Below are 65,139 nucleotides of genomic sequence, written 5' to 3' on the forward strand. Positions count from 1 at the left end.
TCCGAGAGTATGGATTAGGCATAATCATTCATCTTTAATCCGAGAGTATGGATTAGTCATTCGTCCCTAGTCCGAGAGTATGGATTTGGTAAATTCGTTCATTTCTGATCCGAGAGTATGGAGGAGGTAAAACGACTAATCTTAGGTCCGAGAGTATGGATAGCCTCGTTGCGAGGATCGACGGGGTGGGATAAGAGTTGTTTATATATATATATGTATGGTGAAATTGTATATTTTGTGAATTTTAAACTATATATATGGTATAACATTGTGGGATTGAAATCCCTATGTGCTCACCAGGTTTCCCAACCTGACCCACTCAGTTTATTTATATCACAGGTGTTGATATGAAGTGACATTACACTGAGAGATTTAAAGAGATGTAGACCACTAGTGTGAATAATTGTAAGTTCTGTTTATGCTTATGTTCCTGTATTAACGATGACATCCCAAATGTTTTAAAATGAAATAAATACGTTTCTTCGAAAATGTTTTAATAACGTATTTACCATGTTTTTCTGGGAACAAATTCCGCAACCTTTTTATAAAATGAAGTACTCTGATATTTATAAAGCATAAACAAAATCGGTCTTTTCTGGCCGTGATTTTGGGGATGTCACACAGTCATCGGCGCTAGCGCCCATCTTCCATCTCTCTTATACACATGCATTCAACATACGTTTCATCTACTGTCACTCTACCACTATTGCTATCAACTCTTAGCCGTCAACTACTACTGATTCTCATCCGTCATACAATCATCGGCCTATAACCAGAACAATATCCATACCGGGGCCAATGCTAATATCGATGAACACCTCATGAATACATAATCATATGTAATCGAGAATCAAACAGGCAGTCGAATAGATGATCCCACCCGAAAGCAATAAATCAAACAAGAACCATGCAATAAGGTTAGACCAAGAGTTCTCATGCTAGCTAATTTAAACTACATATAACCCTTAGGGTATCCACTCAACTACCAATCGGTACTATCATTACCCTAACAAATCATGAAACCTAACAATATCATACCACCCACAGGAAAGACCCTACCAGTCTAGCATATCATGACAGTAAGAGTCCTATACTAGATATACATAACAAGGATTTATCTTAGTCAATTAGCATACATGTACTCTAATAGTACCTCTATCTTACCATGCAAAGGATATATAAAGTCACATGTGGCATAGTGAGAAGACTCACATAAGTCGCAAAATTGAAGAAGTATTGCTGCACTCTCAACTCCTCGTAGTGATCAGTCCCCCGAACAAACTATCACCGAATAATGGTCAAACCTCAATCAAAACCCAAATCCTTCACGTTTGACCCAAGGTCAAACTAGTTAAAAGTCAACGGTTAACGGTCAACAAAAGGCAATGGTCAACCAGGTCAACGACATCTACGCCATGGCGAGTTTTTGGCTGTGCCATGTCTAAGTCCAGAAAAAATAGACGCGTTGCAGCATGCCACCACATTGTGGGCCTTCCTTGGCCATGTCGTGGTTTCAGTCAGAATGCCTTTTCTTTATTAAGAGCTTAATCCTTATATATCAAGGCTCATAACTTCATATCTAGATCTTCTCAATGACTTAATGGATAAAGTTTCCAACTTTATCCAATAATACACCACCACAATGAAAGATCTTAAGCCCTAAGTCCACTAAGCTCTCTAAGGGCTAAGTCTTTGTGCATGGATTTAAGAAAACCTAAGTATGGTCCTTTTTCTCACTTAATAGAAGTCTAATAATTGTAAAAGTGTCCATATCAAGCTCTAGAGTTCCTCAACTCCAATAGCATCCACAAACAGGGACAAAACCATCCATAATTAGCATAAACTTACATTTAGAAGAACAAATATCAAGATATGAACTTTATACCTCAAATGACTTAGAAATCTAAAATAGATGATGGATTTAAGCTAGTTCCTTACTTACTTACATCAATATGGAGTCCCTTCTTCCTCAAGCTTCACAAAACCAAGAGAACAAGCCCAAAACTAAGCAAACAAGCTCAGAATCATGCATGCAGGTTAGGGTTTTGAGTTAGGAGGATGAATGTTGAAGAGAATGACCTAAACCTAGAGTTAATGATTTTAAATATGGAAGAAACCATAAACTTCATGGGCTTGGGATGTTATGTTCACCATGTCATGGTAAGCCTTCCACCACACCATGGCAAGCCTGGGCCAGCAACCCCAAAATCCGATTAAGCCTAACTTCATCTTTAGCCTAAAGTCATAAATCATAGCCCAAAAGCCTTCATCCTTTAGATCCAAACTTAATCCTTTGATACCCTAGACTTCTACTTGACCAAATCGTGATCCAAACATTCATATAAGAATTACCTCAAAATGGGATGTTACACTTCTCCCCCACTTAAATTAAATTTCGTCCTCAAAAGTTGTCCTTATAAAGTGCTCCTTAAACATCCTCTGATCCCCATGTGGGTTTTTCTAAGCCCACTCCCCTTTTATGCGGACCAACACAATTCTTGACACAAGAGCCTGCAACTACAATTATAAGGTTTCCAAATATAGGTACATAATCCATTCTTGAGCAGAACTTCCAGTAGGCCGAAATCATCCACCATAGTATTGAATCAATACTCTAAATCTAAGACCACCTTCCAACACAAATGTCAATTCAATACTCAACGAGAAACACACGACCCAACCAAGAAACGAACATCAAACATAACTAAAAAAACATCAAGAGGAATTAATTCCCTAATCATAATTTGAAGATTCTTAGATCTATCTTGACTTCCTGGTAGACAACGCCATCCCAAACATCGACCATGTTGACCAAAAGCTCATCGATTTGATCCATCCTAGGTCTCCTGATCTCGCACCATCTTACCGATAAATTGGATAACAAAATCCATAGGCCACGATTATTTGCCGACCACTTCTCATACAAATGCAAGGGCGAAATCCCTAAACAAGTAACCAATTGGAAGACTAGACTAGACTACACACCCACTATGCTCTAAAAGCCGTCTCCTCTAATCATAGAAATAACTACACACAACAACAATAGGTCTGTTTCAACCCAACAAACTACTTCATCCAACAGGTCTATGCAACCCAGGTGAATGTTGCGGTCTTCCCATAGTTTTACAATCACTTCCAACGTATTTCAGCCAACATGTCTATTTCAACCTAATGGGTCTGTTTCAACCCATGTGAATGCTTTGGTCCACCCATAGTCTTACAATCACTTCCATTGTTGCAGTCCACCTGCAATCTTTCCTACCATGGCATGTTCCACCCATGGTCTTTCATGCAGTTATCACAAAGACAATTTAGTCTACACCCAAATTACCAAAGAGATTTTTCATTTAAAGGTTAACAATTAAAAGCATTTTTTAGAAATCATGATATAACATTTAGTCATTGAAAATCACAAAGTTAATAGAGTTGAATTACAAGACAATGAAAACCAAAACCTTTTATACGAGTGTGTAGTCCCAACGAGCTCTTCCCATGAACAACCTGCAAAAAAATTTAATCCACAACTATAAACATAAAGCTTAGTGAGTTTCCCAATATACCACATATTCAACCATACATACAATCCATACAAGCAAATTTCTCGGCTCTAGCATCAATCTTCTAGCTCTCCTATCCATATGCATTCAACATACATAACAATAATAGGTATCATCTACTAGCGCTCTACCACTGGCTTTCAACCACTATTGTTATCAAATCTCAACCGTTAACTACTACCGACTCTCAACCGTCATACAATCATTGGCCTATAGCTGGAACCATATCCATACCGGGGCCAATGCTAATAATGACGATCGCATCATGAATACATAACCATATGTAATCGGGAATCCAATAGTCAGTCGAATTGATGATCCCACCCGAAAGCAATAAGTTAAATGAGAACAATGCAATGAGGCTTTTGATGGGTTTTAATAACAAAAAACAATCATTTTATAAAAACAACTTTAACGGAAAACGGAAGAGTTTTAAAATAACTAGGCCCAAGTATACGGGCTAAGACTAGGTATGTGGGCTAGGCCCAAGTATATATGCTAGGCTTAAGTATACGGTCTAGGCCCATATAAATAGACTAGGCCCAATAGCATGTATGATGGGTTAGGCTTGGACCTGTATGGTATATGGTATCTTGGGGGGAAACTCATTAAGCTTTGTGGTTACGATTTTGTGTTTACATGCTTCAGGTACTTTTGGTTTTCAAAAGGAAGAGCTCGACTTGATCACACTGCATCCCCCGGAGTTTATTTTCCGCTTTGGCTTGAATACTCTGATATTTTGAGAATGATTCTACTATGTTTATCTTTTGGAATAAATGGTTGATTGATTTGAGAGTAGTTAAAAATGAAATATTTATCTATAGTTTTTGGGACATTACATAACATTCACTTATATATCCCCATGTAAATAAAACAAATCCCTTATATTCTAAAGTAATATAAAGGAGAGTAAGCATGGGGGACAAGTGATGGGAGTTTGACAAGCAACCTCCCATGCTCTTTGAAAATATGGTCAAAAGAAGAAGACAAAAAGTTAGGCAAGTTTCTTTAACCAAAAGCTAAGTAACTAGTAAGTCCATGGTTAACCAAAGTTTCCAAAACTTTGTACATGATCTATTAAATCATACCATATGATATAATAACTGGTTATGATCTCTTTAATTATTATCTTCACAAAAACAATATTAATCCCCTAATTAAATACAAGAGTTGATTTTATTTATTAATAATCGTATTAATAATAATTATTCAAAATGTGCCAACATGATAAGAATATGTTAAAGGTGTGACCCCATAGGATCATATGTTATTAAGAATATAATACAATAATGATTCTTGAGCATATAGATTCAACAACTTTATACCAAGAGTTCTCAGGCTATCTAATTTAAACTACATACAACCCTTATGGTATCCACTCATCGACCAACCAGTACTATAATTACCTTAACAAATCATGACACCTAGTATCATACAATCCATAGACAAGGCCCTACTAGTCCAGCATATCATAACACTAAGTGTCCTATACTACACATACATAATGACGAGTTAGCTTAGTCAACTAGTATACATGTATTATAATAGTACCTATATCATGTCATACAAAGGATATACAATGTCACATGTGGCATAGTGAGAAGACTCACTTAAATCGCAAAATCAAAGAAGCACTTCTACACTCTCAACTCCTCGTACTAATTAGTCTCAAGAACCGACTATCACCGAATAATGATCAAATCTCAATCAAAACCCAAATCCTTCAAGATAGACCTAAGGCCAAATTAGTCAAAAGTCAATGACCAACGGTCAACAAAAGTTAATGGTCAACGACCTCCATGTCGTGGCAAGTCCATAGCTGCACTGTGGCTAAGTCTAGGAAAAACAGCCGCGTTGCAGCGTGCCACCACCAGTGGCGGATGCAAAACATTTTTGTAGGGGTGACACTAATTTTTTTTCCAAATAAATCTATATTAGTAGTGTCACTCGTGTTTTAAGTCGGTGCACCCAATAGAAAAAACATTAAAAAAACATTAATTTTTTTTTACACTACGTGCTGGCGTCGGAGCAGTGGCCCATGACCCTTAGGGCACCACTAAGGTCCGCCACTGGCCACCACACCGTGGTTTCAGTCAGAGTGTCTTTTTTTCATTAAGAGCTTAATCCTTACAGATTAAGGCTCATAACTTCATATCTGGTTCTTCTCAACGACTTAATGGATAGAGTTTCCAACTTTATCCAATAAGATATCACCATAATGAAATATCTTAAGCCCTAAGTCCATTAAGCTCTTTAAGGGCTAAGCCTTTGTGCATGGATTTAAGAAAACCAAAGCATGGTCCTTTTTCCCACTTAATAGAGCTCCAATAATCATAAAAGTACCATATCAAGCTCTAGAGTTCCTCAACTCCAAGATCATCCATAGAAGGGACCAAAACCATCCATAATGAGCATAAACTTAGATCAAGAATAAAGATCAATATATGAACTTTAAACCTCAAATGACTTAAGGAATATGAAGTACATGATGGATCTAAGCTAGGTCCTTTCTTCCTTGCACCAATATGGAGTCCCTTTTTCCTCAAGTTTCACAAAACCAAGAGAACAAGCCTAAAGCTAAGAAAATAAGCTCACAATCATGCATGGAGGCTAGGTTATGACTTGGGGATGGAGGCTAAAGAGAATGACCTAAACCTGGAGTTAATGCCTTTAAATATAGAAGAAAATCTAATCTTCATGGGCTTTGGTTGCTGCATTCACCACGTCATGGTAAGCCTTCCACCAAGCCAACAAGCCCAAAATCCGATTAAGCCCAACTTCATCTTTAGCTCGAGAGCCTTCCTCCTTTAGATCCAAACATAATTCTTCGATACCTTGGACTTCTACCTCATCAAATCGCGGTCCAAACATTCAAATAAGAATTACCTCAAAAAGGGATGTTACGTAAAACTTTTTTAAAAATATATTGATAATACTTAATAGTGTTCGATGATAATGTGTTCTTCATGTTCATAATAAAACCATCAATCAAAAAAATAGCAATGAAAGTATTCAAAACTAAAACATTTATAATTAAATCTTAGATCGTGATTGTTTCCACTAATAACAATTCTAAGCATGAGAGAGAGATAGAGAGAGAGAAAGAGTGGTTAAAAATTACCTTTAATGCTTTGTTGGAAGATCAATGACCTAGACCAAAGTCACTTTGATAGTATCGCACCTTTTGACAAGTCAAGCAAGAAAGAACCCTAGTTGTAGAGGATAAGGGATTTCAGCTGAAGGAAGCCTGGAGGTTCCTTAGAGTCAACGATCAAGAGGAAGGGAAGGTAGGAGATAATTTGGCTAACGAAGGCCTAAATTAGGGTTTCTTATGGTGCCTTGCTCCACTTTTTATATAGATGAGGAAAATCCAATCATTTCCTAATTTGAATCCAATGATAATATTGTTTTATTTCTTGGTAATTATCCTTCTAAATTATCTATTAATTATTCTAAATAACTAATTTAATTCTTTTAGGCATCGTTAATTCAAATTTGATTAATTTAGTTGTCTATTAATATCAAATTAATAAATAATAATTTAATCTAGTTAATTTCTAATTATTTATTAGGCGTTCAATGAATAAAAAATTAGCTTTCCTCTTTTATCTATTAGCTTTGTTCCTTCTTTACATCTTGGGTAAGTATGTAACCCATACAAGCCCATGCAAACCAAATTGTATGTTGCCATTATGTTGTATGTGTGGTGGACATATCTCCAACCAACTCACATATCTACTATTGTCAAATTCACACCTTCACATAGATTATATCTTCCACACAGCTACTTAGATCACCCTTAGGTTTGATCTAGCTCCATATAAGTGATCATATTTCATTTGTTCTCGATATTTAGTATGAATCACAAAAGACATGGAATTCTTGTCAAGCTCTTGCATTGAAGGATTCTTTTTCTCATTATAGATAAAAAGTGATTATGGGTTAGACTAATTGACTAATAACCCTATATAGATTTAGCTACATTTTCTATCAGTGCACATCAACGACCCAAGAGATATCTCTTTTATCGTGGTTTGAAGGAAAAATCAACTTTGACTTTAACGACCCTTACCCCTTAAATCATACCATACCTAAGCGTACAATTTATGATTGTTTGTTACAGACAACGTTGTAGCATGTTTAAGAATGACAAACTCGGGAAATTTTTTGTTGAGCAATGGTGTAAGTGTAAGTTACTCTAATACTTAATTACCATTAAAACAAATAAAAAGGAAAAATCGTTATTTCAAGCCTTTAAATTTTTTGAGGGATCAAAATCACCAATTTTTTTTGGACCAAAACCACAAAAAATGACAACTACAAGTATCATAAAAAAAGTTTATTTTGCAATTAATAATAGTAAAACTATGTGAACTTGGGTCATCTTCATTGTTGGTCGATGGAATTTTATTTACAATATATGCAACCATACTTCATTAACACCATAATGGCAATCCAAGGTAACACCTGAGCCGTAACAAGGTATGTTTGAAACTAGCTTATGAGTTATCGAAGTATCATGTGTTTGGACTTTTGAAAATAAATATCTGGATTGGTCACCTGCCAACAATATTGGCTTTAAAATAGGCACGACATTCACATTACCAATTAACCAGTTGTGGAGATCCTTTGGTATAATCCTATGAGTGAGCTTTCTCTTTGGTTTTCCTACCTAAATTTCATATCAATTAAAATTTTCAAAATTGCATGATAACTATTTAAAGAGTTTTTTTTTGCTTTTGAACATTCGGTCGTATAGACTCCAAAGTGACCATTTTATTACAGAAATTGGTGCAGGTAATACACAACTACAAATCGTATACTTTTTTCTGTCTTATTTGTTGATGTTACTTTTGTGTAGCAATATTTATCAAGGAAACATCATTTATAATATTTGGAAACGCACCGAATCAAGTCAAAGGAGTATGTAATAAGTTTTAGTTTCTAGTTGTCTTACAACTATATACTTTACATGGAAATGTAGGCAAACAATTAAGTTATTCAGGGACTCTTAAACTTACTAAACAAAAACACTCATCCCCGAAAGTTATGATGATAATTATTTGCTTTGGTATTTTGTTTTGGTATTTTGTTATGGACAGCTGCCATATTTACCTTCTTTTGTTGGTTTTACCTAAAATTGTATTTTAGATCCATTAAAGTCTCAAATTTGCAACCTCTTTTTCACTTTTACCTTTTTGCAAACCTATCCGGTAAAATTAATTTTTTTTGGGCAAACTTAAGAAGTTTAATGAATCAGAAAACCAAACTTAAGAAAACCAAACTTAAGGACTTTTGTAAACCAGAAAAAAAAAAGTAAAACCAAACATTTCTGCTAAACTTAAAGGATTTAATAAACCAAAGTTAAAATTGAAAAATAGTTGCAAATATTTGGTTTTATAATGAACTTAAAATCTACAAAAGGGTAAAACCGACAAAAACATACAAACTTAAGGGTTCTTATGTCGTTATCCCTTTTGTTATTTATAACAATTGAATATTTATTTATTCTCTAGCATTATATTTCAAACAAGTTGATGTAAAATCAAATAAACAAGTTTATAACATTCTACTTTTTGAAAAATGCCATTTATAACATTTACATGTAAAATGGGCTGTTTTGAAGATTTTAAAAAATACATATAAAACATTTCCTTACATGTCATTCTATTTTTTGAAAACTATTATTTATATACTGAAAAATAAATAAAAAGCATTTTTTTAAATTGTCACTAGTAATAATAACCTAGTTAATTATAAAATAGTACTTTCTTTTATCTCAAAACCAAGCAAAATATCACCGACCAAAAAGATATGATTTGGGCTAACTTTATTGTCAATGTAATTACATATAATTAAGCCTTTAGCGGGTTGTGAATTGATCATTTTTGATAATCAACGTGATTAATATATTTATATTAGCAAAAAAGCAATGAGCAATATGATTAGATGGGTTTATTAGACCTTTTCAACAAACACTCACATGACATAGAATATAAGACGCATCACGAGAAGTCAGAGGCGGTGAGAGAAGGTTCGGTTGGCGTAAAAGCGTTTGAGGGCCACTAATCCGAGAGTCTGTCCGAGAATGGAGGCAGCAACTGTATATCTGACGGTGGTGGTTTTGGGGATGAGAAGAAAGTTAAGAAGGACAGGTAAAAATGGAATGGTTGCAGTAAGAGCTTTGAACCAAAGAGGTGGGAAGTCGGGTGCAGAGTCTCGCAAGAAAATGAACACGAAATTAATTGACATGGTCATTCCAGCCATCGCCAGCATCACTAGGAGCTTCAGTTGACTTATCATGACTCTTTTAATGGCTGTTATTATCGCTGGAACGCACTTGTATTCTGCCCAAATCATCAACTTCTGTTGGAACTCGGATTGGTTTCTCATAACTACTTCTTTCACACACTTGTATTCTTCTATGTTGGCCACAATTGATGCAACTTTCCTATATGACCTTGTCATCTCACAATTCCCATGCTTAATCTTGTAGTAGTCTCCGCATCCGCTCTGTTGAATGAATCGTTTTTAAAATTGACCTTGTTTTTTGTTTTTGTATCATGAGATTTGAGGGGAAAAGATAAGATATCATACATACCTGAAAAGAGTTTTGTTTGTGTTTGTGTGGCTTTATGAAGGTTGCATCGAAACCAAGGTTTGACGTCCCTCTAACATTCAAAAGACTAATAGTTGATGTCTTTGCTACCAATGGATGATAAAAATGTTGGGTTTCCATGGCCTGATTGAAAACAATATCACAATAGTTCATTTGCATAGATTTCGAGCATTTCTTTTATATTTAAAGCATGCAAAAAAAAGACAACCCTTTCCTAGCTTAACACATTCAGTTTTTTATATATTAAGTGCATTAAGTAAAAAAGAAATAAAACAAAACTTAATCACTTCTGGAGGAGTGAAAAATATTAAACTCGTGACAAATCTAATCTGCCATGTTATCAAATCCCCCATGGTGAAACCAATTTATATCACAAAATCAACAACAGTATGCTATCAATTCCGTAGTTTACGATACCAGATAGTGAACAGTAGCTACGTGCTTACAAAACTTAATATATATGTTCATTACCTATTAGAGCAATTTTAAAATCCATAAATAAGCAAATAATTAAAACATTATAATAGCAAAATTACTGATCTTTTTATATTAAAGTCGTGTTTCAAGACATCATGATCACAATTCACACCAAAATTATACATAAAGTCAGACACATAAAATCAAGAGTCAAAACATTACTACAAAAATTTGAACTTGTTGCACAAAACATTAACAACTAACAAGAATAAACTTAAGTTTGTTGCTCAGTTACACTCATACAAAATCACTATCTTGGAAAGTACAACAGTTGGTATGATTTTAGAGACCCATGAAAAAATTTAGAAAAACTTACTTTAATCAAATAAAAATTAAAAGACATAAATCAAAAACATCATTAATTTGATCAAATAATCTTTGCCGATTACTAGAAACATAAATACATATAAAATAAAACGAAGACAGAAATCAGAAAGATAAGAAGATCGAGTGAAAGACAAATCAAAAATAGAAAAAGACAATCAGAAAAATAAAGAAAAAACATAAGACCCTGAATCACAGATTGGAGATGGAGCAATGAGGGGTCGCCGGAGGTGGAGCCGTAGAGGCCGGAGGGATCGTCAGAGAGAGGTTGAAGGCACTGAGGATTGCCGTAGGTGAGCGGTCAAACGAGGTCGTGAGGATGACGCGCGTATGTTCACCGAAGGCAACATTCAACCCTAATTGATGGCTTAATTCCTCCATTTATGCCGACTTAAAAAATCGAAAATTGAAAAAAGGAATGTTTATTGGCAATCAAAAATCTAACTCTAATTAAAAAAACTGTATGAGACCCTTATGTTACAGGGTTTACAAAAAATAAAAGCTTAATATTATTATATAAACATTAAACATTTTATAAAGTAATTGAAAAAAGAAAGGAAATCAATGCAACTTTAACATTTTACAAACTAATTGAAAAAATAATTTATATGTGACATTGCGGCAGCCACAGCGGCCGTGATTGCTGCCTGGAACATGACATGATCGAACTGAGGAGGTGGTGATGTCGGATCTGTTGGGGGATTCTTGTTTTTTCTGTTGGGTCTTTTTTTCGGAGGCATCTTGTTCTAAAAATAATCAGGAAGAAGATGATGGTAAGTCCCTTAGATTTTTAATCAAGAAATATGAAACAAGATATATCTCAGTCTGATAGATAAAGTGTTCTACTAAGCGATAAACAAGGAAATGTTACTAATGCAAGTAAATTATCGCTAAGAAGAAATGAGTAGCAACACTTGAAATGAATCTCCACACTGTATTCGGCTCTAGCTAAAATACCCCTATAGTATTTTAACTTGTACGTTTTATGTTATCGATATTTTGTTGTATATAGCTTGGTAAGTTTTAGGCCTGCTACAACATGACACTCACTCCCAAACACATGTTTGTCATGTCTCGAATAAATATATTGACCTTAGACATGATTACATAACTGTCTAGGTTTAACCGCAATTTCCAACATCCAAATACTTTTGTTTTGTTCTACTTATGATATTGTTTCTAGTATGTAGGTATACTTGTATACTTATTGTAAAATACTTATATTTTAAAAATATACTTTTAGTTCAGAGCACTTCATCCCCTTAGTGTTTATAGTTGTATACCTTGTAAGGTTTGGTATACTAAGTTCACTATAAACAATAGCTCTGATATCAATCTGTCACACCCCAAACTGTAAAACAAACGACGGAAATGTCTGGGAGTGGAGGATGTCATGTGTAGTATCATAACAATTGCATCATAGCAATCAAAGTAAACACAACCATTACAATATAATATGAATATTCACATCTATTGGTTTCATGGTCTGTATACATCAAAGTAGCAAAAAGGTAAAGACGAGACTCCAAATGTTCCGTCTTCTAAAAAGCCGACGAGTGTACCTATCTACTGGTGTCCTGAGAATACAAGCGATTTTAAAAACGTATCAGCATAAAGCTGGTGAGTTCATAAGAATGTTTTGTAGTGAAAACCTGTTAATGAATCTGAAAAATATATGCATGTTTCCCAAGAAAGTCCAATAGTTTCTAACATGTTGTTTGTTACTGTATGTATAATATGTTCTTGTTTGAAAACCCTGGCTACCACCAGTATGTAGTGTATGTTCTGTTTGAAAAACCTGGCTACCACCAGTATGTAGTGTAGTTTTATTATTTAAAATAAAACCTAGCAGTGTATCCATGGAATCCTCTAATGTAATGAATAGTAGTTTTATTACTTTAAATGAAACTAATGAAGAATGAAATTCCATAAACAAATGTTAGTTTATACTATTGTGAGTTCGTATAACCATGTTTGATATGACTGACAATCCCACATCTGTTAGTTATATTGTTGTGGGTTTTGGTATAACCATGCTTGATATGACTAGTGACCTCTGGGATGTTCTTCAGGCATCAGAATGGTATGATATTTGTCACCCCAGGCATCCCTGCCTAACTGTAGGCTGTAGCTAGCAGTTTAGGTGTGGGATTGTTAGTCCCGAATAGATCTATTCACAAATCTCACGCTCTCCCTCAAGGAGACTCTGGCTATACTAAATGTAGAGGATTTTACTAGCACCCCGAAGGGTACAATTGAAGAGATATCTCACAATCCTGTATTAACTAGTTTACGTGTTGTTCTGTATCGTGTTCTCGTAATTGAAATCGTTTGTATATTTGGTAGAGTATAAATAACTATACTTAAATATTTACTTAGTGTTATATTCTTGTTATTTGAACATAGAAATGAGTATCATAAACTAAATCTATCATAGTTTATATGTTTGATCAAGTAAGTAGTTCGCATCGGTAAAACTTGTAATGAATTCCCCAAACTATACCTATTATAATTGGGTTAATATTATAAAAGCCCTAAATTTTTAACTCGTAATTGGAAAAAGCCGTAATATTTTTTTTATTATTGCTATGCCCACAACTTTTTTACAGAATTATTACTCTAACCCACTTAACGAGTTTTATGGTTAACTTGGTTAAATTTTTTGCAAAACCAGTCCTAAAATGTTCATATTTGGTCCCTGAGGTTTGGAAAAAATTACACCACAATATTTTTTAACTTTATTTTTCGTTTTTTGTATACTTTATATATTTTCGTTTTTTAATAAATATATATACATTTTTTATTTTCTTTTTTGTATATACTTTATTTATTTTCATTTTTTAACTTTATTTTTCATCAATTTGATTTATTTACCTTCTTACCTTTTGTTTTCTATTTTATAGTGTATATATAGAGTATATTAAAGTTCTTTTTTTGTTTTTTTTTTTCATATTTCTTTTCGTATTACATTTTAATTTTTTTATCTTTTAATTTTTTTCTTATTTGTTTTCCAATTTAATCATTAAAGAGGTGGTGTATTAGGTTTATGCATTGACTTTTGTACGTTATTAAGGCATAAATAGAGAAATATTCACCAGAACTTGAACTTCACGTTTATATATATATATATATATATATATATATATATATATATATATATATATATATATATATATATATATATACGGATAACATTCTCATAATTAGCACAAAAAAAATGACACCAAGCATAAGTAATGGTTTAGGATTGAAGAAAGGTGCATGGAGTGCACATGAAGATAAGCTTCTCAAGGATTATATTTTTTTCTTAATTAGAAAACAAATAAGAAAAAAAATAAAAAGATGAAAAAACTAAAATATAATACGAAAAGAAATATGAAAAAAAAACCAAAAAAAACTCTAATATACTCTATATATACACTATAAAATAGAAAATAAAAGGTAAAAAGGTAAATAAATCAAACTGATGAAAAATAAAGTTAAAAAATGAAAATAAATAAAGTATATACAAAAAAGAAAATTAAAAATGTATATATATTTATAAAAAAAACCGAAAATAGATAAAGTATACAAAAAACAAAAAATAAAGTTAAAAAATCATGTGGTGTAATTTTTTCCAAACCTCAGGGACCAAATATGAACTTTTTGGACTGATTTTGCAAAAAAATTAACCAAGTTAACCATAAAACTCGTTAAGTGGGCTAGAGTAATAATTCTGTGAAAAAGTTATGGCCATAGCAATAATAAAAACAATATTAGGGCTTTTTCCAATTATGGGTTAAAAATTTAAGGCTTTTATAATATTAACCCATTATAGTTTGACTGAAATGTTATGTTCGTGAATTGTTTTGAAAACTATGCAATTATGTTTAGAAAACGTCCCTTATACAAAAGGGATAAAATATCTATATATTTTATGGAAATCGTTGGATTGTATCAATTGTATATGTTTTAAACTGATTAAAAACCTTTTGTTTTAGTTTCTCAAAATCATTTGTGTTTGGCTTGTATCCCTCCCTGAAAATGATTAAAATCATAAAAACGTAGGGGTATGAACTCAGTGTTTGTCGGGTGGAAGGGTTGAACTGGAAAATCCTCGAGTTGTTGTTCGTGACACTTAACAAAATCCTAATATTAGATAAATACATATATGTATCTAAATTAGCGATTTCGTTAGATAAAGTGTTAGAAAAACACTTGTGTTTGGTTAAGGAATGTTATCAGGACTAGATTGAATCGAGGGAACAAGTTTTTTTTCACCACTTAAGAGATGTGTACGACCGTGAACAAGGGTTTACGGCCAGCAGATAGTTTACGGATGTGAATAAGGTTTACGACTGTGAACGCCTTTTTGAAGGGTTTATGGTCGGAGCAGATTTTGAAGGGCTTACGGCCGGAAACTCAAGAACAACGGTGCTTGATTTTGAAGAAAACGTGTTCCAGATGCTCCCAATCGACTCCAAATGGCGATTTTTGGTGTTTTTCAAGAGAAAAGAGGTGTTTTATGTGTTTACGGTCAGATGTTCTAGAGAGAGTTTTCGTCTAAGAAAGTTCAAATGAAGGTGGGGGTCCTGTATTTCATAGGTTGGTGGTATGGTCGGTGGTGGGGTCCACCTGACACCAACCGTACATGGTTTTACGGCCGTAAACAGGTATACAACCATAAACTGGTGTACGATCGTACACCCACCTAGGCCGAAAACTGATGGATTTTGAGACTTTTTGGGTTTTTCGTGCGATTTTGGTTTCCGACTCGTATAGAATTTTAACTATATAAAACTAGTTGATCTCCTAAACCACGAAGTTTGACGAAAAATCAATAAAATTCAAATTTTATTAATGGGAATTGATCAAAAAATGACGAAAAAAGTTTCGGGTTGTCACATTTAAAGTATGGTGCATTCAGATTATCACATTGAAAGAGTTTGATGTTGGATTGAAATTGAGTTTGCACATAAGTGTGAAATTTAGTAAAGACATCAAATACTTTAGATTTTGCACAAAGAGGAATGACCCACAAAAAATGAGTAAAATCATCCAAAAAAAGAACATAATATTTAAAACAATTCATACTAGAAATAAGAGATGTCTACAAGTCAGAATGAATTTATTCAAACATGTTAGATGTCTTAGTAAGAGAAGCTGAGAAAGGTAAACGACAATGCTTCCCAAGCTGTCAATCGTGACAGGTGGGAAGCTTATGCGTAGTACTAGAAATAAATTGGCAAGTATGTAAAAAATCAAACACAAAAGAACCAGGATAACCAAGTCGTTAGTACCAGGTAGGGAGAGAGATAACAACACAGGTAGTAACAGAGAGAGGAGCTGGAGATGGGATAATAGGATAAAGATCACCAACACTATCACATCTTTGAATGAATGCACATGTTTTACAATCCTTCACAGTGAAACCAAATGGGTTAAAGGTAACAAAAACAAAGTTATCGGTAGTGAATTTGCGGACAGAGACAAGATTGTTAACGAGTTTATATGAGAAAAGTACATTATTCAAAGCTAAACGGTTATGAGAATATGGAAAAAAAAGTTTGACCAATGGAGTGACAGGGAGTATAACACCATTACCAACCATAATAGATCTAGAGATAGAAAGTGTTAGAGAGAGCATTTTACCTGAATTAAAAGACATGTGAATGTAGCTCCAGAGTCCATGTATAAGTGTACTTGTCGGGTGGTGGATGAACATACATAGCTTGAAACAAATACACTAAGTTGGTGAATTGTTGAGGACTTGACCACCAAAAGAAATTCCACTGGAGGGTTGATGAGAATCCTTATTACTTTTTACTAATTAAAAGCTACTCACTTGAAAATTTTTATTATTATATTTTAAAAAATTTCATACTTTTTTATTGTACTTTCATTTTTTCTTTAAAGTTATGAAATATTGAAAAAGAATGAACGGTCCAAATAAAATCGTAATTTGAATTTCAAAATTATAGTAACTGTTATGTACTGCGACCAATCTTAAAAACAATATGTTAAGAGTGAGTTATGGGAGGAGGAGTGTTACACTTGAGATATATTTTGATCACTTATATTTTCTTATGAAAATATTAATATATTATTTATTTTACTTTTCCTTTACGATAAAGAATGAATAGAAAAAAAAAAGAAAATCGACAAAAGTAATAAGATAATTTATTTTTATTATTATAAAAACATTTAAAATTAGGTACATCTATATAAGTTTTGATAGAACATAAATAATTCATTTTTATAACACACATAATTATTGGTTTTCAACAATAAAGTCATACCATATTAAAAATCATGCATTCTAATTTGTCATTATCACCAACAATTTGGAATAATAATTGTAAACTCTTTTCATCAAAATCAATTATAAAAAATTCCATTGATGTTCTTTACAAAATAAACGATGGAAACTAACATAGTATATGCATAACATAAAATACATGTTGAATAATGTTCTCTTGTACATAAAATATATTTTTCTTAACATAAAAAAGAAAGAAACAACATAAAGATACATACATGTTAACAAAGTTAATTGCTCTAACATATAAATAGCTTGATGGTTGATTTATCAAAAGCTTATAAGAAGTAATTATCAACCACACCTCATCATCCTATGCTTATAGAAAGATACGTAACACATAAACTAAAAAATGATCTCAAGTATACCTTTACAAACATACCTAAATTTGAACCTTAGTTAATATCTAAAAATTTACATGCATCCAATTTGAGTTTACATGAATTTATATTTGCAAAAGTTGCAATTTCTTTCTTACATCCACGGAACCACTCATATAACTCTTCAAAGTACAAACCCTATAAATATAATCTATAAATTTGTGTTGACATACATGCAATATCAAATATGTAATCTATAAATTTCTTATATAGGCTAAATATTTCATTTAATTCATTAATTAAATAGCCTGATTTGAAGAGTTTTAAGAGTTATAAATCATAATATTTCAATTAATCATAAAATAATTCGTATAAGTTGAATAGTCTTAGGAGTTTCAAATGCATGTGGTTCAAGAAAAAGTGGTATTGGAAGTTTCAAATGCATGAGGTTCAAAGAAAAATGCTAGCTTTATAATATATACTAGGCGAATGCCCGTGCGTTGCGCGGTAAACACTTATATAGTTAAATTCTTTACAAGTATATGTTTTTTTAAAATATAACAATAATGTTGTTAAACATGATATTATAATTCGTATATTAAATTAATATAATATACTGATTATTTTGAATTATATGATAATATATATACATCTATTATAACTGCATTATCTCAATAATTTGAATGACTTCTACCCGCGAATTACATGTTTCTACTAACGCTCCCGAGATGGAGTTATGGCAGTAGGTAGGAGTGGGTTTCATACGGACGTTAAGTTTTACTCCTCTTAGAATCATGTTTGTCCGAACAATCTTGGCTGAGGAATCTTGAGGGGATCCGGTGCATTAGTGCTGGTATGATCGCACCCATGGGTCTACGAAGAAGAAACTTCTCAACAAATGCTTAAAGGTGAGACGATAATGAGTTTCTAGGATGGCTATATGTCGCGATTTTTCTAACTAAGTTTATCTCATATCGATTTGTATCAAAGTTCGGTTGTTTAGGGTGTTCTGAAAACAATTTATAGCGACATTCTTTGTATAATAAACTCATATATTTTAGTAGCTCTGTATTCAAGTGAAACCTTATACTTGACCCAAGCTAAGTCCTCATCACGACCTGTTGATGTATGTTTAGTTATATAATTAAGGCTAGATAGTCCTTCGAGTCTGTTAGGTACATCCTAAGCCCATCTTGTTAATATGACTTTAGTAATCATGATTTTAGTGAAAATTTTGATCTCGATGCAGGTCTACTTCACATTTGTGCATGGGCGGGTTTTGATAGTAGATAGCTTTCTCGATTAGTATGACCATTTAGTTCGTAGTGTCGTGATTTTTACTTACAATAGAGTAGCACCAACGCATACTTATGAAGCTAATTTACCAGGCCTGGTGAGCGGCATGAACTCTACTTACGATGATCCATCCCTTGTGATGCCTGAGGCAAGGTCGTCGATGCAATTTTGTAGCTTTGCCAATCAACGCTTGGCTACAATCATCCTTTCTTTGAATGATGTGTGTCCTACCCTGTTACTCTCTTTCCACTTCACGAGTGGTGACAAGGTCCTAAAAGAGAGTTGGTCTCGGGAATAGTAGTATAATTCTGAGTCACCGATACATGAGATGGTGGGGTCTATAGTAGTGCGTAGTTTTCTGAACTCAGATTGTAGTCTTCTTGTTTTAATCCCCGATGATCGCGATCCGCCGGGTCTTTGCCGGGAGGGCTCTGTCCGTCGGTCCCCCGTGGTTGAGGTCATAGCACCCTCGTTGGTCTCCACATGGTGGTTGTTTTCATTGTTGTCGACATTCAACCCTCGATCACGATTGCCCAACGGTTCATGGGTTCGTTATAGTCGAAACGGTTCACGGAACCCTTGCTATGCATGGAGGATTGATTACCTCCGGTCCCACTTATGATTCTTCTCATAATCGTTCACCATTCCTCGAGTTCGGATTAGGAAAGTAAGGGTCATCCGGTAAGTAGGATTTTGCTATGCTGTATTTGCGAGAATAGAAGGGGAGGAGATAAGTACTATGCGTCTAACTCTATTATCAATTACTTATAGGGGGTGATCCTTATTAGTTACTTCTATAATGACGTAGTGCATACTAATTACATATAACAAGATACGATAGACCTTTGAATAAGTGATCCCACTCTAAGTCCACATCCAAACAAGGAAAAGGAAGTAAAGTAATGACCACAATTCTAAGTCTATAATTTCTAAGTTATATATAACCTTAAGTACCCACTTAGGGACTATAGACCTATTAATAAGGATCTATTTAGTTTTCATATAAGTTATGATATTACAAAATACTCCTATAGTATTTTAAACTCATGTTCTATTCTAATGTTCTCATTGTGGTAGTGTTGGTAAGTTTTAGACTTGTTGCCATATCACAACTATTCTTGGGCATGTGCTAATCACTCCTCGGACCAGCATAGTTGATCAGGCTATGCCACTCCCAAGACTGACCATACATCCCCGAGCTTACCTGTGATATTCAACAATCATTACTTTTCTTTTATTCTAGAGTGGTGCTGACCTTAATATGTATGTATGCATGTATACCTTTAATAAGAAACTATTTATTTCTAAAAGTATAGTTGTTTTGATACTTTAAATCAGAGACTTAGTCCCAATGCATTTATAGTTTGTATATCTTATGTGGTTTGATATACTGAGTTCACTATAAACAATGCTCTGATACCAATCTGTCACACCCCCAAACCAAGGATGGCGGAAACGTCCGGGGGTGGAGGACTTCATGTAGAGTATCACAACAAAGAGTATAATAGTGCTCAAAGTAAATACAACCAACACAAATATAATTGAAAACGTTACATCAAAGCACATGTTTACATGATTCCCATCAATTACATTATAATACAAAATGAACTGTTTGACGATTTATCGTCCCATCCTCAAAACGTTGTTGATTTCCTGTTTTCACTGAATTCCTGAGAATACAGGTAGTTTTGAAAAGTGTCAACACAAAGGTTGGTGAGTTCATAAGAAATTTCGTTGGAAAAGTAAATCGTTTTCCTTGTAAAAGCGTTACAATATGCATCCAGAAAATCCGATATTTTCTTTAAAATCTGCATAATGTAGTCTTATGACTGAAGACCAAAATGTATAAGTAACCTTTCTTATTAATTAGAAAATGTTATGTACTTAAATGGACATGGACGCGTTTGAATTAAATGAAATTTATGTATGTTCTCATGTTCGTTAATACTTTATATATATGTAGTCCTAAATTAGAGGACCGAGAAATAACAAGTATTGACCATACTTAAAAGTATAAATGTGGTTTCAAATGATGTGTAGTCGTAACTACCAAAACCAAAAGTGTACAGTAATATCTGTACTCATAGAGATAAAAAGTGATTTTAAATCGACATAAAACTCATTTAGGTTTTAAAAATAAAATCCCGTAAACTTATGGATTGTGATATCCTTATGTGAGTCGCTATAATCATACTATGACTATGTGAACCTGCCACGACGTTCTCAGTGTCGCGAAAAATAAAATGACATTTGTCACCCGTAGACATGCAGGTCCAACTGTAGCTAGCAGCAAGGTATGGGGTGTCAAACCCAATATAGATCTATATACAAGTATCACGTTCTCCCTCAAGGAGATTCTGATTATAACTACCAGGAATTATATCCCGCACTCGGACGTACGGGGAGAGAGAGAGAGAGTCTCACAATATAGGTTAACAAGTTTACGTGAAATGTGTGTGAATATAAATCTTTCTTGTATGAATGTACCCTTTTTGTACGAGTGTGTTGAGTGATGTATCATAAACTATACCTATTATAGTTTATCTAAAATGTATGTAATATGTATGAATTCTTTTATGGAAATGTATTAGTGTTGTGAATTTATCAAACTATAGGTAAACAACTTTACGTGAAATATGTGTGAATATAAATCTTTCTTGTATGAATGTACCCTTTTTGTACGAGTGTGTTGAGTGATGTATCATAAACTATACCTATTATAATTTATCTAAAATGTATGTAATATGTATGAATTCTTTTATAGAAATGTATTAGTGTTATGAATTTATCAAACTATACTTTTTATAGTTTAATATACGTGTTCTAAAATGAATGAAATATATTTATTATGAATGACCTAGTTTCAGTTCATGACGATAAACTAACAAAGAAACACATTCAATAATTAGAGCTTATGATTATACACTTTGCTCAACATATTACAAAGTGTTATGATATTTACATGCTGTTGGCTAAATTTAGCAATTCTGCCCTGTTTTGTAAAAATCATAGAAAAATCATACGAAGTCGAAAACTAGATCCGTAAATTCTGAGAGTTCACAAAATGTGTCTAGTTTACTCATAATTTTTATCACGATTTTTAATGACCTCCAACTTGGGTGAAAAAGTCCATAATCACAGACTGGTCCGGATTGTTGTTTGAAATGATAGGCAGTTTTGTAAAAATCAACATAAATTGTAGAAAAATCGTATGGAGATGTGCAAGTAGTCATTTTAAAGCTAAAAACTTGAACTATTTGCACATTGTACAGTTTTGAAAACAAAAATGTTTAAGATGTCCAAAACAGTCCGTGAATGGAGTTGAACTTTTCTGATGAAGGCTGTTAGAAAAATTTAGTTATGTTCTTAGTGTTTTAACTTGTATTCCCCCCATGAAAACTTGAGAAAACATAAAAATGTAGGGGTATGAACTCACCTTGAGTGATTTCAGTAGATAAGTGTTGAAGAAGAGAAGTGTTCAACCCAAGAACACTTGAAGAATCACTTGAAGATTCGAAGCTCTAACGTTAATATGATGGAGTTTGTGTAAGATATCCATGATTTGAGTGGAAATAAGTGAGATAATCATAAGGAGGATGAATTATACTTACTAAGAGTGGAAGAACACTTGATAATCAGCCTTGAATCTCGAGTTTGGTGGAGAAAAAGTTTGAGAGAAAAATGGTGTTTGATACTTAGTGAAATGGGAGAAAATGAGAGAAATGAGGAGAGAGGATGTTTGTTCCAGCTCAAAAACGTGGGAATGAGTGTAAATTGGGTGTGAGGGACATTGAAGTGACCTAGGTAAGGTGGGGAGGTGTGGTTAGTCAAAGAGTGGGTGTGGGGTGGTTGCTTGTGACATTGGATAAGGCAAAGTCAACACTCCACCTTTAATAATTCACCCACTTGATTTTTATTATTTAAATAATGATTTTCATCAAAATATGTTTAAATTATGAATATTTAGAGTTTATTATGTTAAAATATAATTTCTGGAGAAAATCCCGCTTTAAAATCATGAAAAACGGGCTTAAAATGTTAAAAATATCAAAAATGGGCTGAAAGTGACAATTTCCCGAAGTCTGGCCGAGGTTCGGCCTTCTGGTGCTGAACCGAGAGAGAGAGGGAGGCAGAACCGAGAGGGAAGAAGAGAGAAGGGAAGGAACCGAGAGGAGGGAGGAGAACAGAGGGGCGCGAAGTAGAGACAGAGAGGAGAGAAGAGACAGAGAGGCGGGCAGAGACCGAGAGTAGGGAAGAGACAGAGAGGCGGGTAGAGACAGAGCGAGAAAAGAAGCAGAACGAGAAGCGACAGAGGCAGAGGCTCGGTCCTCGCACGTCTTAGCCAACAGAGGCTCGGTCCTCGCGCGTCTTAGCCAACAGAGGCTCGGTCCTCGCGTCTTAGCCAACAGAGGCTCGGTGTTCGGTGTCTTAGCCAACAGAGGCTCGGTGTTCGGTGTCTTAGCCAACAGAGGCTCGGTCTCCGGTTTCTTAGCCAACAGAGGCTCGGTCTTCAGTGTTTAGTCTCGGCCTTAAGGAGCTTTGCCTCCTTAAGAAGGGTTTCGGTTCTTAAGGTCCCGTTTTCTCGTTTTTACCCCGTTTTAAGCCGTTTTTGACCCGGTTAAGGGTCGGAATGACCCGAATGATTCCAAAAAGTTACGAGAAACTTTTGAGAGAGATTTGGGAGAGATTTCTCACACTTGGAGAGATTTGGGAGAGATTTGACATTCTTGGAGAGATTTCTCATACACAGAGTTATTTGCGAGAGTTTTCACATAATTGGAGAGATTTGGGAGAGATTTGACATTCTTGGAGAGATTTCTCATACAGAGAGATATTTGAGAGAGATTTCACATACTTGGAGAGATTTGGGAGAGATTTGACATTCTTGGAGAGATTTCTCATACAGAGAGATATTTGAGAGAGATTTCACATACTTAGAGGGATTTGGGAGAGATTCGACATTCTTGGAGAGATTTCTAATACAGAGAGATATTTGAGAGAGATTTCACATACTTGGAGAGATTTGGGAGAGATTTGACATAGAGAGAGAGAGATAGAGTGAAAACGATTGAGAGAGGATCCATGTGTGACAATTGTGAGTGTCTGGCATCGCAATGCATGGTTCGTAAACCCTGTTAAGCCTTGTTTAAAGATCTTACACACTCCCGATGAGAATGCATCATTGTTTTATCGGTTTGGCTCGCCACGTACTAAAGTTTTTGGTTAAGGAGATCTAGATGTTCGCACTTTTTGTTTTATGATTTCTCATTAGAATAGAAGTTATGTAGAAGTTTCATAGTGTGAATTTTAGTACTCATGGGCAAATTGAGTCAAACGGTTTGACTTGCTGACTTTAGTTGACTTTGACTTGATCGAAATTTGACGGTTGTCACAAATTTCTATCATTATAATTATATAAAACATTAAACATTGTTTTTTTATTTTAAATGTAACCATATAACCATTTATATAGAGTTATTTTTAACTATTGTTACTGTAAGTTATTTTTAGCTACATATTTGAAAACTTTTAACAATTATAAAAATATCTTTAGGAAATATTTTAGTTAAATTGAGATTACAATTTAGTTTTTTGCATTTATTACTACAATTTATCACTTTTAACTATTTATCAAATATTCTTTGGTTTTTTTAAGTGGAAATGAAATTTATATTTAAGTTGACACTGTAATGTTATATTTAAATTAAAACTTTAAGTATTTTTTTTTCAAACCGTTCAAAAGTTGTAGCTTTAAATTGATGATGGTTTACATACAGCAACATTTTAAATATAATAAATTAAGTATAATATGTTAAAAGTTAAAGACATATCTTTATAAGTAGAAGTAAAGATATTATTTTAAAATTAAAATTTAGTTTATTTATGATTACACTTTATGTTTGATATTTATTTAATCTTACTAACCAACTTATAATTATTATTAGAAAGAGACTACAATTTATCACTTTTAACTATTTACAAAATATTTTTTGGGTTGTTTAAGGTAAACTAAAATTTATATTTAAGTTGAACCTGCAATGTTATATTTAAATTAATAATTTAAGTATTTTATACAAATTGTTCCAAAATTGTATATTTAAAATGATAATGGTTTACATCCAACAATATATTAACACTAATAAATTAAGGATAATATGTTAACAGTTAAAAAACATAACTTTATAAGTAGAAGTAAAGATATTATTTTAATATTGAAATTTAGTTTATATATGATTAAACTTTAGGTTTGATATTTATTTAACCTTATTAACCAATTATAATTATTATTAGAACGAAATTGAAAAGTCATAGGAGTTTCAAATGAATGTGGTGAAAGGAAAAATACATGAAAGTTTCAAATGCATGAGGTTCAAGGAAAAATGCTAGCTTTATAAGATACTAGGCGAATGCCCGCGCGTTGCGCAGAAACTCATATATAGTTGACGACTTTACAAATATATGTTTCTTTTAAATATAACAATAACGTTGTTGAATTTGATATAATAATCCATATACTAAAATGATATAATATATTGATTATTTTGAATTATATGATAATATATACCTCTATTATAAGTGCATAATGTCAATCGTTTAAATGACTTCTACCCGCGAGTTACACATGAATAAAATTAAATATAATATATGGTTTAATGTTATTTATAGTTGTGTTATTGTTAAATAAATTATTAAAATTTATTTGATTAATGTTTTAATTTCTATCATTATAATTATTTAATACATGAAACATTATTTTTTGATTTTAAAGGTTACAATATTATTATTTATATAGAGTTATTTTTAAATATTGTTATTGTAAGTTATTTTAAGCTACTTATTTGAAAACTTTTATCGATTATAAAAAATATATTTAGGAAATATTTTAGTTAAATTGAGATTGTAATTTAGTTTTTGCATTTATCACCACAACTTATCACTTTTAACTATTTACAAAGTATTGTTTGGTTTTTTAAGTGTAATTGAAATTTATATTTAAGTTAATACTGTAATGATATATTTAAATTAACAATTTAAGTATTTTTTCCAAACTGTTCAGAAGTTGTAGCTTTAAACTAATAATTGTTAACAAAAACAACATTTTAAATTTAATAAATTAAGTATCATATGTTAAAAGTTACAGACATAACTTTCTAAGTAGAAGTAAATATATTATTTTAAAATTGAAATTTAGTTTACTTATGATTAAACTTTAGGTTTGATATTTATTTACCCTTATTAACCAACTTATAATCATTATTAGAAAGAAGCTACAATCTATCACTTTTAACTATTTACAAAATATTTTTTGTGTTTTTTAAGTTAAACTAAAATTTATATTTAAGTTGACCCAGTAATGTTATATTTAAATTAATAATTTAAGTATTTTATAGAAGTTGTTCCATAATTGTATTTTTATAACGATAATGGTTTACATCCAACAATATATTACAACCAACAAATTAAGTATAATATGTTAAAAGTTAAAAAACATAACTTTATAAGTAAAAGTAAATATATTATTTTAATATGTAAATTTAGTTTATATATGACTATACTTTAAGTTTGATATTTCTTTAACATTATTAATCAATTTATAATTATTATTAGAAAGAAATTGAAAACTCATGGAAGTTTCAAATGAATGTGGTGAAAGAAAAATGATGGGAGTTTCAAATGAATGTGGTGAAAGAAAAAATGCATCATTTATAAGTATATAGAGATATTAAGTTGAACCTGTAATGTTATATTTAAATTAATAATTTAAGTATTTTATACAAATTGTTCCAAAATTGTATCTTTAAAATGATAATGGTTTATATCCAACAATATATTAACACTAATAAATTAAGGATAATATGTTAACAGTTAAAAAACATAACTTTATAAGTAAAAGTAAAGATATTATTTTAATATTGAAATTTAGTTTATATATGATCAAACTTTAGGTTTGATATTTATTTAACCTTATTAACCAATTATAATTATTATTAGAAAGAAATTGAAAAGTCATGGGAGTTTCAAATGAATGTGGTGAAAGGAAAAATGCATGGGAGTTTCAAATGCATGAGGTTCAAGGAAAAATGCTAACTTTATAAGATATATATAGGGGATAAGGAATATACATTACAGCCCCACCTAAGCTTAGGTGCTAAACCTCTAAAATATGTCGTTTTATCACGCTAAATATACCTGGTTTGGTTTTACTTGGTAAATATATCATCCTCTATAACATTTCTTTCTTTCATTATCGTTTTACCATCTCTGTTTTCTTTCGTCAATTATCGTTTATTACTTCACCCATGTGAACATTACTAAACCCTAAACCTAAACCCTAAATTTAAACCCTAAACCCTAAACCTAAAATCTAAACCCTAAACCCTAAACCTAAACCCTAAACCCTAAACCCTAAACCTTACTGTGCCGATCTTGAATTTACATCTTGAAATATTAATCGTGAATCCATTAACCATAATCTTTATATAGTAAAACAATTTATTTTCAAGAGTTTTAGTACCTAAGCTTAGGTGGGGCTGTAATGTATATTCCTTTTTCCCATATATATATATATATACATATATATATATATATATATATATATATATATATATATATATATATATATATATATATATATATATATATAGGGCTAGGTTATAATGTGGATTAACAACTATTATGCGGACGTATGGACAACGCTATTTTATGAGAATTACTAAGAGAATAAGTTGTTTAATAATGTGAATATGTTCAACCTCACATAATTGTTGTCATTTTAATTCATTCTTACTAATTCTTATTCATTTTTGTTCTCACGTATAATTTTCCACTTATTTTCATTTTTACAGAATATGACAAAATAAACATTCTGATGAAATGAAAATAATAATAATAAATCTATAATAACCTTATAGACGATTTAATTAGTGAGAATGTGTGATAATGACAATAGTTATGTAAGATTGAACGTATTCACATTATCAAACAAAATATTTTTTTGTCATTATCACAAAATAGCATTGTCCGTACAATAGATGTTAATCCACATTTGAACCTCTCTCTCTCTCTCTCTCTCTCTCTCTCTTTCTCTCTCTCTCTCTCTCTCTCTCACACACACACTCTCTCTCTCTCTCTCTCTCTATATATATATATATATATATATATATATATATATATATATATATATATATTGCGATTAATAGTAGAAAAGCTATATGAACTTGGACCATGTTCATTGTTGGTCGATGGAATTTTATTTGACAATATATGCAACCATACTTCATTAACACTAAGACCAACAATATTGGCCTCAAATGGACACTACATTTAGATTACCAATCAACAAGTTGTAGAGATCCTTCAATATAATCTTATCAGTGAGTTTTTTCTTCAGTTATCCTACGTAAATTTCATATCAATTAAAATTGTCAATATTGCATGATAACTATTTAAAGAGATTTTGCTTTTGAACATTCGATCAGTATATATACCTATCAAGTTGTTATATTGTTTAATAATTTATGATATTGTAGAATGTTTTAGTAGGTGTTTGAGATAACTTTTGAAATTAGCTTTTTAGTTTTTTAGCTTTTCAAAAAGTTAACAAGCTAAAAATATGTTTGTATATTTAAAAAAACGTTTTTTTAAAACAACTTTTTGAATAAGAAAAAAGTAAAACTTTCAAAAAGCTGGAAAATCCAAGCTTTTTAGTTTTTCAACCATTTACTCCTGAAAAACAGTTTTTTTTTTTTATCCAAACACTTTTTAAAATCCGTTTTTTCTAAAAGCCATAAGTTAATTAGCACTTTTCTTAAAAATCATTTTTGTGATAAAAAAAATAATAAACCAAACACACCCTTACTTAGCTGCTTTCTTTTGGTGGTGGTGGGGTTGTGATGTTACACTACCTTTTGGCCCTAGACCGATCAAAAAACTACAGAAATAATTGATGGTTTTGGTCTTGTGTCGATGTTTGAGACTCCAACGTGACCATTTTGTTATAGAAATTGGTGTAAGTTACACAACTAGAAGTCGTAAAAGAATGATTGTCTTATTTGTTGATGTTGCTTTTGTGTAGCAACATTTATCAAGGAAAATTCGTTTATAATATTTTGAAACGCACCGAATCAAGTCAAAGGAGTAGTTAATACTTAATAAGTTTTGTTTTTCAATTGTCTACAATTACTTTACATGGAAATGTACATAAACAATTAAGTTTTCAGGACTCTTAAACTTACTAAACAAAAACACTGTAGTTAAAGTTATGATGATGATTATTTGCTTTTGTATATTTTGTTATGAGCAAATGTCATCAAAAGCCTTAAGTTTACTAGCTTTTGTCGGCTTTACCCAAATTCGTATTTTAGGTCCATAAAAGCTTCAATTTTGCAACTTTCTTTTTCAATTTTACCCCTTTTGCAAACCTATCCAGTAAAACTAATTTTTTTGGCAAACTTAAGAATTTTAATGAACAAAAAACAAAACTTAAAGTTTTTATAAACCAGAAAAAATGATAAAACAGAACATTTCTATCAAACTAAAAGACTTTAATAAACCAAAGGTTAAAATTGAATTTTTTTTTGCAAATATCTGATTTAATGAATCTAAAATCAGCAAAATGATAAAACCGACAAAAAACTTGTAAGCTTTAGGGTTTTCTAATGTCATTATCCGTTTTATTATTTATGACAACTGAATGTTTATTTATTCTCTAACCATTATGTTTCAAATAGGTTGTAAAATCGAATAGACTACAAGTTTAATTATAGCATTCTAGTTTCTGAAAACTACCATTTCTAGCTGCATTTACATGTAAAATGGATTTCCTTTATTGAAGATTTTGAAAAATAAGTATAAAACATTTCCTTATATAACATTCTACTTTCTGAAAACTATTATTTATATATTGAAAAATAAATAAACAACATTTTTTAAAAATTGTCAACCAGTTATAACCACCTAGTTAATTATAAAATAGCAGTCTCTTTATCTCAATACCAAGCAAAATATGAACCGACAAAATGATACATATGATTTGGGCTAACTTTATACTCAATGTAATTACATAAGCGTTTTGTGAGTATTTTTTATAATTAACGGATTTAATATATTTATATTAGGAAAAAAAAAAAAAAAACAATGAGCAATTTGATTAGATGGGTTTATTAGACCTTTTTAACAAACATTCACATGATGATATAGAATATAAGAGGCATCAAGAGAAGTCAGAGGCGATGAGAGAAGGTTCGGTTGGCGTAATAGGGTTTGAGGGCCATATATCCAAGAGCCTGTCCGAGAAAAGAGGCAGCAATTGTATACGCAATGGTGGTGGTTTTTGGGATGAGAAGAAAGTTAAGGAGGACAGGTAAAATTGGAATGGTTGCAGTAAGCACTTTAAACCAAAGAGGTGGGAATTCACGTGTGAGTATGGGTTCTCGACCCAAAATGAGTGTGAAATTAATCGACATGGTCATTCCAGCAATCGCGAGCATCTCTTGGAGATTATGTTGACTTATCATGTTTCTTGCAATGGCTGTCATTATTGCCGACACGCACTTGTATTCTGCCCAAATCATCAACTTCTGTTGGAACTCGGATTGGTTTCTCATAACTACTTCTTTCACACACTTGTATTCTTCTAAGTTGGCCACAATTGATGCAACTTTCCTATATGACCTTGTCATCTGACAATTCCCATGCTTAATCTTGTAGTAGTCTCCGCATCCGCTCTGTTGAATGAATCGTTTTTAAAATTGACCTTGTTTTTTGTTTTTGTATCATGAGATTTGAGTGGAAAAGATAAGATATCATACATACCTGAAAAGAGTTTTGTTTGTGTTTGTGTGGCTTTATGAAGGTTGCATCGAAACCAAGGTTTGACGTCCCTCTAACATTCAAGAAACTAATAGTTGCTGTCTTTGCTACCAAAGGATGATAAAAATGTTGGGTTTCCATGGCCTGATTGAAAACAATATCACAATAGTTCATTTGCATAGATTTTGAGCATTTCTTTTATATTTAAAGCATGCAAAAAAAAAAAAAACAACCGTTGCCTAACTTAACTCATTCAGTTTTTTACATTAAGTGCGTTAAGTAAAAAAATAAAATAAAACAAAACTTAATCACTCCTGGAGGAGTCAAAAATATTAAACTCGTGACACATCTAATGAGCCATGTTTTCAAATCCCCCATGGTCGAACCAATTTATATCACAAAATCAACAACAGTATGCTATCTATCAATTCCAAAGTTTTCGATACCAAATAGTGAACAGTAGCTACGTGCTTACAAAACTTAATATATATGTTCATTACCTATTAGAGCAAATTTAAAATCCATAAATAAGCAAATAATTAAAACATTATAATAGCAAAATTACTGATCTTTTTATATTAAAGTCGTGTTTCAAGACATCATGATCACAATTCACACCAAAATTATACATAAAGTCAGACACATAAAATCAAGAGTCAAAACATTACCACAAAAATTTGAACTTGTTGCACAAAACATTAACTAACAAGAATAAACTTATGTTTATGTTTGATGCTCAGTTACATTCATACAAAATCACCATCTTGGAAAGTACAACAGTTGGTATGATTTTAGAGACCCATGAAAAAATTTAGAAACACTTACTTTAATCAAATAAAAAATAAAAGACATAAATCAAAAACATCATTAATTTGATCAAATAATCTTTGCCGATTACTAGAAACATAAATACATATAAAATAAAACGAAGATAGAAATCAGAAAGATAAGAAGAGTGAAAGACAAATCAAAAATAGAAAAAGACAATCAGAAATATAAAGAGAAAACATAAGACCCTGAATCACAGATTGGAGATGGAGTAATGAGGGGTCGCCGGAGGGATCGTCAGAGAGAGGTTGAAGGCACTGATAATTGCCGTAGGTGAGCGGTCAAACGAGGTCGTGAGGATGACGCGCGTATGTTCACGGAAGGCAACATTCAACCCTAATTGATGGCTTAATTAATCCATTTATGCCGACTTAAAAAATCGAAAATTGAAAAAAGGAATGTTTATTGGCAATCAAAAATCTAACTCTAATTAAAAAAACTGTATGAGACCCGTAAGATGGGTTTACAAAAAATAAAAGCTTAATATTAATATATAAACATTAAACTAATTGAAAAATGAAAGGAAATCAATGCATTTGTAACATTTTATAAAGTAATTGAAAAAAGAATTTATCTGCGACATTGCGGCAGTCATAACGGCCGTGACTGCTGCCTGGAACATGGCAGGACACTACAAGAAGATTTGGCAACAGCGGCGACACGTGTCGCTGCTAAAGGTTAGGCGTGTCGCCACTAATACCTTTAGCGGCGACCTGTCGCTGCAAATGCGTCGCCGGTATTGTTTCGTCGCTAATACGTTTAATGTCGCCGCTAATACTCATAGTCGCCGCTAATACTACGCGTCGTTGCTAATGCTACTCGTCGCCGCTAATACCTTCGTGTCGCCACAAAAGCTGTCGCCGCTAATACTCTTTTGATTTTTTTTTTGTGTGTTTATTTATTTAACATTAAATTTATAACCAATCCAAATATTAATCCATATAGCATTTGAAAATTTTGATAAGTTTTTATAGAAATATTAATACATATTATACAATCAATCCAAAATATTAATCCATACCACATTAAGTATTCTTCCAAATTACAAAACGTTTCATAAAATCCTAAAATAACTACTCGTCCTCATCATCATCTCCTTCATTATTTGGTGGCGACAATGAGCGAAACCACTCTTCCAATGTTGCAGAACAGGCCGGGCCCTGTAGTATTGTTTGCAGCATTTGCAACTATAAAGAAAACAAAATATATTAACAACATATCAGAATAACATTATAATTAATTATATCATTCTACAAAATGTCAACATATCAAATACTTAAACATACATCTACTTTCCATTATAGCATTTATTTTCCAAAATATTACCAAACTACAAAATATCAACATATCATTATATCATTCTACTTTCCATTATAGCATTGTACTTTCCAAAAATTACCAAACTACAAAATATCAACATATCAAACCATAACCAACATATGATTATACCATTCTACATTCCATTATAGCATTACTTTCCAAAAATTACCAAACTACAAAATATCAACATATCAAATCATAACCAACATATCATTATAGCATTCTACTTTCCATTATAACATTTACTAACAATTACTTGTGATTGTGGTTGTTCTTGTATCATTGGTTGTTGCTGATCGTACATAGACACAACGGTAGGGGGTTTACGCCCAATGTCTCTGATATGTCCGCGTCGAACACCCAATATTCTTTTAAAACAATCTTTTATATCAGTTGGTGCTAGACCGCTTGCCTCAGAAGTAGCTTGGGTTCGTTGGTTTATCTCTTCGAGTAAATCATTCTGTATTTTTTAAAAATAATAAAAATCATAAAAATTAGATTACTAAATACCTTTGATGATATAAACACTTATATGAAAAATACAAATTAACCACTTACGTATTGTTGCTCGACTGCAGGACTATAAAATACCCCTTGGCGATTGGAATTAGCCTTACGAAAAGCTTCAATTCGACTGATATCCTATTTAACATTAAAATTTAGATTAGTTATATTTTAAATAAATATTTAAATATATCATAACTTACTTCTTTGAAACATGCATTGTTGTATGAGCTCGACCCCCCTCTGTTTACAACTACTTGTTTTGCACAACATTCCTTGTTTGACGCCGAACGCCTTAAAAATTCTGGCGTTTGAAAATGTTCAACTGTCTTCGCCCAATTTTCATGTGACATTCTGTTAGGGGGTTGTTTAATGCGGCTTGGATATTTGCAGGCCCTCTGATTTCCTTAAAATAAGAATGAGCTTTACTTTTTCGATCTATGTAAACTTTTGCAAGACTCGAATCAATGCTTCGCAACAATTGAGCACGCTCCAGATCCATGTTAACCTTATCCAAATCAAATTTATTCTTCAAAACACAAAAAATTTAGTTAATTAAATAACAATCACAGCTAAACTTAAAATTGTATCCAAATTACCTTTAGATGTACAACTGTTGCGTTCCTTAAGGCGGGGGAAACATTGTCCCAACCAGATACGTTGAAAGGGACATTGTTCCACAAATACATCCCAATTTCATGTGTGAACCAATTACCACGCTTCCCGATAGGAGAATATGTGATTTCCCTGTCAAAATCCAAATCTACGGGCTTTCCCTTATTTTCCCTTATCAACTTTCCCAACTCAATATTTTTTGACATGCCCCTTCTTTTTTTTGGAAGCTCAGCTGAAAAAATACAATTAAAAATATTAGTCACGATAACTTATTATAAAATAATAAAGATAGTTAATAAATATATCATAATAAAACTCATCATCCTGTTCGTGCTGACCACAACCAAAGCCTCCTGGAGGTGGTGGATCTGCGGCTCCATCACCTCCATGTCCAAGCCCCATAACATCGGCCATCATGACCAAGAGTATCTCCCAAGTAAACCTCATCTGCTGCCTATAAATTACAAGATGTACAATATAGAAATACAATATGAACAAAAGTTAGTTACCATGCGAAATTGTAAGATATACAATATAGACAAACAAGATAAATAAAAGTTAGACAAACAATATGAATTAAAAGTACATTTCAAATAACGTTTCTATTACAAAAAAAAAAAATTGATTTTTTTTTTAATCAGAATCTTCATCATATACTTCAATGTCTCCTTTATCCGTATCATAATCAGAATCGCCATCATCATAATCAGTCTCTTCATCGGAAACATTATCGATTCTACCCGTTGGCGGAGGTACTTCAGTCTCGTCTTCATCGTCATAATCAACATTGTTTTGAGCTACGTCAACATTGCTTTGAAAGTATTGTGAGAAGTCGATAAAAAGTCTAGCTCCAGATGAAGAGTTGTTTTGAACTATGTCAACATTTTCGGCCTCCACATTGTCGACATCTTGGACAGAGTCACTGTAAGCATTTTGGACACGAGCATTGTCGGATGGTAGATCCCAAATATTTTGATGATTAACATGATCAACGACACAACGAAGGTTGTTGTTTTGGTTTCTTCGATGATTAACAGGCTCGTGGATGTAGAACACTTGTTTGGTTTGCGAAGCGTATATGAGTTGATCATCTTGGTACGCTTCTTTTTTTGTATTGATACTTATGAAATTATCATCAGGAATATCTCCCGTATCGAACCACTTGCACCGAAATATTACAGTCGAATAATCATATGGATATTGCACCTCCATAATCTATTCTAACTGGCCATAATATTTCTCTCCATTCTCACCAACCACTAGAACCCCAGAGTTTTGCATTTTGCGTTGTGCATCACGACTAAGTACCATAAACCTAACACCGTTGACTATGCACGCAGTGTAAGTATAAACTGTTGGGTTTTGGTCATAAGACATCCTATGTGCTCATACAAACCCTAATGCTTGGATCTAGGTTTCTCTATTGTACATGCTTTGAATCCAAGACTATAAACCCTAATTCTAGCATACAAGTAATCATATTAACATGAGAATAAGTTTATAGTGTTACCTTGATTGTTATGTAGCAATAACAATCCCAAATCTCCTTGTATTGACTTTGGAAGGCTTAGAGTCACAAGTGTCACTCCTCTAATGGCTCACAAACACCATAAGCAAGTGGAGAAGGTATAAGGAGAGAGGTGAGAGGTTATAATTCGTATCTAGGACCTCTTGGGAAGGGATCCACGAATTCATGGCCCTAGGGGTGTTTATATAGGTGTAGAGATAGGGTTTCAGTCATTATCCTTATCTAGTTGATTATCCATTAAGCAACCAATAAGATAATCCTTGAATCCTTATCATACTCGAATTCTAAGGGATTTACACCTCAAATTCGTTCACCATATATATAAGATAATCCTTACCTTATTTTGTAACTATCACATAATTACAATTCAGCCCCTCTAGTTTAATTAATTACATTTGATCACAAAACTAATTCTTAATTAATTATTGACCAATATTAATTAAACAAATATGATTTCTCCTTTAATAATTATTCCTATAACATATTAATAAATCATATTATCCTTTCTCTCTTTATTCATTTCTCCAATCAAGTTGCTTTGGTGAAGGCAACCCAAAAGGACCATGCACCATCGGGTCAAGTACATACCAAAATAGTTATGGACTTAGACACTAATCCAACAGTCTCCCACTTGGATAAGTCTAACAACTATTCTGCGTATGACTTCAGATCCCGATCTGCAATCGTAGCTTTCCAAAGCCGCTGTCAACTCTGATCATATCAGATACGCGTGTCCTTAGATAAGGGATCATATATTCCTCCATTCTAGATATCGTATGAGATATGATTTCAAATCATTCTCTTTGTACTACTTCTCGATTTCCGATTTATGACGACAGACTAATTGAACAAATCAAATTAGCCCTAGCCCGGCCGAGCATTTACATATGTCATCACTAAACCATCGAGGGGCCCAAAGATATCGCTTTTATCCTACTTTGGATAAAAGGAACGGATAAACTTTGATACAATGTTCGCTTGCACTCACTAACCAAATCACACACAACAATATGTTTTATAACACCAAGTTACTAGTGCGTTTACATATTATCAATGTGCAACCGATTCGCAAGATACAACTCACACATCTCGGTTTCAAGAATATAAGATGTTATCGTCTCACCAATCACTCGTAATACAATTCATGGAGTGATCCAAGTGAGCGTGGGTTTAATCCAATGCTCAAATCATATTCATAAGCACTCATGAACGTTGCAGCAAACATTTGCTTATGTCTAATACTCTTCTAGATAATCCACACACCAATTCACGACAGTCTTCATTCATATCTACTTCCAACATATGAACGATTGTGGCCCGTTTGAATAACTCGATTATTCTTAATAAACTTAATTATTCTGGAAGTCAAAACATGCAAGGTGAAACACAAGAATAATACTAATCCCATATGGCCTCAAACCTTTGAGTATAAACAAACACGTTTTATTTATCACCATATCGATTACTCATTATTTGTCGTTTCGGGTAATCAACTTCGCATTTGAATTCCAACACTTGTCCCATGCTCCTAGCATGCACACAATGTTTACCTATGGTTCTTACTTTTGCGAAATAGACAAATTGAACACATTTCCAATCATTCTCATTTTACAACACCAAATCCATTTTCTTAAGTGTAAGAATGTCAACTTCTTGTTACTTATAGAATACACTAGATTCTAACACTTTATGCAACGATCCTTTTGTAATGTCACTGCACCAAAGTCTCAAAGATTATTGCCAATGATATTACAAATTCCTCTATCGGAAATTGTTACAAGACAATTCCTTAGATATGATGTCTCTCACTCAAAGTACATTCCTTTGAACATCCTTTCATAAAGTTTCTAATCTAGACATAGATTTTACTTCCCAACATGGACACACTTCCATATTTTCTATATGACAACTCATTCTTAATAGAATCTTATCTATTCGTAATGATGTCGATATCGTCCATCCAATATGGAAACACTTCCATAATTTCCAATACTATACTTCCAACTACTCGCAAGCGACCAATCCTCGTCGAACTTTGGATTGTCCTTTGATAGTTGTTTAATTATTTTAGTCAAAACCAATTCTAGTCCCTTTTCCCTCTAAATGCACTATACATTTGGAAAATTTTAAAATGGTCAAACATTAAAGCATTCGCAATCGATCCTATACCTGAAGCGTATGGGAACACGACGCATAATGTTTTATTTGCTATGTTCTCAAAACTCGAATTGCGAAGAGGAATGCCGTAATCACAATCGAAATTTTAAGAACACACTATGTACCTTTGACTAAATTTATTAACATTCCACAACCTAATCCTTTAGATTTGAAATGAAGCATAATATTCTCTCCCTTAATTATAGCAAAACAACCTTTCAACTCTTACAACTTTGCAAAGTATGACTCTTGTTTTCTATAATTAATATTGCCAACTATGCAATACGTGCCTTAATAATCATACAATCATAACATTTATGCTCCCACTATCATGATGATTATTATAAAACATAACACTTATGCTCCCACTAGCTTCGACATGTATTCATAAACATCTTAACTTTCAGAAAAACAATACTTATTGAATTTCTTAAGTTCATGTTTCTAATACTTAGTGCTTTGATAATCTTTTATCAAGGCTTCTTGAACTTATACACTTTTGCCTTAGATAGTTCATATGTGTGTCTTAACAATTAAGACTAATTGCCAAACCTCACAATTCAAATTATGGAAAGGGATGCCGTAACCATGATCGAATTTGAGAATGCAATTTTACAATCACTATCTTTTAAAATCTTTCTTAGTGAAAGCATTTTCTCACAATCATTTTCATGAAGGAGGAAATCTTATGACACTTAGATTTAAACGGTGTATGTGTTCCTATCCATGCGAATTTGTTAAAACCAAAGTTTACGACAAATTCAAACTCATATGGATCGAACTTTCTTAATCTTGATTTCTTGCCTTATGGTAGCACAGCTGCCCACCACGTCTTCCAAGTAGTTAAGCATCTTACCTTTTTCCTATCAATGTACCTTTCATTGATCAAGGTCCTTGCCTTTTACGCATTCAAATGAGAACTCATAGGACTCACATGCATAATTAACTCGATTGGATTGGCACAGAAACAAAATAATGTCTTTACGATAGGTTGTAAACCTCAACTCGTGTGCTAGTGATGATTGATAAGGTTTATTTGATTTGTTCTTGAAACTTTTCGAGACCATTAAGACTCCCACTGACTCCTTGACATATAAGATTCTTTTGTCAATAAACATTTCTTGACAAACAAATTTTCAAGAGTTAGTGTAGCTTGTATCAAAACACTTCATAAATTGGTCATAGTTGGTCTTTGTCTTATCCAAGACATCACAACTTTCCACATTTGATGAATGTTATAAACCTTTAATACTTTTTACTCATTGTCACAATCTTAACTTTAAGACTTGTTATTGGAACAAAGTATGATTTTCTTCTTGATTTGACCATTTCATCAATCTTTGATTCCTCTTCTTGGACATACAATTGTACCAAGACTCACTTAGAGGATCAATTGAGATATGGTTCTTAATCATTAAGACCTATCATAAAGCATAAAAGCCACTCTCCCTTCTTCTTAGAATGGAGAAACTCTTATCTTTCTGCCTACATGATTCTTCTTATTCATTCTACTATTGATCTAAACCCTTTAATCAATATAGAATTACACTTAATCTTGTAAGTATAATCATATTTACTAAGCCTTTTAGTAAATCATGATGAATATCTTTGTTATTCTTATGGTGAACTTGATCAACACACAACTTTGTGTACTCGATCTCCTAGTCCTTCACTTGACACATTGTCAATGAATTTGTCTAATTTCCAAATATGGAATTTCTCATTCATCATGCAACCAAGTTGCGTGATTCCAAATTTCTGTCCAATTGAAACTTGGGCGATGAGAAACTCTCCCTATTTGGTAAATTCTTGACTTTCCATAACATAATAAGAAACAAATCCATTATTGCTAATAATTTTAACATCAATTCTTCATACATGCCATTGTAAGGATAAATAAATAAAATTTAAAATCAAAATTTATTTTATTGCGGAAAAATTTGTCCTTCACAATGCAACTCTTTGAAAAACTTATGCGAATACATCTTTCTTAGCAATCTAATTCTAACTCTAAGTAGTAGCTCAAGAATCTAATCTTCGAGAAACGCAATCGAAATCTATTCCTTCACGGTTAGATTCTGCTCACTTCTTCCCTTAAGCTTCTTTTCTTTTCTTTGATCCTTCTAAACATCAATTGTAATCTTATCACATTATGTATTCAGAACCTAGAATGAAGCTTAAAAGAGTTAGTCAATGGATTTTACCTAAATTAGAGCCATACGTTTTGACTCTCCCATCTCTTAGATCTCTTAGGTAAATAGGGCAGCTTCGTCTCCAATGCCCCTTCTCTTGGCAATAAAAGCAAATTGACTCTTTTTGGAATAACACATGGAACTACTTCAGACATCGCCTTTCTCTTATGATCAAACTTTTCGATCATTGCATGTATTTCATTGCCATTGTCTATATCCACAGAGGTCTCGAAGGCAGATTCACCAATCAACTTTGCTTTTCTATTGCGCCAAACCATTGCTGATTCAGTAGCAATAAGCATATAGGTGAGATCTATAAGGGTCACGTCGCGGTTCATCATATAGTACTCTCTTATGAACTCACTATATGAGTTAGGAAGTGATTGAAGAACCCAATCAACAGCCATCTCTTCACCGACAATGGATCCTATCATTCTTGGTCTATCAATGTGCGACTTCATCCCTAGGACGTGTGCACACACCGACTTTCCTTCTTTATGTTTACTTGCCAAAAGGGCTTGAGTGATATTGAACTTTTCAATTTTACAATCTTGTGGGTTAGGGAGAATAATTGGAGGAGGAGGAGGAAGTGAAGCATGATTTCTTGTTCCTCGATTGAATTGTGGAATATCATCTTCATGTGGAATGCTTGTTCCACGGGATTTGCGAAGACCATAGTTGTCGAACTTTGACATCGGGAGAAAAACGAATTCAAGTTAGTTGATTGATTGAGTCCTTGGTAAATCACCCAAATGAAATTCCAAGGCTAGGACCCAACACAATATCCTACAACTCGGGAGAGGGATGCCGTAACCCAAATCGCAGAACATTTGAAGGTAAGTGAATGACGATTCACTAGTTTTAACCATGAGAAACGAAAAAGGAATTTAAGTTTTAAATCTATGAAAACTCCTAGATCCTTTGAGATTCATTGAACATTTCAATGGCATGTTTAAATCTCGATATGCCCCTCTTGTTTGTGACTGGGATGCCGAGGATCACAAAGCGGGTGTGAATAACCATGCAAACTACATGGTGCCCTCACATGTTACAATCACCTATTCGATGTGCCGGTAAACCACACACGCTCCACCGAACTATGACAAACATTGAGTCACCCTTTGCTACCTTTGCTTAGAACCATTTAGTGTGCCGGTAAACCACACACGCTCCACTAACGTCTTCGCAAGGGCACAAAGTGTAATTTCATGGAATTGCATCAATTCACTTTTGCCTAAGTAACTAAGATTGGGAATTTGCGAAACATTTAGTTACTTTGTATTTCATTATACTTATAATGGAAGGTTTCGTCCTATCCTACCCGTTCGGCTAACGACCCTCCACTAGTCAAGAGTGCGGTGGGTAAGAGTGGATACCCATTCAATCGCCATTTTTATAGGCAATTTCCTTAAACACCCCTTATAGACCAGCTTCGTGAATGAGGCCTACTAACGATAAGACTGACTTTTACTCATACATATATATAATGTTAGACTTTTAATCTTATATATAGTATAGGGTGTATTTTATACTTTTAAAATACTATGAGGTTAACTTTAATAATTACACTTTTAATTCAAGTAAATTGTTAACCTAAACTTTTATGGATTTATTAAACCTCTTTTAATTATACTCCTTAATTAATTAATAAAACCATAAAGGGGTGATTTGAACTTTTTCAAAACATTACTAGAGTTTTAGAATTTAACATTTCTAATTAACCTTTTAATCAACCTTTAAATTCCAAAACTTGAGGGCAAGTTTTGAAACATTTCAAAAACATTAGGGTTTTAACTATTTAAATTTCAAAAACAACAAAACTTTTGGGGTTCAAATTTAAACTATAAAACCTAAAGGGATAAATTGAAACTATTTCACAAGATAATTCAAATCTAAATTACAAATAATCAAACTTTATCTAATAAAACAAGTGATTATCTAAATTTTGACAATTATCTTCTATTTTGGTAAGGATAATCACATAATAATGAAAAAATTCGGATTTTATCACAAAAGCAAGTTTATGGTAATTATCCAAAACCAAAACAGGAAGAAAATCGCGAATCTGAGCTGTCAGACCCTTTGACTCGTCGAGTCTGGACCTGGACTCGTCGAGTACAGCTGACTCGGCGAGTTCACCAAGTGACTCGGCGAGTCAAACATTCAGAAACTCAAAAAATAGATTTTCAGTGCTTATTTCGATCAAATATGCATCAATACAATTGAAACCAATCTAGGCTCTGATACCACTGTTGGGTTTTGGTCATAAGACATCCTATGTGCTCATACAAACCCTAATGCTTGGATCTAGGTTTCTCTATTGTACATGCTTTGAATCCAAGACTATAAACCCTAATTCTAGCATACAAGTAATCATATTAACATGAGAATAAGTTTATAGTGTTACCTTGATTGTTATGTAGCAATAACAATCCCAAATCTCCTTGTATTGACTTTGGAAGGCTTAGAGTCACAAGTGTCACTCCTCTAATGGCTCACAAACACCATAAGCAAGTGGAGAAGGTATAAGGAGAGAGGTGAGAGGTTAGAATTCGTATCTAGGACCTCTTGGGAAGGGATCCACGAATTCATGGCCCTAGGGGTGTTTATATAGGTGTAGAGATAGGGTTTCAATCATTATCCTTATCTAGTTGATTATCCATTAAGCAACCAATAAGATAATCCTTGAATCCTTATCATACTCGAATTCTAAGGGATTTACACCTCAAATTCGTTCACCATATATATAAGATAATCCTTACCTTATTTTGTAACTATCACATAATTACAATTCAGCCCCTCTAGTTTAATTAATTACATTTGATCACAAAACTAATTCTTAATTAATTATTGACCAATATTAATTAAACAAATATGATTTCTCCTTTAATAATTATTCCTATAACATATTAATAAATCATATTATCCTTTCTCTCTTTATTCATTTCTCCAATCAAGTTGCTTTGGTGAAGGCAACCCAAAAGGACCATGCACCATCGGGTCAAGTACATACCAAAATAGTTATGGACTTAGACACTAATCCAACATAAACATCCATTTGTGAACCCATTGAAAGGGTTGACAACTCTTTGTGGAATTCAAGAGAGTTTTCTTTTTTCCATCTGATAAACCTATTAAACATATGTTGATGTGTTATGTATTCTTGATTCGTTAAATTTATGAAAGATATTTGTTTGTTAATTATTATTACCTTTTCAAGAAACCAGTTGGGAAATTCGGTCTTTTCGTCACTTTCAGGATGTTTAGATTTGAATTTTCTATATTGATGAATATATATATATATATATATATATATATATATATATATATATATATATATATATATATATATATATATATATATATATATTAAATTGATGAATGGAAAAAAGTAACAATAAATAATGAAAGATAATTAAAAGTAAGAACACTTACTCAATGTATTGTCTGACTTCTTGACAACTATTCAATATAAACCATTCTATATTACGTTTCTCCGTTATATCAAGATGTTTGATTTGCGTTGCGCTCGTCGGTCGACACTTAGACTCAAACATCAAAAACTTTATTTTTTCAATGACAACGTCTTCGTTTCTTTTAAGGCGATTGACATCTCGAAGGTATATCGAACAAAATGTCAAAGCTTCTTCAGCAATATAACCTTCAGCTATACAACCTTCCGGCCTCGCCTTATTTTTGACATAGTTTTTTAGTTTTTTCATATACCTTTCAAACAGATACATCCATCTCATACATATCGGGCCTCCGACAATCGCCTCATCAGGTAAATGCAAAACTAAATGAATCATAATGTCGAAAAACGCTGGCGGATAAATCAACTCTAACTTGCACAAGATTCTAATAATGTCTTCTTTTGCTTTCCTCATATCCTCCACCTTTAGTGTTGTGGAGCAAATTTGCTTGAAAAACATACAAAGATCTACAATTGGTGTAGAAGTTTCTTTGTCCAATAACGCTCTAACTCTAATCGGTATCAAACGTTGCATAAGAATGTGATAGTCATGAGATTTCAACCGAATAATGTTAGTATCATTATCTACCACTTTCTTACTGATGTTAGATCCAAACCCATCAGGAAATTTAACATCTCTTGTAAATTGACAAAAGATTTTGCGGTAAGGTTTCTTGAATGAGTAGCTTGCATGTGGTCTAGTGAACTTGTTACCCGTTTTTTGCAACCATTGATTACGCCGGATATTCAGATTTTTCAAGTCCTCATGTGCATTTTATGTGTCTTTACTCTTATCATTCATCATAGAAGTACCCAAAAGACTCTCACCCACATTTTTCTCGACATGCATCAAATCTATGCTGTGCTTCAGCTGTAGAGAAGACCAATACTCGGGCTCAAAAAATATGCTACATTTTGACCAGTTCAACTCGAATCCTTGCTGATCCATGTTTTCTTTGAGAGTGTTAGGATGTTTACCCGGTTTACGAAGTATTAGACGACCTAGTTTCTCTTGTATGTCTTCATTAGTAAAGTGTCTCGGAGCGGGTCTTGTCTCTGGTTGCCCATTAAATTTCAAACTCATCCTTAATGGATCATCAGCATCTAAGAACCGACGATGACCGATATAAACGACTTTATTTACTGCACGGTACGACGGAGTGTCTTCATTGCAAGTCAGGCATGCTCTATACCCTTATCCACTCCAGCCCAATAAACTACTACGAGCTGGAAAGTCGTTTATTGTCCATAACAACATAACTTTCATTGTGAAGAATGTGTTTGTCGTTGCGTCTTTAATGCGTACGCCTGATTGCCATAAAAACTTAAGCTCTTCCACTAACGGCCTAAGGAAAACATCTAAGTCCTTTCCAGGCACTTTAGGGCCGAGAATCAATAAGGCCAACATTAATGATGACTCTTTCATACAAAGCCATGGTGGCACATTGTAAGTGGTAAGTACAACCGGCCACGTACTATGCGGATGACACATGTTACCAAATGGATTAAAGCCATCAGTTGCCAGCCCTAGTCGTACGTTGCGAGGTTCACTCGAGAGGTCAGGGTAATCTACATCAAATTTTTGCCAAGACTCTACATCAACGGGATGATGCATCACACCATCTTCTGATCTCCCCGTACTATGCCATATCATATTTTTGGAAGTGTACCGTGAACAATACAAACGGCGTAGTCTAGGGGCCACTGGAAAGTACTGTAACACCTTATGAGCCACTTTTTTACCCTTGGTGTTTTTATCAATCCACCAACTCTCTTTATAAACGGGACAAACTTGCAATGACTTGTGTTCCTTCCAGAAGAGAAAACAATCGTTTTTGTACACATGAATTGACTCGTACCCCAAACCTAACTTCTTCAGTTTCTTTTTTGCTAAATAATATGAACGGGGAACCTTGTTGTTTGGTGGAAATGCCGAATGCAACAACTCAAGGAGCTGATCCAATGAACTATCAGTCCATTTGTTGTTGACCTTCATATGCATCAGCTTTGCTAAAAAATCAAGGAATGAAAATGTACGACCAGGATATAACTTGGTTTCGACTGCCTCTAACAACTCTTCAAAATCATCATCGACACCACTACCCCCTGTATTCGAGGTTCCTTCATCGAGGTTTATATCGTTTTCTCGCGACTTCCACATAACATCGTCAATAACATCAGCCATCTCGTTGCTTGGCGATACGGCATCTACAGCTGGAGGGATTAAAGATTCATCGTGATATATCCATGTTTTGTATGATTGACTGAAACCATATATACGAACATGACGTCTCATTGCTTTCGGATTCATGAAGTAAGGATTATCACATTTCTCACACGGACATCTAGTTTCACCTTTACAATCTAGGTGTAACATGGATCTCTCGACAAAAGTGTCGAGTCCTAGCTGGAACTCGGGAGATTGACGATGTGGATTACTAGTCCAACTTTTATCAATAGACATGATGCAACTGAAACATAATGTAGTGTTTAAGGTTTACTTTACGGGAAACAAAAATCAAGTAGAGTATTCATAAAGTTGATGATTGAAAAAGTATTCCAACACGGGATAACCTAATTAAAGCTAAAGTACATTACTATTGATAATCTAATTAAAGCTAAAGTCGTAATGACCAACATTAACGTTAACTTGATTTTAAAGTAATTTTATTTTCTTTTAATATTAACATTAACTTGATTTTAAAACTACTTTAAGTTAATTTTACAATTAATTAAAAAAGTAATTTTATTTTATATTAATATTAACATTATTTTGAGTCTAAAGGTAAATTAGTTTTATTTTCTAATTAATTTAATATTTTAATTTTTTATTAGTTTAATTTTTTTAAGTAATTTTATTTTATTTTAATATTAACATTAACTTGATTTTAAAACTACTTTAAGTTGATTTTACAATTAATTAAAAAAAGTAATTTTATTTTATTTTAAAATTAACATTAATTTGATTCTAAAGGTAAATTAGTTTTATTTTCTAATTAATTTAATACTTTAATTTTTTTATTAGTTATCTTTTTAAGTAATTTTATTTTATTTTAATATTAACATTAACTTGATTTTAAAACTACTTTAAGTTGATTTTACAATTAATTAAAAAAGTAATTTTTTATTTATTTTGATATTAACATTAATTTGATTCTAAAGGTAAATTAATTTTATTTTCTAATTAATTTAATATTTTAATTTTTTTATTAGTTTAATTTTTTTAAGTAATTTTATTTTATTTTAATATTAACATTAACTTGATTTTAAAACTACTTTAAGTTGATTTTACAATTAATTAAAAAAGTAATTTTTTATTTTATTTTGATATTAACATTAATTTGATTCTAAAGGTAAATTAATTTTATTTTCTAATTAATTTAATATTTTAATTTTTTTATTAGTTTAATTTTTTAAGTAATTTTATTTTATTTTAATATTAACATTAACTTGATTTTAAAACTACTTTAAGTTGATTTTACAATTAATTAAAAAAGTAATTTAATTTTATTTTAAAATTAACATTAATTTGATTCTAAAGGTAAATTAGTTTTATTTTCTAATTAATGTAATATTTTAATTTTTTTTATTAGTTTAATTTTTTAAAGTAATTTTGTTTTATGTGAATATTAACATTAACTTGATTTTAAAACTACTTTAAGTTGATTTTACGATTAATTAAAAAAGTAATTTTATTTTATTTTGATATTAACATTAATTTGATTCTAATGGTAAATTAATTTTATTTTCTAATTTATTTAATATTTGAATTTTTGTTATTAGTTTAATTTTTTAAAGAAATTTTATTTTATTTTAATATTAACATTAACTTGATTTTAAAACTACTTTAACTTGATTTTACAATTAATTAAAAAAGTAATTTTATTTTATTTTAAAATTAACATTAATTTGATTCTAAAGGTAAATTAGTTTTATTTTCTAATTAATTTAATATTTTAATTTTTTTTATTAGTTTAATTTTTTTTTCAGTAGTTTTATTTTATTTTAATATTAATATTAACTTGGTTTTAAAACTACTTTAAGTTGATTTCACAATTAATTAAAAAAGTAATTTTATTTTATTTTGATATTAACATTAATTTGATTCTAAAGCTAAATTAATTTTATTTTCTAATTAATTTAATATTTTAATTTTTGTTATTAGTTTAATTTTTTAAAGTAATTTTATACAATTAAGCCAAATGTATACATAAATTACAATTAAGCCAATTTCATCCAATTAAAGCCAAACATTAAGTCACTAACAAAATTAAGCACTTTGAAACCATATATGATACATTACTAGAAGTAAGTTGCTATTAATAACCTAATAAAGCCAAATGTATACATCCAATTTGCATATACCAATTTCATCTAATTTCATACAATTAAGCCAAATGTATAAATCCAATTTCATACAATTTGCATATTCCAATTTAATCCAATTTGCAAATTCCAATTTCATCCAATTTCATACAATTAAGTCAAATGTATACATCCAATTTGCATATTCCAATTTCATACAAATATATACATCTAAATTTCATTTTAAGGCTATATGGTATAAACATATATTACAATCCAACAAATTCATGTCAAATTTTATTTTTAAGCCAATGTAATCTAAACATAAATTTCAAAACATACACAAAATGCATAATAAAATTCCCACAAATCTGAAAAAACACACAATCCAACAAAATGCATACAATCCAACAAAATAATCCAACAAAATGCATAACCACTTCATATCTCAAAATACAAACATCATCACTCAACAAAATTGAAAAATACTCACAATTTATCATCTAAATTAAATCGAGGGAACAGGTTTTTTTTCCACCACTTAAGAGATGTGTACGGCCGTGAACAAGGGTTTATGGCCAGCAGGCAGCTTATGGCCGTGAATAGGGTTTACGGTTGTGAACACCTGTTTGAAGGGTTTACGGCACAAGCAGATTTTGAAGGGTTTACGGCCGTAAACTCAAGAACAATGATGCTTGATTTCAAAGAAAACGTGTTCCAGATGCTCCCAATCGACTCCAAATGTCGATTTTTGGTGTTTTTCGGAAGAAAATAGGTGTTTTTTGTGTTTATGGTCAGATGTTCTAGAGAGAATATGAGAGAGTTTTCATCTAAGAAGGTTCAAATGAAGGTGGGGGTCCTGTATTTATAGGTTGGGGGTATGGTCGGTGGTGGGGTGCACCTGACACCAACCGTACACGGGTTTACGGTCGTAAACAGGTATACAACCGTAAACCGGTGTACGGCCGTACACCCAGCTAGGCCGAAAACTGATGGATTTTGAGATTTTTCGGGTTTTTCGTGCGATTTTGGTTTTGGACTCGTATAGAATTTTAACTGTATAAAACTAGTTGATCTCCTAAACCACGAAGTTTGACGAAAAATCAATAAAATTCAAATTTTATTGATGAGAATTGATCAAAAAAATGACAGAAAAAGTCTCGGGTTGTTACATTTATAGTATGTATTGTACGTTCAGATTATCACATTGAAAGAGTTTGATGTTGGATTGAAATTGAGTTTGCACATAAGTGTGAAATTTAGTAACGACATCAAATACTTCAGAATTTTCACAAAGAGGAATGACCCACAAAAAATGAGTAAAATCATCCAAAAAAAAAGAACATAATATTTAAAACAACTCATACTAGAAATAAGAGATGTCTTAGTAAGAGAAGCCGAGAAAGGTAAACGACAATGCTTCCCAAGCTGGTAATCTTGATAGGTGGGAAGCTTATGTGTAGTACTAGAAATAAATTTGCAAGTATGTAAAAAATCCAACACAAAAGAACCAGGATAACCAAGCCGTTAGTACCAGGTAGGGAGAGAGACAACAACACAGGTAGTAGCAGAGAGAGGAGCTGGAGATGGGATAATAGGATAAAAATCACCAACACTATCACATCTTTGAATGAATGCACATGTTTCAAAATCCTTCACAGTGAAACCAAATGGGGGTAAAGGTAACAAAAACAAAGTTATCGGTAGTGAATTTACGGACAGAGACAAGATTTTTAACGAGTTTATCTGAGACAAGTACATTATTCAAAGCTAAACGGTTATGAGAATATCGAAAAAAAAGTTTGACCAATGGAGTGACAGGGAGTATAGCACCATTACCAACCATAATAGATCTAGAGATAGAAGGTGTTAGAGAGAGCATGTTACCAGAATTAAAAGACATGTGAAGGTAGCTCCAGAGTCCATGTAAGTGTATTTGTCGGGTGGTGGATGAAAATACATAGCTTGAAACACGTACACTAAGTTGGTGAATTGTTGAGGACTTGACCACCAAAAGAAACTCCACTAGAGGGTTGATGAGAATCCCTATTAAACTATTGATGAGGTTGTTTGGAGTTCGCTTGAGAAGGTTGTTGAGGGGCATAACCAATACCCAAAGTTTCTGGCTCAAGACCTAGTGCATAGTATAGCTAATGTGAAGGCATAAGTTGCGGACCAAGAGCATGAATAGGTAGGAGTTGAGTAGGATAAAACTGTGGAAGTGGGTTGAGGAGCACCTACTGAGATGATGCGAAGGGCAGCATGATCGGATGGAGTTGTTAATTCAGGTACAACTATTACGAAGTCGAGTGGCCTATAGAAGTGTGTCTGAAGGCAATGGGGGGCTGGTGGGAGGGTGCATTGCCTAAAATTCTAGCGAAATTAGCTTGTGGCTCAATGTAATTCCTATGAGAATTATTTTTTGAGGAGGTTTTAGAGGTGTTTCGGTTTTGGTTTTTGTTCCATCTATTCTTTGATCTTCTCGGGTTGTTGGAGAAGGAAAAAGATTCGCACTTTGAGATATAGGTGAGTCATAAGTGGCATTAAAATCCGCCTCTCGAGATTCATGCAATAAAAGCATGTTTTTGGCCTCAAGAAAGATGGAAAAGACTTTGTGTTGGTGATGACATCAACAATGCTATGATATGAGGGCGGTAGTTGATGAAATATTTGCTTCACAAGATGTATTTTGTTGATTGTGAAATCAATATCTTGGAAATCATCGAATAGGTTTTTGAGCGTGTGGAAAAATTTGGTGATGGAGGTTGAACCATTATTTGTGTTGCGAAAATGATCTTGTAACTGTAACATATGGGACATCTTATTGTTGCGAAAAAATTCATCCAACTTATCCCAAAGATCTTTGGCGATGCAATAATCACTAGAAAGTATTTGAAGCAAGCGGAGATCACATGTGCTATCGAACCAAGATTTAATCCATGCATCAACGAAATACCATTCCTCATTGTCATCCCCGGTAGGAACCGATTTACCATAAATATGAACGTAAGACAAAGTTTCTCTATACATATTAGAGAAAATTTGACACTGCAGTTTGTATTTTGACCCATAAACATTTAGTTTAAAACCAAATTGATTGTAATCATTAGTGAGTGTTCAAACAAGACCCGGTTTCAACGGGTAGAGGAGGATGCAAGAATTGACATTAAATATTGTACCTTGAAGACCATATAAGAAACCAATCAAGGGAATGAGTTGTAATAATGCAGCATCAGGTGAAGTGCGATAAGAGAGAAGGACATTAGAGAACAAAAGATGTCTGGAAAGGGTGTCGCTGGCCGGAGCTTGATTGGAAAGAAGCAGTAATAGCGATGCAACATAGTAGTAAGCAGGAAGCGAAGTCGGATGAGGCAGCAACCAATCATTGCAAGTCGACAACTAGAAAAAAATTTGATGCATACGTGGTGGATATTTTCGGTGAATACCCTGTGACATCCCCCAAATCACGGCCAAAAAAGACCAGTTTAATTTATGCTTTTAAAATAATTTTAGAATAATCCTTTGATTAAAAGAGTTGCGGAATTTGTTCCCAAAATGAAATATGATAAAGTAAGATTTACCAAAGCATTTCTTAAAGAAATGTATTTTCATTATATAACAAAACTTGGGATGTCATCGATAAACAGACCAAAAGCATAAACATTACAAAATAGACCTTACAACAGTTAAATATAAAAACATGTCTATAATCCAAAAATAATCTTGACAAGTCATCCAACTTATGCTCTGGCGCCGCTACCTGTAATACAAAGAAAACTGAGTGGGTTAGGCTTGTGTGTCTGGTGAACATATAGGGTTTTCAACCCACAATAAATAATTATTTTTAATTCCACCGACCAATAATAACCCAATTACCCATTCCCGTTATTCTCACTTTACATCCCCAAGACAACTAACACAAGGGACCTAGTCTAAGAATATTTCATCGGGGCAACAACACGTGCATTCGGGGGTTTCCTAGCAATATATGTCAAATAAGGAAACCATGAGGAGGATGGAGTACAACGAATGAACACCCAAGTTCATTAACACCTACAAGTGGCGAGCCTGCTAGCGTTCCACACGACTGTCTAGAAAAGTCTGTGGTCGTCATCTAAACTCCGCTAGATAACTGAATCAAAAACAACATCGAGGCCTCTCTTCATTTTAACACACATAACGTATCTACCCATGCTTTACCCAACACTTTTGTAGATAAAAATACATATACAATTTAAAATTTGTATAAAACATTTATTCAACATTTATTTCAAATAAAAAATAATGTATAAACACATAACACATATTTTATATAGAATTTGTATCATTGTGTTAGAAGAAAAGGGATATACACCCATTTCAAATAAACAACAACAATATATATATATATATATATATATATATACACACACACACACACACATAACACGTATTTCAAAGAAAATACTTCAAATTTATGTGTTAGAAGAAAGTAACCACACACTCACTTGTTAAGACGATGCTTGGACATCACTTCGGCCCTTCAAGTGGAAATTTTTTGATGGATCCGGGATATCTTCACACACCGGACTTCTCGCAGGCAAAGCTTCGGCTCGAAACTCTTTTCTTCTCGGGATCATCGGGCTTCGGGACTTGCTTCGGGTCTCGGGATGATACCGGGGCTTCGGGGGTACATGTTTGCAGGTAAATCGAGGTAATATGGGTGAGAGAAGGTTGAATTAGCAACCTTGGCCGGCTGCCCCTTCAAATCTATTTATAGGGCAAATTTCTCATTTTCCACGTCGTGGGCACTGTTTCCACGTCATGGACTTGAACGTCATCGCATGCATCATCGTCCAGTTGCTCTGTCAGGCTCTAGAAGGCGTCAGAAGTCATGCCACTTCGTGGGCACTGTTTCCACGTCGTTGCCACTGACATAGCTTTGGGGTTCGCGCCCCGAACTTTAGAAATTCATAAGTTTCGCATACGAACTCCGTTTTCGACATTCTTATATCGACGTGTAGGTGAGAATATGCTCTACAAATCTCATTTAGACTCCATTTGTAATTTTGACTTTATTTTAATATATTATAAATATATTACTTTTATATTATTTTTAATAGGTCGGGACAGGAAAACTCCATTAGAAATTCATAACTTCTTCATCCGACATCCGTTTTCGTCTGTCTTTCCGTAGTTGCACTACTATTGATGAGATCTTCAATTCTTATTTAGAAAGTTTTGGCTAAATATCGCTCGATCTCATATTCGAACTTCGTGTTGTCTACTGCTAAGCTGAAACTTCGAAAAATCATAACTTCCTCATACGAAGTCAGATTTGGGCGTTCTTTTTATGCACGCTCGCGATTTAACGTATTCTACGAGTTTCATTTAGATCACTAAGGCTAAATATCACTCTATCGTAAATTTACATTTTACGTCACTCAGTGTCATGCCGATTTTGTCGCAAAACTTCGACAGGTCATAACTTCTTCGTTATAACTCGGATTTCGGCATTCTTTATATCTCTGGAATCCTTGTTTCAACCACTACAACTTTATATAAAGATATCAGGCGTATCTCATACTTTAATTTTGATGCTTATTTTATTCTTAATTCATTAAATTATAATAATTAAACAAATAAACACATAATTCACATAATACTCAAATATTTCATCATTATTACTTCAAAAAGAGTTACAAAGGTCAACCTAGACTATTACATCAACAATAATGCCTAGCCTAGAAACACAGACGTTACAATTCTCTCCCCATTAGGATGATTCCGTCCCCGGAATCACACATCAACAAACAAATGCGGATATCGACTCAACATGTCACTCTCGGTTTCCCAGGTGAGATTTGGCCCATTCGTATGTTTCCATCGGACAAGCACTAACTTGACCATCTTGCGTCGCAACTTCTTAGTCTTTCGGTCAATGATTGTCTCTGGTTCTTCAATTAACCTTTTGTTTTCATCAATTATTATTTTAGAAATTGGAATTATATCAGGAACTTCTCCCATGAAGTTCTTCAAATAACACACATGGAAAGTGTTACGAATTCCATTCAGTTCTTTGGGTAATTCGAGCTTGTAAGCTTGGTTTCCCACCCTCTGAAGAACTTTAAGCGGTCCAATAAACCTTGGAATTAACTTTCCCTTTTTTCCAAATCTTATAAGTCCCTTCCACGGCGAGACTTTAAGCAAAACCGAATCTCCAACTTCGAAAGTCATCGGTCTTCGCTTTTTGTCAGCATAGCTCTTTTGACGGTCCTGAGCTGCTAACATTCTTTCCCTGATTTTTTTTCAGCTTTTTAGTTGTTTAATGAACCATCTCTGGTCCCATAATCTGCTTTTCCCTAGCCTCAAGCCAACAAGACGGCGTACGACACTTCTGTCTGTACAAAGCTTGATAAGGTGCCATCTTTATGCTCGAGTGGAAACTATTATTGTAGGAAAACTCTACCAAAGGTAAATGTTCATCCCAGTTACCTAGGAATTCCAGGGTACATGCTCTTAGGATATCTTCAAGTGTTTGTATCATTCTTTCGCTCTGACCATCAGTCTGTGGATGGTAAGCTGTACTTAAACACAACTTGCTACCCATTTCCTCTTGTAGACTTTTCCAAAATCGTGACATGAAACGACTATCACGATCTGACACAATTGTTAGAGGAACACCATGAAGTCTCACAATTTCCTTCACGTAAACTTTTGCAAGCTCATACATAGACCATTTTCATTGGCTGCTATGAAGTGTGCACTGTTTGTGAAACGATCCACGACCACCCAAATCATGTCGTGACCGCTATTTGTCCTGGGTAGTTTAGTGACAAAATCCATTGCGATGTCTTCCCATTTACCCATAGGTACAGGCAAAGGTTCTAAACTCCCATATGGTTTCTGATGTTGTGCCTTAACCCTCTCACAAGTCACAAACTCGATCAGATACTTTTCTATATCAAGCTTCATCGTCGGCAACTAGTAATAGGGTTTCAGGTCCCAGTAATAGGGTTTCAGGTCCCTTAGTGTTTATAGTTGTATACCTTGTAAGGTTTGGTATACTAAGTTCACTATAAACAATAGCTTTGATACCAATCTGTCACACCCCAAAGTGTAAAACAAACGGCGGAGACGTCTCGGGGTGGACGACGTCGTGTGTAGTATCAGAACAATTGCATCATAGTAATCAAAGTAAACACAACCATTACAATATAATATGCATACTCAGATCTGTTGGTTTCATAGTTTGTATACATCAAAGTAGCAAAAAGGTAAAGACGAGACTCCAAATGTTCCGTCTTCTCAAAAGCCGACGAGTGTACCTGTCTACTGGTGTCCTGAGAATACATGCGATTTTGAAAATGTGTCAGCCTAAAGCTGGTGAGTTCATAAGAATATTTTGTAGTGAAAACCTGTTAATGAATCTAAAAAATGTATGCATGTTTCCCAAGAAAGTCCAATATTTTCTAACATGTTGTTCGTTACTATATGTATAGTATGTTGTTTGAAAACCCTGGCTACCACCAGTATGTAGTGTATGTTCTGTTTGAAAACCCTGGCTACCACTAGTATGTAGTGTAGTTTTATTATTTAAAATAAAACCTAGTAGTGTATCCATGGAATCCTCCAATGTAATGTATAGTAGTTTTATTACTTTAAATGAAACTAATGAAGAATGAAATTCCATAAACAAAGGTTAGTTTATACTATTGTGATTTCGTATAACCATCCTTGATATGACTGATGACCTCCGTGATGTTTCTTTAGGCGTCGTATGGTATAATATTTGTCACCTCAGGCATGCCTGCCTAACTGTAGCTAGCAATTTAGGTGTGGGATTGTCAGTCCCGAATAGATCTATTCACAAATCTCATGTTCTCCTTCAAGGAGACTCTGGTTATACTAAATGTAGAGGATTTTACTAGCACCCCGAAGGGTACAATTGAAGAGATGTCTCACAATCCTGTATTAACTAGTTTACGTGTTGTTCTGTATCGTGTTCTCATAATTGAAATCGTTTGTATATTTGGTAGAGTATAAATAATTATACTTAAATACTTACTTAGTGTTATATTCTTGTTATTTGAATGTAGAAATGAGTATCATAAACTAAATCTATCAGAGTTTATATGTTTGATCAAGTAAGTAGTTCGTATCGGTAAAACTGGTAATGAATTCCGCAAACTATACCTATTATAGTTTGACTGGAATGTTATGTTCATGAATTGTCTTGAAAACTATGCAATTATGTTTAGAAAACATCCCTTATGCTCCGCAAAATACAAAAGGGATAAAATATCTATATGTTTTATGGAAATCATTGGATTATATCAATTGTATAAGTTTTAAACTAATTAAAAACTTTTTGTTTTAGTTTCTCAAAATCATTTGTGTTTTGACTTGTATCCCTCCCTAAAAACGATTAAAATCATAAAAACATAGGGGTATGAACTCACTGTTTGTCGGGTGCAAGGGTTGAACTGGAAGATCCTCGAGTTGTTGTTTGTGACACTTAACGGAATCCTAATATCAAATAAATACATATATGTATCTAAATTAGCGATTTAGTTAGATAAAGTGTTAGAAAATTACTTGTGTTTGGTTAAGGAATGTTATCGGGACTAGATTGAATCGAGGGAACAGGTTTTTTTCCACCACTTAAGAGATGTGTACGGCCGTGAACAAGGGTTTATGGCCAGCAGGCAGCTTACGGCCGTGAATAGGGTTTACGGTTGTGAACACCTGTTCGAAGGGTTTATGGCACAAGCATAATTTGAAGGGTTTACGGCCGTAAACTCAAGAACAATGATGCTTGATTTCAAAGAAAACGTGTTCCAGATGCTCCCAATCGACTCCAAATGTCGATTTTTGGTGTTTTTCGGAAGAAAATAGGTGTTTTTTGTGTTTATGGTCAGCCGTTCTAGAGAGAATATGAGAGAGTTTTCATCTAAGAAGGTTCAAATGAAGGTGGGGGTCCTGTATTTATAGGTTGGGGGTATGGTCGGTGGTGGGGTGCACCTGACACCAACCGTACACGGGTTTACGGTAGTAAACAGGTATACAACCGTAAACCAGTGTACGGCCATACACCCAGCTAGGCCGAAAAGTGATGGATTTTGAGATTTTTCGGGTTTTCGTGCGATTTTGGTTTTCGACTCGTATAGAATTTTAACTGTATAAAACTAGTTGATCTCCTAAACCACGAAGTTTGACGAAAAATCAATAAAATTCAAATTTTATTGATGAGAATTGATCAAAAAAATGACAGAAAAAGTTTCGGATTGTTACATTTATAGTATGTATTGTACGTTCAGATTATCACATTGAAAGAGTTTGATGTTGGATTGAAATTGAGTTTGCACATAAGTGTGAAATTTAGTAACGACTTCAAATACTTCAGAATTTGAACAAAGAGGAATGACCCACAAAAAATGAGTAAAATCATCCAAAAAAAAAAGAACATAATATTTAAAACAACTCATACTAGAAATAAGAGATGTCTTAGTAAGAGAAGCTGAGAAAGGTAAACGACAATGCTTCCCAAGCTGGTAATCGTGATAGGTGGGAAGCTTATGCGTAGTGCTAGAAATAAATTTGCAAGTATGTAAAAAATCCAACACAAGAGAACCAGGATAACCAAGCCATTAGTACCAGGTGGGAGAGAGACAACAACACAGGTAGTAGCAGAGAGAGGAACTGGAGATGGGATAATAGGATAAAAATCACCAACACTATCACATCTTTGAATGAATGCACATGTTTCAAAATCCTTCATAGTGAAACCAAATGGGGGTAAAGGTAACAAAAACAAAGTTATCGGTAGTGAATTTACGGACAGAGACAAGATTTTTAACGAGTTTATCTGAGACAAGTACATTATTCAAAGCTAAACGGTTACGAGAATATCGAAAAAAAAAAAGTTTGACCAATGGAGTGACAGGGAGTATAGCACCATTACCAACCATAATAGATCTAGAGATAGAAGGTGTTAGAGAGAGCATGTTACCAGAATTAAAAGACATGTGAAGGTAGCTCCAGAGTCCATGTAAGTGTACTTGTCGGGTGGTGGATGAACATACATAGCTTGAAACACGTACACTAAGTTGGTGAATTGTTGAGGACCTGACCACCAAAAGAAACTCCACTGGAGGGTTGATGAGAATCCCTGTGAAACTATTGATGATGTTGTTTGGATTTCACTTAAGGAAGTTGCTGAGGGGCATAACCAATACCCAAAGTTTCTGGCTCAAGACCTAGTGCATAGTATAGCTGATGTGAAGGCATCAGTTGCGGACCAAGAGCATGAATAGGCAAGAGTTGAGTAGGATAAAACTGTGGAAGTGGGTTGAGGAGCACCTATTGAGATGATGCGAAGGGCAGCATGATCGGATGGAGTTGTTAATTCAGGTACAACTATTACGAAGTCGAGTGGCCAATAGAAGTGTGTCTAAAGGCAACGGGGGGGCTGGTGGGAGGGTCCATTGCCTAAAATTCTAGCGAAATTAGCATGTGGTTCCATGTAATTCCTATGAGAATTATTTTTTGAGGAGTTTTTAGAGGTGTTTCGGTTTTGGTTTTTGTTCCATCTATTCATTGATCTTCTCGGGTTGTTGGAGAAGGAAAAAGATTCGCACTTTGAGATATAGGTGAGTCATAAGTGGCATCGAAATCCGCCTCTCAAGATTCATGCAATAAAAGCATGTTTTTGGCCTCAAGAAAGATGGAAAAGACTTTGTGTTGGTGATGACATCAACAATGCTATGATATGAGGGCGGTAGTTGATGCAATATTTGCTTCACAAGATGTATTTTGTTGATTGTGAAATCAATATCTTGGATATCATCGAATAGGTTTTTGAGCATGTGGAAAAATTTGGTGATGGAGCTTGAACCATTATTTGTGTTGCGGAATTGATCTTGTAACTGTAACATATGGGACATCTTATTGTTGCGAAAAAATTCATCCAACTTATCCCAAAGATCTTTGGCGATGCAATAATCACTAGAAATTATTTGAAGCAAGCTGAGATCACATGTGCTATCAAACCAATATTTGATCCATGTATCAACGAAATACCATTCCTCATTGTCATCCCCGGTAGGAACCGATTTACCATAAATATGAACGTAAGACAAAGTTTCTCTATACATATTAGAGAAAATTTGACACTGCTCTTTGTATTTCAACCCATAAACATTTAGTTTAAAACCAAATTGATTGAAATCATTAGTGAGTGTGCAAACAAGACTCGGTTTCAACGGGTCGAGGAGGATGCAAGAATTGACATTAAATATTGTACCTTGAAGACCATATAAGAAACCAATCAAGGGAAGGAGTTGTAATAATGCAGCATCAGGTGAAGTGCGATAAGAGAGAAGGACATTAGAGAACAAAAGATGTCTGGAAAGGGTGTCGCTGGCCGGAGCTTGATTGGAAAGAAGCAGTAATAGCGATGCAACATAGTAGTAAGCAGGAAGCGAAGTCGGATGAGGCAGCAACCAATCATTGCAAGTCGACGACTAGAAAAAAATTTGACGCATACGTGGTGGATATTTTCGGTGAATACCCTGTGACATCCCCCAAATCACGGCCAAAAAAGACCGGTTTAATTTATGCTTTTAAAATAATTTTAGAATAATCCTTCGATTAAAAGAGTTGCGGAATTTGTTCCCAAAATGAAATATGATAAAATAAGATTTACCAAAGCATTTCTTAAAGAAATGTATTTTCATTATATAACAAAACTTGGGATGTCATGTTTCGATAAACAGACCAAAAGCATAAACATTACAAAATAGACCTTACAACAGTTAAATATAAAAACATGTCTATACTCCAAAAATAATTTGACAAGTCATCCAACTTATGCTCTGGCGCCGCTACCTGTAATACAAAGAAAACTGAGTGGGTTAGGCTTGTGAGTCTGGTGAACATATAGGGTTTTCAACCCACAATAAATTATTATTTTTAATTCCACCGACCAATAATAACCCAATTACCCATTCCCGTTATTCTCACTTTACGTCCCCAAGACAACTAACATAAGGGACCTAGTCTAAGAATATTTCATCGGGGCAACAACACATGCATTCGGGGGTTTCCCAGCAATATATGTCAAATAAGGAAACCTTGAGGAGGATGGAATGAACACCCAAGTTCATTAACACCTACAAGTGGCGAGCCTCCTAGCGTTCCACACAACTGTCTAGAAAAGTCTGTGATCGTCATCTAAACTCCACTAGATGACTGAATCAAACACAACATCGAGACCTCTCTTCATTTTAACACACATAACCTATCTACCCATGCTTTACCCAACACTTTTGTAGATAAAAATGCATATACAATTTAAAATTTGTATAAAACATTTATTCAACATTTATTTCAAATAAAAAATAATGTATAAACACATAACACATATTTTATATAGAATACTTTGTATCAGTGTGTTAGAAGAAAAAGGATATACACCCATTTCAAATAAACAACAATATATATATATATATATACACACACACACATAACACGTATTTCAAAGAAAATACTTCATATTTATGTGTTAGAAGAAAGTAACCACACACTCACTTGTTAAGACGATGCTCGAACATCACTTCGGCTCTTCAAGTGGAAATTCTTTGATGGATCCAGGATATCCTCACACACCGGACTTCTCGCGGGCAGAGCTTCGGCTCGGAAACTCTTTTCTTCTCGGGATGTTCGGGCTTCGGGACTTGCTTCGGGTCTCGGGATGATACCTGGGCTTCGGGGGTACTTCTTTGTAGGTAAATCGAGGTAATATGGGTGAGAGAAGGGTGAATTAGCAACCCTGGCCGGCTGCCCCTTCAAATCTATTTATAGGGCAAATTTCTCATTTTCCACGCCGTGGGCACTGTTTCCCACCCTCTGAAGAACTTTAAGCGGTCCAATAAACCTTAAAATTAACTTTCCCCTTTTTCCAAATCTTATAAGTCCCTTCCACGGCGAGACTTTAAGCAAAACCGAATCTCCAACTTCGAAAGTCATCGGTCTTTGCTTTTTGTCAGCATAGCTCTTTTGACGGTCCTGAGCTGCTAACATTCTTTCCCTGATTTTTTTTTCAGCTTTTTAGCTGTTTAATGAACCATCTCTGCTCCCATAATCTACTTTTCCCCAGCCTCAAGCCAACAAGACGGCGTACGACACTTCTGTCTGTACAAAGCTTGATAAGGTGCCATCTTTATGTTCGAGTGGAAACTATTATTGTAGGAAAATTCTACCAAAGGTAAATGTTCATCCCAGTTACCTAGGAATTCCAGGGTACATGCTCTTAGCATATCTTCAAGTGTTTGTATCATTCTTTCGTTCTGGCCATTAGTCTGTGGATGGTAAGCTGTATTTAAACACAACTTGGTACCCATTTCCTCTTGTAGACTTTTCCAAAATCGTGACATGAAACGACTATCACGATCTGACACAATTCTTAGAGGAACACCATGAAGTCTCACAATTTCCTTCACGTAAACATTTGCAAGCTTATCCATAGACCATTTTCATTGGCTTCTATGAAGTGTGCACTCTTGGTGAAATGATCCATGACCACCCAAATCATGTCGTGACCGCTCTTTGTCCTGGGTAGTTTAGTGACAAAATCCATTGCGATGTCTTCCCATTTACCCATAGGTACAGGCAAAGGTTCTAAACTCCCATATGGTTTTTGATGTTGTGCCTTAACCCTCTCACAAGTCACAAACTCGATCAGATACTTTGCTATATCAAGCTTCATCGTCGGCCACCAGTAATAGGGTTTCAGGTCCCTATACATTTTAGTGCTGCCTGGATGAATCGAGTACATGGTTTTGTGAGCTTCTTCCATCAGAAGATCTCTTATTCCTCCAGACTTAGGTACCCAAATCTGATATTGGAACACCTTCAGTCCGTGACTGTTTATACCGAACACTAACGTTTTACCAAAACGTTCCTCCTTTTGGTCATTCTTCTCTAAAGCTTCTTCTTGAGCTTTCTTTATACTCTCCACAATTGTCGAGACAACTTATATTCCCAACGCTTTTGGCCTCTTTCTTTCAACATTGAGTTTCCAACTGAGAGCATCAGCAACAATATTAGCTTTACCGGGGTGGTAAAGTATCTCACAGTCATAGTCCTTGAGTAATTCTAGCCAGCGTCGTTGCCTCATATTCAATTCTTTCTGATTAAAGAGATATTGGTAATGCCTCCACATATTTAGTGCAAATACTACCGCGGACAACTCCAAATCATGAGTGGGGTAGTTCTTTTCGTGCACTTTTAATTGTCGAGACGCATATGCTATCACCTTTTCTCTTTGGGTCCAAACACTACCCAACCCAACACCTGACGCATCGCTATATATAGCGAAGTCTTCGACTCTGTCAGGTAGAGAAAGAATCGGTGCTTCACATAGCTTCTTCTTTAGCAACTCGAATGCTTCCTTATGCATATCACTCCAAGCATATAAGTAGCTCCCTTGTGGGTCAAAGCTATTAAGGGAGTAGCGATCGAAGAAAAGCCTTGGATAAACCTTTGGTAATATCCGGCTAATCCCAAAAAGCTTCGGATCTCCGTGAGACTTTTTGGTTGTTCCCACTTCGTCACAGCTTCGATCTTTGCTGGATCAACCATTATTCCTTCTTGGTTGACCACATGACCCAAGAATTGGACTTCTCGAATCCAAAAATCATATTTGGAGAACTTCGCATACAATTCTCCTTCTTCAAAATACTAACACTTCTCGCAAGTGTCTGCCATGCTCCTCTTGGCTTTTCGAGTAAATCAGAATGTCATCTATGAACACTATCACATAAAAGACCGGTTTAATTTATGCTTTTAAAATAATTTCCGAGTAATCATTTGATTAAAAGAGTTGCGAAATTTGTTCCCAAAAACGAAATATGATAAATTAAGATTTACCAAAGCATTTCTTAAAGAAATGTATTTTCATTATATAACAAAACTCGGGATGTCATGTTCCGATAAACAGACCAAAAGTCTAAACATTACAAAATAGACCTTACAACAGTTAAATATAACAACAGGTCTATAATCCAAAAATAATCTTGACAAGTCATCCAACTTATGCTCTGGCGCCACTACCTGTAATTCAAAGAAAACTGAGTGAGTCAGGCTTGAGAGCCTGGTGAGCATATAGGGTTTTCAACCCACAATAAATAATTATTTTTAATTCCACCAACCAACAATACCCCAATTACCCATTCCGGTTATTCTCACTTTACGTCCCTAAGACAACTAACACAAGGGACCCAGTCTAAGAATATTTCATCGGGGTGACAATACATGCATTCGGGGGTTTCCCAACAATATATGTCAAATAGGGCAACCATGAGGGGACGGAGTACAACGAATGAACACCCAAGTTCATTAACACCTACAGGTGGCGAGCCTGCTAGCATTCCACAGGACTATCTAGAAAAGTCTGTGGTCGTCATCTAAACTCCGCTAGATGACTAAATCAAAAACAACATTGAGGTCTCTCTTCATTTTAACATACATAACCTATCTACCCGTGCTTTACCCAACACTTTTGTAGATAAAAATACATATACTGTTTAAAATTTGTATAAAACATCTATTTCAAATAAACAAATAATGTATAAACACATAACACGTATTTTATATAGAATACTTTGTATCAGTGTGTTAGAAGAAAAGGGATATTGTAACATCCCAAAAATACAAGCCAAAAATTTCCTTTTTTTTAAAATAGGTCAATTCATAAAAACTTCGATATAAAAGTTTCATAATAATGCTTCATGTCTAAAAACCAGCCACATCATATTAATATGTTAGAGTACATCCTAGAAATCCATAATGCGGAAAAACAAGAGAGTGTGTGTGTGTGTGTGATATGCCGCTACCGCGCCAACTCCTTTCCCCTATCAGAAGAGGTACCTGAAACCAAACAGTAAACTGTAAGCACGAAGCTTAGTGAGTTCCCCCATAATACCACATACCATACAATCATATAATGAATAACTAGGAGATACGGGCCTCGACTACACTCATGGAGATACGGGCCTCGCCCACGCTCCGCTAGCTGGGAGATACGGGCCTCGCCCACACTCCGCTATCTGGGAGATACGAGCCTCGCCCACACTCCGCTATCTGGGAGATACGGGCCTCGCCCACACTCCGCTATCCAAGAGATACAGGCCTCGGCCACACTCAGCTACTAAACCATAACATACAAGTATCACACAAACAACGAGTATAAACAATTCTACCGCACTAGCATATTGATGTGTGTAAAACTCACTTAGTTTTAATCCTACTTTAATTATCAAATAACACACAAAAGGCAGTGAACCTATCAATTGTGGTATAGCTAAATAAGCAGGGTATCGAACACAGGGAACGGCAAATTAAATTAAAAACTAATTCTATCTAAATTACTTTAGCAAATAAGGGTTTTTCTCTAGTTTTACAAGACTAGAAACTTACTAACCAAAACTAATGCAAGACTAGAAGAGGACAAATTAACTAGATTCAATAATGGGAAAGAAACTTCTGTTTAGTTCAACTCGGTTAACTTTATGGTTGCTTTTAAGGTAATAGTGCAATGGATTAATTCTTTCGTTGGTTACCGATTCAAGTGATTAAGTTGTGTTCACTACCCTAATCCTTAGCAAATAAACTAATTCAAACAGTGGCTAATTGCTTAATTTAATTATATTTACTAGATTAATTATTCGGGTTAAGTTAGACTTGCAATAGCTAATTAATTCATTATTCTTAATCAACCTCTTGTTCGATGGTCATCTTACAAGCTTGCACATGAGTTTACTCAATTTCCTTATTAATCCTAGTTTCATATTCATTAATTCTAGACACATGATATAGTGGTCACATATCATATGAGGTTGATAATCAATAGATGTTCATGCTAATCAATTATCTTCCTATTAACAGAAAATTAATTATCATTCATACACAAGGTTCTTTAGCAAGCTAAAATAACAATTAATCACCAACTTAGAATTAATCCTACCAATCAATCAAACCATATTGTCAACTTTGTATCCCCAAACAGAAGTATAAAGAAATTAGTTCATAACTAAGGTGAATAACAGCAAACAAATAAGTTCAAGTTGCTTAATCATATTGACAAAACAAAAGAATTAAGTAGAATGGTGAAATTACGCCTTAATTACTCCCGGAATTGGATTCTAGCTTCTTTGGTCGACTTCTAGGGTTCTTCTGGCTTCTTATTCGCAGCTAAGCACTTCTGAAACTTCCCAGAATTCCTTTTTTCTCGCATTATAGAGTTATCTTTATATATGCATCCCGACTCGTCGAGTCATATGGTGACTCGTCGAGTCCCTCTCACATTAGTCGTAACCTGATAACTATCTTGACTTCCGAATGCTTATTTTTCTGAATCCACGACCGAACTCGTCGAGTCAAGGGGCAACTCGACGAGTAGAAGCCTTTTATGGGTGTTTTCTTTCTTCTTTCCACTCTTGAGCTCCTAACCGCTTCTCTTGCTTCCTTTCTCTTCC

At 33.7% G+C, this 65,139-nt stretch overlaps 3 protein-coding genes across 3 annotated transcripts; all 3 read right to left on the bottom strand.

The window, feature by feature from the left end:
- Positions 1-44,513: 44,513 nt before the first annotated feature.
- Positions 44,514-45,695, bottom strand: LOC145016425 (uncharacterized). The gene has a single exon (XM_078974744.1). It carries the CDS (start codon positions 45,693-45,695, stop codon positions 44,514-44,516), a length of 1,182 nt encoding a protein of 393 aa, XP_078830870.1.
- Positions 45,696-50,089: 4,394 nt separating this feature from the next.
- LOC145016426 (uncharacterized) lies at positions 50,090-50,653 on the bottom strand. Its single transcript, XM_078974745.1, has one exon. It carries the CDS (start codon positions 50,651-50,653, stop codon positions 50,090-50,092), a length of 564 nt encoding a protein of 187 aa, XP_078830871.1.
- Positions 50,654-58,194: 7,541 nt separating this feature from the next.
- LOC145016427 (uncharacterized) lies at positions 58,195-58,758 on the bottom strand. Its single transcript, XM_078974746.1, has one exon. It carries the CDS (start codon positions 58,756-58,758, stop codon positions 58,195-58,197), a length of 564 nt encoding a protein of 187 aa, XP_078830872.1.
- Between the last annotated feature and the right edge of the window lie 6,381 nt (positions 58,759-65,139).

Source organism: Lactuca saligna, chromosome 9 (genome assembly GCF_052625555.1).
Source record: "Lactuca saligna cultivar CGN05327 chromosome 9, ASM5262555v1, whole genome shotgun sequence".
Taxonomy (NCBI): domain Eukaryota; kingdom Viridiplantae; phylum Streptophyta; class Magnoliopsida; order Asterales; family Asteraceae; genus Lactuca; species Lactuca saligna.

Coding starts and splice junctions, on each gene's coding strand:
- LOC145016427 (XM_078974746.1), bottom strand. CDS start 58,758: ATGTATAGAGAAACTTTGTCTTACGTTCATATTTATGGTAAATCGGTT.
- LOC145016425 (XM_078974744.1), bottom strand. CDS start 45,695: ATGTTACACCTAGATTGTAAAGGTGAAACTAGATGTCCGTGTGAGAAA.
- LOC145016426 (XM_078974745.1), bottom strand. CDS start 50,653: ATGTATAGAGAAACTTTGTCTTACGTTCATATTTATGGTAAATCGGTT.